The 51,697-nt window shown below is 50.2% G+C and overlaps 1 long non-coding RNA gene across 1 annotated transcript; it reads left to right on the top strand.

Moving 5' to 3' along the window:
* The first annotated feature begins 6,824 nt into the window (after window positions 1-6,824).
* LOC132339827 (uncharacterized) lies at window positions 6,825-35,712 on the top strand. The gene is made up of 3 exons (XR_009489726.1): window positions 6,825-6,959; window positions 34,918-35,118; window positions 35,519-35,712. It is a non-coding gene; the product is annotated as an uncharacterized LOC132339827 (long non-coding RNA).
* The last annotated feature ends 15,985 nt before the right edge of the window (window positions 35,713-51,697 follow it).

Raw genomic sequence — 51,697 nt, 5'->3', positions numbered from 1 at the left:
TGGCTTTTGTTAAAAGCCGTTTTAAAATTGTTGAAAGTTTTCTTAAAAGAGTAGTGGTTTAAAGGTGGTTTTTAGTAATTGATTGTATTGTTTTATGCTGTTTGTAGCTGGTGTACCAGAAGGGATATGGTGTACTTCTTGAGTGTTACGGTTTTAGCGTTCCCAAGTTCCGATTTATTTCTGGTGTGATGGGTTTTGTTTAGTTTTATCTTTGGGGACAGGGGCATTTTTATGGTGGGTTTTTATAGGCAACATTTTTTAAAATTTGGGTAGTGGTATTTTTAGTATTTTAATAGTTTAGATTTTTTATTTGTATGCTTTTAATTAGTTTTTTTTTAATTTTTAAGATAATTTTAATAGATTATTTGTTCTTATTTGTGAGTTAGCATAAAGGTGGAGCTTTGGGGGGTTTTGGAGTAATGTTTAGGGTCAGTTGCACAGTTTTGAGTTCAGTGAGTCGGTTTGGTTTATTTTTTCATGGGTTTTTGTTTTTATTAGCAGTTATTTCATTTTCAATGTGTGTTTGAGTTTTTTGGGTTTCTGAGCTACTGGTTTGGGAGGAAGTTTAGGATTGGAATGGATGGGGGGGTTTGGGCTAGTTATAGAGGGGTTTTAAAATTTATTTCCAGTTGGGTTTCTGTGAGTTTTTAATGGGGTGAAGTGTAGTGGGGCCTTTGTTCTTTGTTAGTAGCAGAAATAGGTTTTGTTTGGATGTGCTGCGATGGGACGAGCGTGCCCTGCGCGCCGGCGCTGACCGAGGCGCGTCGGGATTTCTGTGGTTCTGACGGGTCAGGTGAGTGAGTTGATATGGTTTACTAGACAGGTCAAAAGAGAAATAAAAATAAATTTGAAAGGAAATCTAAAACTATAACTGTAAACATAAACATGGAAAACAGATAAATATATAAAACTATCATATAATGTATGTTATTGTGACATACTATAATATATGGAAAATAGAGTCTAATATATATACACAAATATATATAAGTAGAGATTGTAAATATAAAAATATTCACTATAGTTTAAAAGAAATTGGGGATTTTTTTTTGTTTTTATTAGGTTATAGGCTGGGTTCTTTTATAAATAGTAGAAATATAAATAATATAAAACTATAAATCCAACTATACAAATCTATAATATATCTACTGATACCTATAAATATTTAATACAAAATAAATATAAGTAGCATAAATATATAGTATAAAGACAGATCTGTTCTTCAAGGCATTCTCTATACTAGATAATCTATAAATATAGTAAAAAATAGAAATGGACATGTGAATATAATGATGAAAAATAAAATTATTTTTAAACTTTTAAATACGGTTTAACTGAAGGGGAGTCTTTGGTTTTTATTTGGTTAGAGACAGGGGCTTTATTTTAAACAAGGCAAGTATTATAGAAATGTAAATCGAAATATAGAAATATAAATATATAAAGTTATGTAACTATAATTAAACTCTAAATGTAAACCTAAATATAAATATGTGTAAGTAATGTGAAGAGATGTAATCTAGAATGTCAATAACATTATAGGGCAATTGAAATTATAAATATAAATGGGAAAATAAATACGAAAAATATTACTATAAAATATGTTAATATAATTTAAAAGAAAGGTCGTTTTTTCTTTTTATTTGGTGTGAGGCAGGGTTTTTATTTTAAATAATATGAATATAGATATTATTGTTTGATATTTCTAAATATAGAAATATAGAAAGAAGATATGAAAATACAGATATAGAAATATAAGCTAGAAATATATATAGATAATAGGAAGAGGTGTAATATAGAACACAAATGACACCATACATTAAGATATATACGAGTATAAATATGAAAAATAAAATAAAAACTAATGAAATACATTTTAAAGGAAAGGGGTTCTTTTTGGCTTTTGTTTGGGTAAAGGCAGGGGTTTAATTAGAAATAATGTAAGTGTTACAGAAGTAAAAATCTTAACCCGAAATATCTAATCAGTATATAAAAACATGTATAAAACCATAGAAATAAACCTAAGTAATGGGAACAGATGAAATCTAGAAATTCAATTTCTATCTAAATAGAAATTTGTAAGTATAAATTGTTAAATTACATGATACACCAATATATACATGATAGATATAAATGTGAATATAAATATGAAAAAATATAAAAAGTAAAATAGATACTGTTTTAAAGGAATGTTCGGGTTTGGGCTGGTTTTTGGGGTTTTTTTTTGTTTGGTGTTTTTCTTTTTGTTTCTTATTGGGTGAGAGGCAGGGTTTAATTTCTTCCGGCTTATTTTTTGGCATTTCTTTCAGAGGAGTTTTCGGCGGGGGCCGCCCCTGTTCTCTCTCGCCGCCTTCCCTGGCCGCAGCCCCAAGGCGCGCGGCTGCCCCCGGCTGGGGCGCGCGGCGGTGCTGCCGCCTTGTGGGCAGAGCGCGGTACTGCAGCCCGGCACGGGCGGGCATCACCGCTGCCGCCATGTTGGGAGTGGCGTGTTGCGAATGTCGCGGACTTTCTCTGACCTTCTCAAGATGGCGGTGCAAAAGGGCGGGAAAAAGAAGGCCCCGCGGTCCGTCTAACCGGACTGCCTGCACAGCACCCTGACGCCTGCGCGGCCACGGCGGGATTTTTTGTGGCGTATCAAGTGCCTCGGACGCGGGCTGTGAGCTCAGGTGAGTCGCGGACGGTTGTAATTTGGCGTGTTTCTGACAGGCATCTGCGTAAACGCCTCACGGTGGTGGGGGGGGGGGGGGTCCTCGTTTGGCCGCCATGTTGGGAGTGGAGTGTCGCGGATGTCGCGGACTCGCTTGACCTTCTCAAGGTGGCGGCATAAAGGGCGGGAAAATCGAAGAGCGCCCCTCCCGGTAAGTCTGCCGCCTTGTGGACAGAGAGCGGTACTGCAGCCCCCCCGAGCCAGCGCCCTGCCCATCCCCAGGCGTTGGAAGCGACCCCAAAAAGGGCGCTAGAGGGATAGAGATCTGTACAAAGAGATAGAAATAGGGATCGTAAACAGAAAAATATTTAAATGTCGTTGAAAATAAATTGGGGCTTTTTTGGTTTTTATTAGGTTATAGGCTGGAGTTTTTGAAAAATAATATAAATATAAATAATATAAAAATATAAATCCGACTATACAAATATATACTATATATACCGATACCTGTAAATATCTAATATAAATAAATTAAACTTATAGAAATACCTATTATAAAAATAATATATCTGATAGATCAAAAGGTTTTCTCTAGACTATATATCACATCTATGAATATAACGAATAAAAATTATAAATGGACATGTAAATATAATTATGCATAACAAAATTATTTTTAAATCTTTAAATAGGTTGTAAATAAAGGGGTGTTTCTGGTTTTCATTTGGTTAGAGGCAAGGGTTTTATTTTAAATAATGTAAATATTTTAGAAATATTTTCTATATCTAAATAGAGAAAGATAAAATAAATGTATCAAGATATACACCTGTTGCTTAACTATAAATTTAAATTTAAATATGAATATATGTAAGTAATATGAAGAGGTGTCATTTAGAATATAAATAATATTAGGCTGAAAAATAATTCATTCGTATGAATGTGTATATAAATATGAAAATTGTAAATATAAAGATATGTAAATATAGGTTAAAAGAAAGGGTTCTTTTCGTTTTTATTTGGTGAGAGGCAGGGCTTTTATTTTAAATAATATGAATATAGATATTATTGTTTTATATTTCTAAATCTAGAACTATATAATCAGGATATAAATGTAGATATAAAGTATAAATCAATAGAAATAATAGGAAGAGATGTAATAGAGAGCACAAATAATTAATATATACATTAATATACATTTGAAATGTAAGTGTGAGTCTAAATATAAAAACCATAAGTAAAAAAAAATTAAATACAGTTAAAAAAAAGTGGTTCTTCTCGGCTTTTATTTGGTTCGAGGCAGGTTTATTTTTTTAAATAATAGAAGTGTTACAGAAGTAAAAAACTTAACCAGACATATATAATCAATATAAAAACATATGTATAAAAATATATAAATAAATATAAATAATAGGAATGTATGTAATATAGAATATAAATTTATATACCGATAGAAAACGATAAACATAAATGTACAAATAAACGTTGTACATCAATATACATTTTAAATAGAAAGGAATATAAATCTAAAAAAAAAAATTCAAATATTTTTTACAACAAAGGGTTGGTGGTTTGTTTTTTTTTTTTTTCGTTTTTATTGGGTTAGAGGCAGGGGTTTTGTTTTAAATAATATGAATATAGATATTATTTTTGTCTATTTCTAAATATAGAAATATATAATCAGGATATAAATATATAGATAGAGAAATATAAAATAGAAATAAATATAATAGGAAGAGATGTAATATAGAACACAAATGACACTATACATGAATACACATTTAAACTGTAAATGGGAGTATAAATATGAAAAATGTAATTTTAAAAAAATTAAATAAAGTTTAAAAGAAAGGGGTTTTTTTGGCTTTTACTTGGGTAGAGGCAGGGGTTTTATTTGAAATCATATGATTGTTACAGAATTATAAAATCTTAACCAGAAATATATAATCAATATGTAAAATATATTAATAAATCTAAGTAATAGGAATCGATTAAATATAGAATATAAATGTATATATCAATAGAAAATTATAAATATAGAAATCAACATTATGCATCAATATACATTCTAAATCGAAATTTGGGTATAAACATGAAAAATTTGAAAATAAAATATATTTAAATATTGTTTAAAAGAAAGGCTTGGGTTGTTCTTTGTTGACTTTTTTTTGCTTTTTAGCCGCCTGGTGGGCAGAGCGCGGTACTGCAGCCCCCCGAGGTTAGCCGACAATAGCCGAGTGGAGCCGAAGAACCGAAAATAGCTGAGTGTGGACGAAAATAGCCGAGTGGAGCCGAAGAACCGAAAATAGCCGAGGGTGGACGGAAATAGCCGAGTGGAGCCGAAGAACCGAAAATAGCCGAGGGTGGACGGAAATAGCCGAGTGGAGCCGAAGAACCGAAAATAGCCGAGTGTGGACGGAAATAGCCGAGTGGAGCCGAAGAACCGAAAATAGCCGAGGGTGGACGAAAATTGCCGAGTGCAGCCGAAGAACCGAATAGGACCGAGTTTAGACGGACCGTGCCGAGTTCAGCACAAGAACTTCTCCCCTCCTTTTTCGAGGTGCATTGGGTGTCCCAAGGAGGGCTGGGTTCCTCAGCAGGGGTCTTAGGAGTTGGCGCTGATTCTGCTTTTTCTGAAGGTGTATCAAAGTGTGCTACCTGAATGACAGTTCTCTCCCCTGGAAAGCTTTCTCTCAATGCCATCAGCGCACGAACGCGTTTTAGTTGTGGAACCAGACGGAATGAGAAAAGCCAACACCCGTAGCAGATTTCTGTTTGCTCTGGGTCTGTGAGAAGCGGGCTCTGCGCTGGTCACCGAGAGGCGCTGTTGGAGAGTGGCACCAGCGCCAGGTGTGAGTGTGACGATGATGAGGGCTCGGAGCAGCCCCAGGTGTGAGTGTGACGATGAGGAGGGGCCGGCTCCTGCCGGGGTCTGTTTTAGGGGGAGGGTTTGCCTCAGCTCCCTTTTGCATGGTGCTGCTGCTGAGTAGCGGGGTTCCCGGGGCTGTCTCGTGGAAGGACGGTGAGAGCTTCTCACGGGCTCTGGGGGAACACCAGGATGCGCGCTTGGATACGCGGAGCGTTGCTTAAAGGAGGTGCCGAGAGACAGAGCTTTGTGCCGGGAAGCGGCAGCCGAACAGGTGAGCCCGTGTGGACTCGGAGCGGGGACTTTTGTCCTTTCCCTTCTCAATTTCATCTTGCCAGTCCCTCCCCGGTTCCCCAGGAACAAAAATGGAGCTTATGAGGACAAAAGAAATTAAGGAGAGGGAAGCAGCTACTCTTCTGTTATTGTCTGTGTTTGAACCGGGGGGGGATCCCCCTTCACTTGCGGTTTTAAGGGTGTTGATTGAAGGAAAACCTGCCTTTTCCAGGCTGTTAGGGGTATCACAGGGGCGACAGGGAATCCCTGCGTTCTGTTTTAAGGGGAATCGGAAAAATATCGTGGTCGTATTGTGAGTTTGATTTGAAGGCAGCCACCCCATTTTCATCATCCTAAGGTTTAAATTGAGGGGGCAGCCCTGTTGTCCCTCCTTCTCGAGGGTTCGAATTGGGGTCCAAATCCCTCTTTGCCATCAGTTGAAGGCTTTCATTTGAGGAGAACCCCTTATTTTCTGTTATGACAGGGGATGAAACTGAAGGGGAGAACACACATTTATTCGCCCTTGTTGAAGCGAGGTGAGCCCCGCCCGCGGCGTCAGTTTCGGGGTACAATTGCGGGCACCTCCAGCTCTCGCAGCGTTCGCAGGCTTGCGATCGGGCCGCGCCGCAGCGTTCGAGGGCGCTTCTTCTGCCCGTGGCCCGGCCCCGAACGTTCCCGCTCGGGAGCCCTCCCGGCACCGCCCGGGCGCTCGCTGAGGCGGACGGGGAATTTGGCGCGGCGGGGCTGCCGCGGCAGCGCCGCTGCAAGCCGTGCCGGAGCCGAGCGGGGCTGTGCCGGGCGGGCGGGCGGGAGAGGCGGCCCGGGCCCTGCGCTGGCCCGGCCGGTGCCGGCCGCTCTGCCCGCTCCGGGCGCGGGGCTCGGGCGCCGCCGGGGCCCCCTGGGCCCGGTGCCGGCCCCGCCGGGCCGGGGGAGCGGGCGGGGGGCTCCGGGGCGGCGCCGCCCCTGCGCGCCGGAGGAGCCGCTGTCCTGCCGGCAGCCGCGCTCCGTCCGTGCCGGCAGCGCGGGCTTCGATTGCTGAAAGTTCTTGGACGTCGTGGTTTCGAGGCGGGTTTTGGGAATCGATTGCATCGGTTCGTTCTGTTTGCAGTTGCTGGATGCTAAGGGATAGGGTGTTTTTCCTGAATGCTGTGGATCTCGGTTCAGGTGGTGACGATAAAGGTTTGTTTTGAATGGAGTTTTGTTGTCGGATATATTTTTTTGCCGGGGTGTGCGATGGTTTTTAAAGGTGTGCGATGGTTTTTATGGGTCGTAGCGTGAAGTAGCGCTTCGGGTTTTAAGTCTCTTGCGGTGGCTTTTATTAGCGTGAGTGTGCAGCGTTTGTTCTGGTGGGTTTCAGGTGGCGTCAGGTAGTTAATAGGTGAGGGTGTTTTAATACTTATAATTGCAGTTTTGTTTATTATCTTACGGGGCTTTTACTTGTTTGGTCTGTTTGATTGGAGTGTATGGTTTATGGCTTTTATCCGTTAGGAATAATTTATTTGTTGTCAATTGAAGTTGTTTTGGTTTTTTTTTTTTTCCTTGTTGTTTATTACTTTGGTTTTTATGGTGGGTCTCCTTAGGTCGTTTTTTTATTTGGGTAGTTATTTTCTTATTCTTTATTGGTTGAGGGTTTTTTTTTTTATATCGTTAATTACTTCTGGTTTTTTAGTTATTTTTATAGAGTACTGGTTATTCTTTGAGTTACTGTAGAGGTAGTGTTGTGGTTTTTGTTTGTGTTTTTTGTTTGCTTGTTTGTTTGTTTGTTTTAGTAATAGCGGTACGGTTTATAGTTTAGTAAGTTGGTATGATTTTTTTTTTTAGTAGTTTTTGTGATTTCCTGTGTTTTTCCATAGGGTTTTTTTTTTATTTTCGTTCTATTTTTCTGGTGTAATAAGAATTGTTAGTGAAAAGAGCCTAGTGTGGGGGTTTTTTGCTGGCAGTTGGTTGGCTGGTGGGGGTATTTTGATGTTTTTCGACGATATTTGTGGATATTTGATGCTGTTTGTTTTGTAATTTTTTAGGAATTAGATTTTTAATGTAAAATTAAAACTATATTTAAACAAAACAAATATATGTATAGAAATGAGAATAAAAACTTGAATTTTGAATGTAGAAAGAATATATAAAAATAAAACATGTAACATAAGTCCTTATATATTACAATAGTATATTGTTTCTTATAGAGTATTTTATATGTTTATAGAAATATATAAATATAGATTGTAAATATAAACAAACACATACAAAATATAGATATAGAAATGTATTACAAATAAATGTAGACAAATATAAAAATATAAAATATTCATAAACATAAAATTATAGAAATCGATACAATGCATAATAGAAGTAATACTGTGAATATCTTAATATAATTTATTATAGGAAACATATATAAATATAGTTCATCAATATGATATCATATATTATATATCAAGTTATAAATATAAATATGAAAAATATAAATATAAACATTTTAAAGTAGTTTAAATAAAGGGGGGGTCTTGGTTTTTTTAGGCAATAGGCAGGGTTTTGATTATAAAAATTATAAATACAGATAGTATAAAGGTAGAAATCTAAGTATAGAAATATATCATAAATACATAAGATTTATATTAAAATAAAAATATAAGAGAAAAGGTTGTAGCAGTAGGTAAGATACATATGCAAATGTTCGTTTAAATATCTTTTTAGAGTTTTATACGTATTATATATGATTATAAGTATAATAAATCAAAAGAAACTATAAATATAAATGTGAATATAAGTATAGAAAGTGTAAATAAAAAAATATTTCAATATAGTTTAAAAGAAGGGTTTTTTGGTATTTATTTGGTTAGAGATGGGCTTTTGTTTATAATAATAGAAGTATTATAGAAATATAAATCTAAATATAGAAATGTACAATCAATATATAAAGATATGTAATAAAAATAAATATAAATAATAGGAATAGACATCATATATAAATTACATAACACATCAATGTCTATAATACGCATGCATGTGATCATAAATATGAAGAATATAATCTAAAATATAGTTTAATATGTTTTTAAAGAAAGCGGGCTTCCTTGGTTCTCGTTGGGTTAGAGGCAGGTTTTTGGCCTTTATTTCAGAGGAGTTTTCGGCGGGGGCCGCCCCTGTTCTCTCTCGCCGCCTTCCCTGCCCGCCGCCCCGGCTGGGGTGCTCGGCGGTGCTGCCGCCTTGTGGCCAGAGCGCGGTACTGCAGCCCTGCGCCGGCAGGCAGCCCCGCGGCCGCCATGTTGGGAGTGGCGTGTCGCGGATCTCGCGAACTCTCGCGTGACCTTCTCAAGGGGGCGGCAAAAAGGGCGGGAAAATTGAAGACCCGCCGGTCGGTCTAAGCGGGCTGCCTGCGCGGCACCCCGACAGCGGCGCGGCTCCGACGGGATTTTCTGTGGCGTTTAAAGTGCCCCGGACACTGGCTGTGGGCTCAGCGGCGCAGCGAGCGGTTCTATTTCGGCGGGTTTCTGAAAGGTATCTGCGTAAACGCCTCTCTGCCGGCGTCGTCACTTGGCCGCCGCCATCTTGGGAGTGGCGTGTGGCGGGTGTCGCGGATTCGCTTTTACCTTTTCTAGATGGCGAGGAAAAGGGCGGGAAAATCGAGGACCGCGGTCCGTCTGCTGCCTTGTGGACAGGCAGCGGTACTGCAGCACCCCCCGAGCCAGCGCCCTGCCCCGCGCCGCTGGGTGTCGGGGGGGCGGGGGAAGGACCGCTGCCCGTCGAGGGAAGGCGAGGGGCGGGAGCGAGCGGCGAGCGTGGCGGTGTCTGTAAATAGAGGGTAGGAGGGAAGGAGATTCAGGAGTGCAACGGGACACGATGACTGGGGTGAGTGGCAGCGGTGAGGGAGGCCCGGCGGGGCCAGTTTCGGCGGTCGGCAGGGGCGCGATCGCAGCGCTCCACGGGCCGGGGGCAGCCGGCGGGGGCGGGCGAGCGGCGTCGGAACAGGGCTGCAACCCCCGACCCCCGTCGGAACAGGGCTGCGCGCCCCTCTCCAGGCCCTGGAAGTGACCGCGTGCCGGAAAATCCCGGCGGGGCGGCGCCGGGGTGGCGTGGAGGTGGGACGCGCCGGTGCGAGCCGTGCCGGAGCCGAGCGGGGCTGTGCCGGGCCGGCGGGCGGGAGAGGCGGCATGGGCCCTGCGCTGGCCCGGCCGGTGCCGGCCGCTCTGCCCGCTCCGGGCGCGGGGCTCGGGCGCTGCCGGGGCCCCTGGGCCAGGTGCCGGTCCGGCCGGGCCGGGGGGAGCGGGCGGAAGTCTCCCGGCGCGGCGCTGCCCCTGCGCGCCGGAGGAGCCGCTGTCCTGCCGGCAGCCGCGCTCGTTCCGGTGCCGGGATCCCCGGGCCGCCCTGGGGCACCGGGTGCCGCCGTTCCCGTGGCTCGAGTGGCCTTCCCGGTGCCGCCCGCCCCGCGGAGCGGCGCCAGCCGGGAGCGAGTCCCGGCAAGGGGCGCTCGGGGACGCTTGTGGCTTGTCAGCTTCGGAGCATGCTTGCCAAAGTCACTGAAAGGAAGAAGGGGGAAAAAAACCCAGCGCCGACCACGAGGGCTTTTTGTTTGTGAGCTTTGTTGGTGTTGCTCTGCAAGCGAGCCACAGCTTTAAATAATACCGTGGGCGTCTTATGGAAACAGTGTTCCACGCGTTTCGCACTGTGTCGTGAGACCTCCGGGTGTCCGTTTTTACATTGCTGCGTCCGTGCAGCGGCAGGGGCGGACGGAATTGTGCATGGGGTGTGACCAGCATCTTTTCGTCATCAGGTTTTTGGTGGTGGTTTGGTTTTTTGTATCGCAGTGAGGTTGAATAGTTTTAGAAGAAGAAATTACAGTTTTGGCCAAATTTTTCGTTTTGGCTAATACATGAGACATAAGGTAGAATAAGTAAAAAATTGATTTTTTTTTCTATTGTTTGTGGTCGGCAATATAGTTCAGAGAGAAATAGGGTGAGGATGATAGAGGATATCCTATTATATTATCACTTTAGGACGTTTTATTTTCTTATATCGTTGGTTTAATGCTCAAATTAATATATTTTCATTGTATGTATACATTTATATATACAGGTAAATATATCTAATGGCAGTGCTGTTTAATAAATAGTGGCATTTATATGTGGCTTTTATTCATTTTTTGGTGGTATATAGCGTGTTGGTTTAGTTGTTGGTGTTATTTACCACTTGTAACTTGGTTTTTGTGATTTTTTTAAATTAAGTTTGGTACAGCAGTGTTTAATGGTGGAGTTAATTAAGGTATGATACTTTATAGTTAATTTTTATTTGTTTTGGCTATGTGTGGAGGCTAAATGGGTTTGTTGAAGGGTGAGTGGGTTTTGCTGATTGATTTTTTTTTTTTTTGGTGTTTTAGTTTATGGTGTATCTTTTGGATGGGGATGACAGCATGTTGAGTTGTTGGGTGTTGCTGGTGGTGTATTGTTGAGGTGGTAATTGGTATTTGTGGGGCTGTTTTTTAAGAAGAGATATTATAGACAGTTTTAGATAGTTGAGGTTGGGTTTTTAATTGTTTTATGGCTTTTGGCTCTTTAGTAGTTATTTTAAATCTTTATTTGCGATGTTTGGGTATTAGGAATATTTGTTTTGGAGGAAGTCCATGTTTAGTATGTATAACTAATGTATGAGTTTTCAGGTTAAAATGGAATTTTGAAATTTTATTTTTAGTGAGGTTTTCAAGGTTTTATTGCAGTAAAATTTGGTGATGTTTTTGTTAGGTTAAAAATAGGTGGATTTTTATATGTTGTGATGAAATTAGCGTGTAATGCTGTTCAGTAAGGTTTTATCTTTTTGTGTTTTTTTTGTGTTAGGTTAATGATTTTTTATAGATCAAAAGACATGTTTCTTTGGCTTTTATTTGGTAAGAGGCAAGGTTTTTTCAGTTTTAGTGATTTTTTTGGCACAGATTTTACAGGTTTTACTAAGGGGATTGGACGTGGGGTCTTTGTTATTATATCAGGTAGTGTGGTTATGAGTAATTGGAGGCAGGTTTTTTGGTGGGTGTTTTTTGAGTTTTGTTGTTTAAAATTTATATATTTGTCTACCTAGGGTAGTGGTGTTTCTGATGCATCTCTAAGCATCCATTATTGTTTGCATGTTTTAGATGGTCCATGCATGTTATGCCGAGAATAAAAAAGCGGCCAAGAGACCCACTTTGTCAGTCTCGTGGGAACTAGGGAGGTTATATAGGCCTTATTGATGAAGCCTTGACCTTTTCCATTTGAAGGTGACGCCTGGAGAGCCTTCAGGAAGGGCCGAGGAGTTGCTGTAAGTTGGGGAAGTAAGGAGGAGGAGCCTGACTGCCCTGAAGATTCAGCAATGCCAAATCACCTTGTCTCCTCTTGAGCCAGGCAGAGCCCGCGATGACGGCGGCGGCCTCCGAGCGTGGCCGTAGCGTGCGGCCCGAGGAGCCGGGCGTTCTTAGCAGAAGGGTGAGTAGCAGGCTTGGTGGGCTTTGGCCGCTGTGCAGCTAAGAGGGTGCAGTGATATTTGGTGTTGCTGATTGTAGCTGACCAAGAGACCAGAGCCCGGTGACTGCGGAAAATTCCCAGCGGGTGAGGCGGCCTTCCTTGGCAGCGGAGGCGGATTGTCATCCCCGGACGTCCAAGAGATAAGTGGAGGGTTACGAGCCCCCTGAGAGGGGGACGAAAGCAAGGTGCTGGGAGGGCCTTTGGAGTGGCAGCTTTGGAGGCGGGATTGTGCAGGAGGTGGCCCCTTAGGCCACGTAAAGGAAGAGTTACCCGGTGCTGCGGTGCTCAGGGCAGAGCAGTCCCGGTGCGTGTCACTTGTGTCACTTGTCTATGGTGCCTTCTGTGTGTATCGTGCCTTCTGTGTCTTTTGCCTCGTGCCCCACAAAGGATTATCCGAAGCCCAGGTGTCCATCTTTGCCACTGAGATCTCTGTGTTCCTCGGCCCAGTGCGTGTTCCTTCAAAGCCTTGACTCAGGAGGCTGGACAGGCAACGGCGTAGCATCTCTCTTAAGACATCTGACCGGATGGTTCTCTTCAGGTCTTGTTCTGAGCTGTTCTCGACAGCTGTGCATGGCAACGATCCCTTCTAGCTGGTTAGGACTTGTACAAATTCCAGGACAGGGGGAGATTCTGACCGTAGGATTCTGGGGCACCCATCTTTGCCCCGCTTGCGATAAGTCCTTCTGTTAGCGTCTTTGTTCCTCCAGGATTCTCTGAGCCTGACGGGCTCACCGTCGCTCTCACCCAGGGCATCTGGTCCCGCCTTCTCTGGGCCCTGGCTGGCATTCTTCTCGCCGAGAGCTTTCTCTCCCTGTTGTGTCCCCTCGTTTGTCTTGTTCTGTGTCACGGGTGTCTGGGTATTGGGCCCGAAGCTGCTCTGCCCTGCTGCACAGCCTGGTGTAGGTATCATAGGACAAGTCCTGGGGCCTGGGGAGTTGTAATGCAGGGTGTAGCTGGACTCTAGATGGCATTTGTCGATTGACACAAGATGTCTGGAAGGCCTAAGTTATCCTGCAGCCCTCTGACCCCTGTCCTCCCATTCTTTCAGGTGCTGGCAGATGAAATCCGTGGCGGAGCGCCCCGTGGCGGGTGAGTGGTTCCCCTGAGCAGGTGAGGCACCGTTTCCCTTCGCAGGGGCGGCGTTAATGGTGACTGTGTGTTTACAGCGTTGTCCTTTGCCTTTATTTTTAGGACATAAAGCCGAACCTGAGGAGTCAAGGTAAGCGGACAAGGTGAGCAGCGGGCCCTGGATGGAAGCAGTGGTTATTGCACAGGTCTCAATTTCTGCTGCATCTCTCAGCCTCCATTCTCCTTTGTGTGCTTCAGGCGGTCCACGGGTATCACGCCGAGACCCCATCAGCGAGTGGCCGACAGACCCGGTTCGTCGCTCTCGTGGGAACTCGCTAAGCGGTACAGGGCTCTGTGATGGTGCCGTGACCTTTGCCATTTGAAGGTGAGGCCTGGAGAGCCTTCAGGAAGGGCCGAGGAGTTGCTGTAAGTTGGGGAAGTGAGGAGGAGGAGCCTGACTGCCCTGAAGATTCAGCAATGCCAAATCACCTTGTCTCCTCTTGAGCCAGGCAGAGCCCGCGATGACGGCGGCGGCCTCCGAGCGTGGCCGTAGCGTGCGGCCCGAGGAGCCGGGCGTTCTTAGCAGAAGGGTGAGTAGCAGGCTTGGTGGGCTTTGGCCGCTGTGCAGCTAAGAGGGTGCAGTGATATTTGGTGTTGCTGATTGTAGCTGACCAAGAGACCAGAGCCCGGTGACTGCGGAAAATTCCCGGCGGGTGAGGCGGCCTTCCTTGGCAGCGGAGGCGGATTGTCATCCCCGGACGTCCAAGAGATAAGTGGAGGGTTACGAGCCCCCTGAGAGGGGGACGAAAGCGAGGTGCTGGGAGGGCCTTTGGAGTGGCAGCTTTGGAGGCGGGGTTGTGCAGGAGGTGGCCCCTTAGGCCACGTAAAGGAAGAGTTACCCGGTGCTGAGGTGCTCAGGGCAGAGCAGTCCCGGTGCGTGTCACTTGTGTCACTTGTCTATGGTGCCTTCTGTGTGTATCGTGCCTTCTGTGTCTTTTGCCTCGTGCCCCACAAAGGATTATCCGAAGCCCAGGTGTCCATCTTTGCCACTGAGATCTCTGTGTTCCTCGGCCCAGTGCGTGTTCCTTCAAAGCCTTGGATCGGGAGGCTGGACAGGCAACAGCGTAGCATCTCTCTTAAGACATCTGACCGGATGGTTCTATTCAGGTCTTGTTCTGAGCTGTTCTCGACAGCTGTGCATGGCAACGATCCCTTCTAGCTGGTTAGGACTTGTACAAATTCCAGGATAGGGGGAGATTCTGACCGTAGGATTCTCAGGCGCCCTTCTTTGCCCCGCTTGCGAGAAGTCCTTCTGTTAGCGTCTTTGTTCCTCCAGGATTCTCTGAGCCTGACGGGCTCACCGTCGCTCTCACCCAGGTCATCTGGTCCCGCCTTCTCTGGGCCCTGGCTGGCATTCTTCTCGCCGAGAGCTTTCTCTCCCTGTTGTGTCCCCTCGTTTGTCTTGTTCTGTGTCACGGGTGTCTGGGTATTGGGCCCGAAGCTGCTCTGCCCTGCTGCACAGCCTGGTGTAGGTATAATAGGACGAGTCCTGGGGCCTGGGGAGTTGTAATGCAGGGTGTAGCTGGACTCTAGATGGCATTTGTCGATTGACACAAGATGTCTGGAAGGCCTAAGTTATCCTGCAGCCCTCTGACCCCTGTCCTCCCATTCTTTCAGGTGCTGGCAGATGAAATCCGTGGCGGAGCGCCCCGTGGCGGGTGAGTGGTTCCCCTGAGCAGGTGAGGCACCGTTTGCCTTTGCAGGGGCGGCGTTAATGGTGACTGTGTGTTTACAGCGTTGTTCTTTGCCTTTATTTTTAGGACATAAAGCCGAACCTGAGGAGTCAAGGTAAGCAGGCAAGGTGAGCAGCGGGCCCTGGATGGAAGCAGTGGTTATTGCACAGGTCTCAATTTCTGCTGCATCTCTCAGCCTCCATTCTCCTTTGTGTGCTTCAGGCGGTCCATGGGTATCACGCCGAGACCCCATCAGCGAGTGGCCGACAGACCCGGTTCGTCGCTCTGGTGGGAACTCGCTAAGCGGTACGGGGCTCTGTGATGGTGCCGTGACCTTTGCCATTTGAAGGTGACGCCTGGAGAGCCTTCAGGAAGGGCCGAGGAGTTGCTGTAAGTTGGGGAAGTGAGGAGGAGGAGCCTGACTCCCCTGAAGATTCAGCAAGCCAAATCACCTTGTCTCCTCTTGAGCCAGGCAGAGCCCGCGATGACGGCGGCGGCCTCCGAGCGTGGCCGTAGCGTGCGGCCCGAGGAGCCGGGCGTTCTTAGCAGAAGGGTGAGTAGCAGGCGTGGTGGGCTTTGGCCGCTGTGCAGCTAAGAGGGTGCAGTGATATTTGGTGTTGCTGATTGCAGCTGACCAAGAGACCAGAGCCCGGTGACTGCGGAAAATTCCCAGCGGGTGAGGCGGCCTTCCTTGGCAGCGGAGGCGGATTGTCATCCCCGGACGTCCAAGAGATAAGTGGAGGGTTACGAGCCCCCTGAGAGGGGGACGAAAGCGAGGTGCTGGGAGGGCCTTTGGAGTGGCAGCTTTGGAGGCGGGGTTGTGCAGGAGGTGGCCCCTTAGGCCACGTAAAGGAAGAGTTACCCGGTGCTGAGGTGCTCAGGGCAGAGCAGTCCCGGTGCGTGTCACTTGTGTCACTTGTCTATGGTGCCTTCTGTGTGTATCGTGCCTTCTGTGTCTTTTGCCTCGTGCCCCACAAAGGATTATCCGAAGCCCAGGTGTCCATCTTTGCCACTGAGATCTCTGTGTTCCTCGGCCCAGTGCGTGTTCCTTCAAAGCCTTGGATCGGGAGGCTGGACAGGCAACAGCGTAGCATCTCTCTTAAGACATCTGACCGGATGGTTCTATTCAGGTCTTGTTCTGAGCTGTTCTCGACAGCTGTGCATGGCAACGATCCCTTCTAGCTGGTTAGGACTTGTACAAATTCCAGGATAGGGGGAGATTCTGACCGTAGGATTCTGGGGCACCCTTCTTTGCCCCGCTTGCGAGAAGTCCTTCTGTTAGCGTCTTTGTTCCTCCAGGATTCTCTGAGCCCGACGGGCTCACCGTCGCTTTCACCCAGGGCATCTGGTCCCGCCTTCTCTGGGCCCTGGCTGGCATTCTTCTCGCCGAGAGCTTTCTCTCCCCGTTGTGTCCCCTCGTTTGTCTTGTTCTGTGTCACGGGTGTCTGGGTATTGGGCCCGAAGCTGCTCTGCCCTGCTGCACAGCCTGGTGTAGGTATAATAGGACGAGTCCTGGGGCCTGGGGAGTTGTAATGCAGGGTGTAGCTGGACTCTAGATGGCATTTGTCGATTGACACAAGATGTCTGGAAGGCCTAAGTTATCCTGCAGCCCTCTGACCCCTGTCCTCCCGTTCTTTCAGGTGCTGGCAGATGAAATCCGTGGCGGAGCGCCCCGTGGCGGGTGAGTGGTTCCCCTGAGCAGGTGAGGCACCGTTTCCCTTCGCAGGGGCGGCGTTAATGGTGACTGTGTGTTTACAGCGTTGTCCTTTGCCTTTATTTTTAGGACATAAAGCCGAACCTGAGGAGTCAAGGTAAGCGGGCAAGGTGAGCAGCGGGCCCTGGATGGAAGCAGTGGTTATTGCACAGGTCTCAATTTCTGCTGCATCTCTCAGCCTCCATTCTCCTTTGTGTGCTTCAGGCGGTCCATGGGTATCACGCCGAGACCCCATCAGCGAGTGGCCGACAGACCCGGTTCGTCGCTCTGGTGGGAACTCGCTAAGCGGTACGGGGCTCTGTGATGGTGCCGTGACCTTTGCCATTTGAAGGTGACGCCTGGAGAGCCTTCAGGAAGGGCCGAGGAGTTGCTGTAAGTTGGGGAAGTAAGGAGGAGGAGCCTGACTGCCCTGAAGATTCAGCAATGCCAAATCACCTTGTCTCCTCTTGAGCCAGGCAGAGCCCGCGATGACGGCGGCGGCCTCCGAGCGTGGCCGTAGCGTGCGGCCCGAGGAGCCGGGCGTTCTTAGCAGAAGGGTGAGTAGCAGGCTTGGTGGGCTTTGGCCGCTGTGCAGCTAAGAGGGTGCAGTGATATTTGGTGTTGCTGATTGTAGCTGACCAAGAGACCAGAGCCCGGTGACTGCGGAAAATTCCCAGCGGGTGAGGCGGCCTTCCTTGGCAGCGGAGGCGGATTGTCATCCCCGGACGTCCAAGAGATAAGTGGAGGGTTACGAGCCCCCTGAGAGGGGGACGAAAGCGAGGTGCTGGGAGGGCCTTTGGAGTGGCAGCTTTGGAGGCGGGGTTGTGCAGGAGGTGGCCCCTTAGGCCACGTAAAGGAAGAGTTACCCGGTGCTGAGGTGCTCAGGGCAGAGCAGTCCCGGTGCGTGTCACTTGTGTCACTTGTCTATGGTGCCTTCTGTGTGTATCGTGCCTTCTGTGTCTTTTGCCTCGTGCCCCACAAAGGATTATCCGAAGCCCAGGTGTCCATCTTTGCCACTGAGATCTCTGTGTTCCTCGGCCCAGTGCGTGTTCCTTCAAAGCCTTGGATCGGGAGGCTGGACAGGCAACAGCGTAGCATCTCTCTTAAGACATCTGACCGGATGGTTCTATTCAGGTCTTGTTCTGAGCTGTTCTCGACAGCTGTGCATGGCAACGATCCCTTCTAGCTGGTTAGGACTTGTACAAATTCCAGGATAGGGGGAGATTCTGACCGTAGGATTCTCAGGCGCCCTTCTTTGCCCCGCTTGCGAGAAGTCCTTCTGTTAGCGTCTTTGTTCCTCCAGGATTCTCTGAGCCTGACGGGCTCACCGTCGCTCTCACCCAGGTCATCTGGTCCCGCCTTCTCTGGGCCCTGGCTGGCATTCTTCTCGCCGAGAGCTTTCTCTCCCTGTTGTGTCCCCTCGTTTGTCTTGTTCTGTGTCACGGGTGTCTGGGTATTGGGCCCGAAGCTGCTCTGCCCTGCTGCACAGCCTGGTGTAGGTATAATAGGACGAGTCCTGGGGCCTGGGGAGTTGTAATGCAGGGTGTAGCTGGACTCTAGATGGCATTTGTCGATTGACACAAGATGTCTGGAAGGCCTAAGTTATCCTGCAGCCCTCTGACCCCTGTCCTCCCGTTCTTTCAGGTGCTGGCAGATGAAATCCGTGGCGGAGCGCCCCGTGGCGGGTGAGTGGTTCCCCTGAGCAGGTGAGGCACCGTTTCCCTTCGCAGGGGCGGCGTTAATGGTGACTGTGTGTTTACAGCGTTGTTCTTTGCCTTTATTTTTAGGACATAAAGCCGAACCTGAGGAGTCAAGGTAAGCGGGCAAGGTGAGCAGCGGGCCCTGGATGGAAGCAGTGGTTATTGCACAGGTCTCAATTTCTGCTGCATCTCTCAGCCTCCATTCTCCTTTGTGTGCTTCAGGCGGTCCATGGGTATCACGCCGAGACCCCATCAGCGAGTGGCCGACAGACCCGGTTCGTCGCTCTGGTGGGAACTCGCTAAGCGGTACGGGGCTCTGTGATGGTGCCGTGACCTTTGCCATTTGAAGGTGACGCCTGGAGAGCCTTCAGGAAGGGCCGAGGAGTTGCTGTAAGTTGGGGAAGTGAGGAGGAGGAGCCTGACTCCCCTGAAGATTCAGCAAGCCAAATCACCTTGTCTCCTCTTGAGCCAGGCAGAGCCCGCGATGACGGCGGCGGCCTCCGAGCGTGGCCGTAGCGTGCGGCCCGAGGAGCCGGGCGTTCTTAGCAGAAGGGTGGGTAGCAGGCTTGGTGGGCTTTGGCCGCTGTGCAGCTAAGAGGGTGCAGTGATATTTGGTGTTGCTGATTGTAGCTGACCAAGAGACCAGAGCCCGGTGACTGCGGAAAATTCCCAGCGGGTGAGGCGGCCTTCCTTGGCAGCGGAGGCGGATTGTCATCCCCGGACGTCCAAGAGATAAGTGGAGGGTTACGAGCCCCCTGAGAGGGGGACGAAAGCGAGGTGCTGGGAGGGCCTTTGGAGTGGCAGCTTTGGAGGCGGGGTTGTGCAGGAGGTGGCCCCTTAGGCCACGTAAAGGAAGAGTTACCCGGTGCTGAGGTGCTCAGGGCAGAGCAGTCCCGGTGCGTGTCACTTGTGTCACTTGTCTATGGTGCCTTCTGTGTGTATCGTGCCTTCTGTGTCTTTTGCCTCGTGCCCCACAAAGGATTATCCGAAGCCCAGGTGTCCATCTTTGCCACTGAGATCTCTGTGTTCCTCGGCCCAGTGCGTGTTCCTTCAAAGCCTTGGATCGGGAGGCTGGACAGGCAACAGCGTAGCATCTCTCTTAAGACATCTGACCGGATGGTTCTATTCAGGTCTTGTTCTGAGCTGTTCTCGACAGCTGTGCATGGCAACGATCCCTTCTAGCTGGTTAGGACTTGTACAAATTCCAGGATAGGGGGAGATTCTGACCGTAGGATTCTGGGGCACCCTTCTTTGCCCCGCTTGCGAGAAGTCCTTCTGTTAGCGTCTTTGTTCCTCCAGGATTCTCTGAGCCCGACGGGCTCACCGTCGCTTTCACCCAGGGCATCTGGTCCCGCCTTCTCTGGGCCCTGGCTGGCATTCTTCTCGCCGAGAGCTTTCTCTCCCCGTTGTGTCCCCTCGTTTGTCTTGTTCTGTGTCACGGGTGTCTGGGTATTGGGCCCGAAGCTGCTCTGCCCTGCTGCACAGCCTGGTGTAGGTATAATAGGACAAGTCCTGGGGCCTGGGGAGTTGTAATGCAGGGTGTAGCTGGACTCTAGATGGCATTTGTCGATTGACACAAGATGTCTGGAAGGCCTAAGTTATCCTGCAGCCCTCTGACCCCTGTCCTCCCATTCTTTCAGGTGCTGGCAGATGAAATCCGTGGCGGAGCGCCCCGTGGCGGGTGAGTGGTTCCCCTGAGCAGGTGAGGCACCGTTTCCCTTCGCAGGGGCGGCGTTAATGGTGACTGTGTGTTTACAGCGTTGTCCTTTGCCTTTATTTTTAGGACATAAAGCCGAACCTGAGGAGTCAAGGTAAGCGGGCAAGGTGAGCAGCGGGCCCTGGATGGAAGCAGTGGTTATTGCACAGGTCTCAATTTCTGCTGCATCTCTCAGCCTCCATTCTCCTTTGTGTGCTTCAGGCGGTCCATGGGTATCACGCCGAGACCCCATCAGCGAGTGGCCGACAGACCCGGTTCGTCGCTCTGGTGGGAACTCGCTAAGCGGTACGGGGCTCTGTGATGGTGCCGTGACCTTTGCCATTTGAAGGTGACGCCTGGAGAGCCTTCAGGAAGGGCCGAGGAGTTGCTGTAAGTTGGGGAAGTAAGGAGGAGGAGCCTGACTGCCCTGAAGATTCAGCAATGCCAAATCACCTTGTCTCCTCTTGAGCCAGGCAGAGCCCGCGATGACGGCGGCGGCCTCCGAGCATGGCCGTAGCGTGCGGCCCGAGGAGCCGGGCGTTCTTAGCAGAAGGGTGAGTAGCAGGCTTGGTGGGCTTTGGCCGCTGTGCAGCTAAGAGGGTGCAGTGATATTTGGTGTTGCTGATTGTAGCTGACCAAGAGACCAGAGCCCGGTGACTGCGGAAAATTCCCAGCGGGTGAGGCGGCCTTCCTTGGCAGCGGAGGCGGATTGTCATCCCCGGACGTCCAAGAGATAAGTGGAGGGTTACGAGCCCCCTGAGAGGGGGACGAAAGCGAGGTGCTGGGAGGGCCTTTGGAGTGGCAGCTTTGGAGGCGGGGTTGTGCAGGAGGTGGCCCCTTAGGCCACGTAAAGGAAGAGTTACCCGGTGCTGAGGTGCTCAGGGCAGAGCAGTCCCGGTGCGTGTCACTTGTGTCACTTGTCTATGGTGCCTTCTGTGTGTATCGTGCCTTCTGTGTCTTTTGCCTCGTGCCCCACAAAGGATTATCCGAAGCCCAGGTGTCCATCTTTGCCACTGAGATCTCTGTGTTCCTCGGCCCAGTGCGTGTTCCTTCAAAGCCTTGGATCGGGAGGCTGGACAGGCAACAGCGTAGCATCTCTCTTAAGACATCTGACCGGATGGTTCTATTCAGGTCTTGTTCTGAGCTGTTCTCGACAGCTGTGCATGGCAACGATCCCTTCTAGCTGGTTAGGACTTGTACAAATTCCAGGATAGGGGGAGATTCTGACCGTAGGATTCTCAGGCGCCCTTCTTTGCCCCGCTTGCGAGAAGTCCTTCTGTTAGCGTCTTTGTTCCTCCAGGATTCTCTGAGCCTGACGGGCTCACCGTCGCTCTCACCCAGGTCATCTGGTCCCGCCTTCTCTGGGCCCTGGCTGGCATTCTTCTCGCCGAGAGCTTTCTCTCCCTGTTGTGTCCCCTCGTTTGTCTTGTTCTGTGTCACGGGTGTCTGGGTATTGGGCCCGAAGCTGCTCTGCCCTGCTGCACAGCCTGGTGTAGGTATAATAGGACGAGTCCTGGGGCCTGGGGAGTTGTAATGCAGGGTGTAGCTGGACTCTAGATGGCATTTGTCGATTGACACAAGATGTCTGGAAGGCCTAAGTTATCCTGCAGCCCTCTGACCCCTGTCCTCCCGTTCTTTCAGGTGCTGGCAGATGAAATCCGTGGCGGAGCGCCCCGTGGCGGGTGAGTGGTTCCCCTGAGCAGGTGAGGCACCGTTTCCCTTCGCAGGGGCGGCGTTAATGGTGACTGTGTGTTTACAGCGTTGTTCTTTGCCTTTATTTTTAGGACATAAAGCCGAACCTGAGGAGTCAAGGTAAGCGGGCAAGGTGAGCAGCGGGCCCTGGATGGAAGCAGTGGTTATTGCACAGGTCTCAATTTCTGCTGCATCTCTCAGCCTCCATTCTCCTTTGTGTGCTTCAGGCGGTCCATGGGTATCACGCCGAGACCCCGTCAGCGAGTGGCCGACAGACCCGGTTCGTCGCTCTGGTGGGAACTCGCTAAGCGGTACGGGGCTCTGTGATGGTGCCGTGACCTTTGCCATTTGAAGGTGACGCCTGGAGAGCCTTCAGGAAGGGCCGAGGAGTTGCTGTAAGTTGGGGAAGTGAGGAGGAGGAGCCTGACTCCCCTGAAGATTCAGCAAGCCAAATCACCTTGTCTCCTCTTGAGCCAGGCAGAGCCCGCGATGACGGCGGCGGCCTCCGAGCGTGGCCGTAGCGTGCGGCCCGAGGAGCCGGGCGTTCTTAGCAGAAGGGTGAGTAGCAGGCTTGGTGGGCTTTGGCCGCTGTGCAGCTAAGAGGGTGCAGTGATATTTGGTGTTGCTGATTGTAGCTGACCAAGAGACCAGAGCCCGGTGACTGCGGAAAATTCCCAGCGGGTGAGGCGGCCTTCCTTGGCAGCGGAGGCGGATTGTCATCCCCGGACGTCCAAGAGATAAGTGGAGGGTTACGAGCCCCCTGAGAGGGGGACGAAAGCGAGGTGCTGGGAGGGCCTTTGGAGTGGCAGCTTTGGAGGCGGGGTTGTGCAGGAGGTGGCCCCTTAGGCCACGTAAAGGAAGAGTTACCCGGTGCTGAGGTGCTCAGGGCAGAGCAGTCCCGGTGCGTGTCACTTGTGTCACTTGTCTATGGTGCCTTCTGTGTGTATCGTGCCTTCTGTGTCTTTTGCCTCGTGCCCCACAAAGGATTATCCGAAGCCCAGGTGTCCATCTTTGCCACTGAGATCTCTGTGTTCCTCGGCCCAGTGCGTATTCCTTCAAAGCCTTGACTCAGGAGGCTGGACAGGCAACGGCGTAGCATCTCTCTTAAGACATCTGACCGGATGGTTCTATTCAGGTCTTGTTCTGAGCTGTTCTCGACAGCTGTGCATGGCAACGATCCCTTCTAGCTGGTTAGGACTTGTACAAATTCCAGGATAGGGGGAGATTCTGACCGTAGGATTCTCAGGCGCCCTTCTTTGCCCCGCTTGCGAGAAGTCCTTCTGTTAGCGTCTTTGTTCCTCCAGGATTCTCTGAGCCTGACGGGCTCACCGTCGCTCTCACCCAGGTCATCTGGTCCCGCCTTCTCTGGGCCCTGGCTGGCATTCTTCTCGCCGAGAGCTTTCTCTCCCTGTTGTGTCCCCTCGTTTGTCTTGTTTTGTGTCACGGGTGTCTGGGTATTGGGCCCGAAGCTGCTCTGCCCTGCTGCACAGCCTGGTGTAGGTATAATAGGACGAGTCCTGGGGCCTGGGGAGTTGTAATGCAGGGTGTAGCTGGACTCTAGATGGCATTTGTCGATTGACACAAGATGTCTGGAAGGCCTAAGTTATCCTGCAGCCCTCTGACCCCTGTCCTCCCATTCTTTCAGGTGCTGGCAGATGAAATCCGTGGCGGAGCGCCCCGTGGAGGGTGAGTGATTCCCCTGAGCAGGTGAGGCACCGTTTGCCTTTGCAGGGGCGGCGTTAATGGTGACTGTGTGTTTACAGCGTTGTCCTTTGCCTTTATTTTTAGGACATAAAGCCGAACCTGAGGAGTCAAGGTAAGCGGGCAAGGTGAGCAGCGGGCCCTGGATGGAAGCAGTGGTTATTGCGCAGGTCTCAATTTCTGCTGCATCTCTCAGCCTCCATTCTCCTTTGTGTGCTTCAGGCGGTCCATGGGTATCACGCCGAGACCCCATCAGCGAGTGGCCGACAGACCCGGTTCGTCGCTCTCGTGGGAACTCGCTAAGCGGTACGGGGCTCTGTGATGGTGCCGTGACCTTTGCCATTTGAAGGTGACGCCTGGAGAGCCTTCAGGAAGGGCCGAGGAGTTGCTGTAAGTTGGGGAAGTGAGGAGGAGGAGCCTGACTGCCCTGAAGATTCAGCAAGCCAAATCACCTTGTCTCCTCTTGAGCCAGGCAGAGCCCGCGATGACGGCGGCGGCCTCCGAGCGTGGCCGTAGCGTGCGGCCCGAGGAGCCGGGCGTTCTTAGCAGAAGGGTGAGTAGCAGGCTTGGTGGGCTTTGGCCGCTGTGCAGCTAAGAGGGTGCAGTGATATTTGGTGTTGCTGATTGTAGCTGACCAAGAGACCAGAGCCCGGTGACTGCGGAAAATTCCCAGCGGGTGAGGCGGCCTTCCTTGGCAGCGGAGGCGGATTGTCATCCCCGGACGTCCAAGAGATAAGTGGAGGGTTACGAGCCCCCTGAGAGGGGGACGAAAGCGAGGTGCTGGGAGGGCCTTTGGAGTGGCAGCTTTGGAGGCGGGGTTGTGCAGGAGGTGGCCCCTTAGGCCACGTAAAGGAAGAGTTACCCGGTGCTGAGGTGCTCAGGGCAGAGCAGTCCCGGTGCGTGTCACTTGTGTCACTTGTCTATGGTGCCTTCTGTGTGTATCGTGCCTTCTGTGTCTTTTGCCTCGTGCCCCACAAAGGATTATCCGAAGCCCAGGTGTCCATCTTTGCCACTGAGATCTCTGTGTTCCTCGGCCCAGTGCGTATTCCTTCAAAGCCTTGACTCAGGAGGCTGGACAGGCAACGGCGTAGCATCTCTCTTAAGACATCTGACCGGATGGTTCTATTCAGGTCTTGTTCTGAGCTGTTCTCGACAGCTGTGCATGGCAACGATCCCTTCTAGCTGGTTAGGACTTGTACAAATTCCAGGATAGGGGGAGATTCTGACCGTAGGATTCTCAGGCGCCCTTCTTTGCCCCGCTTGCGAGAAGTCCTTCTGTTAGCGTCTTTGTTCCTCCAGGATTCTCTGAGCCTGACGGGCTCACCGTCGCTCTCACCCAGGTCATCTGGTCCCGCCTTCTCTGGGCCCTGGCTGGCATTCTTCTCGCCGAGAGCTTTCTCTCCCTGTTGTGTCCCCTCGTTTGTCTTGTTTTGTGTCACGGGTGTCTGGGTATTGGGCCCGAAGCTGCTCTGCCCTGCTGCACAGCCTGGTGTAGGTATAATAGGACGAGTCCTGGGGCCTGGGGAGTTGTAATGCAGGGTGTAGCTGGACTCTAGATGGCATTTGTCGATTGACACAAGATGTCTGGAAGGCCTAAGTTATCCTGCAGCCCTCTGACCCCTGTCCTCCCATTCTTTCAGGTGCTGGCAGATGAAATCCGTGGCGGAGCGCCCCGTGGAGGGTGAGTGATTCCCCTGAGCAGGTGAGGCACCGTTTGCCTTTGCAGGGGCGGCGTTAATGGTGACTGTGTGTTTACAGCGTTGTCCTTTGCCTTTATTTTTAGGACATAAAGCCGAACCTGAGGAGTCAAGGTAAGCGGGCAAGGTGAGCAGCGGGCCCTGGATGGAAGCAGTGGTTATTGCGCAGGTCTCAATTTCTGCTGCATCTCTCAGCCTCCATTCTCCTTTGTGTGCTTCAGGCGGTCCATGGGTATCACGCCGAGACCCCATCAGCGAGTGGCCGACAGACCCGGTTCGTCGCTCTCGTGGGAACTCGCTAAGCGGTACGGGGCTCTGTGATGGTGCCGTGACCTTTGCCATTTGAAGGTGACGCCTGGAGAGCCTTCAGGAAGGGCCGAGGAGTTGCTGTAAGTTGGGGAAGTGAGGAGGAGGAGCCTGACTGCCCTGAAGATTCAGCAATGCCAAATCACCTTGTCTCCTCTTGAGCCAGGCAGAGCCCGCGATGACGGCGGCGGCCTCCGAGCGTGGCCGTAGCGTGCGGCCCGAGGAGCCGGGCGTTCTTAGCAGAAGGGTGAGTAGCAGGCTTGGTGGGCTTTGGCCGCTGTGCAGCTAAGAGGGTGCAGTGATATTTGGTGTTGCTGATTGTAGCTGACCAAGAGACCAGAGCCCGGTGACTGCGGAAAATTCCCAGCGGGTGAGGCGGCCTTCCTTGGCAGCGGAGGCGGATTGTCATCCCCGGACGTCCAAGAGATAAGTGGAGGGTTACGAGCCCCCTGAGAGGGGGACGAAAGCGAGGTGCTGGGAGGGCCTTTGGAGTGGCAGCTTTGGAGGCGGGGTTGTGCAGGAGGTGGCCCCTTAGGCCACGTAAAGGAAGAGTTACCCGGTGCTGAGGTGCTCAGGGCAGAGCAGTCCCGGTGCGTGTCACTTGTGTCACTTGTCTATGGTGCCTTCTGTGTGTATCGTGCCTTCTGTGTCTTTTGCCTCGTGCCCCACAAAGGATTATCCGAAGCCCAGGTGTCCATCTTTGCCACTGAGATCTCTGTGTTCCTCGGCCCAGTGCGTGTTCCTTCAAAGCCTTGGATCGGGAGGCTGGACAGGCAACGGCGTAGCATCTCTCTTAAGACATCTGACCGGATGGTTCTATTCAGGTCTTGTTCTGAGCTGTTCTCGACAGCTGTGCATGGCAACGATCCCTTCTAGCTGGTTAGGACTTGTACAAATTCCAGGATAGGGGGAGATTCTGACCGTAGGATTCTCAGGCGCCCTTCTTTGCCCCGCTTGCGAGAAGTCCTTCTGTTAGCGTCTTTGTTCCTCCAGGATTCTCTGAGCCTGACGGGCTCACCGTCGCTCTCACCCAGGTCATCTGGTCCCGCCTTCTCTGGGCCCTGGCTGGCATTCTTCTCGCCGAGAGCTTTCTCTCCCTGTTGTGTCCCCTCGTTTGTCTTGTTTTGTGTCACGGGTGTCTGGGTATTGGGCCCGAAGCTGCTCTGCCCTGCTGCACAGCCTGGTGTAGGTATAATAGGACAAGTCCTGGGGCCTGGGGAGTTGTAATGCAGGGTGTAGCTGGACTCTAGATGGCATTTGTCGATTGACACAAGATGTCTGGAAGGCCTAAGTTATCCTGCAGCCCTCTGACCCCTGTCCTCCCATTCTTTCAGGTGCTGGCAGATGAAATCCGTGGCGGAGCGCCCCGTGGAGGGTGAGTGATTCCCCTGAGCAGGTGAGGCACCGTTTGCCTTTGCAGGGGCGGCGTTAATGGTGACTGTGTGTTTACAGCGTTGTCCTTTGCCTTTATTTTTAGGACATAAAGCCGAACCTGAGGAGTCAAGGTAAGCGGGCAAGGTGAGCAGCGGGCCCTGGATGGAAGCAGTGGTTATTGCGCAGGTCTCAATTTCTGCTGCATCTCTCAGCCTCCATTCTCCTTTGTGTGCTTCAGGCGGTCCATGGGTATCACGCCGAGACCCCATCAGCGAGTGGCCGACAGACCCGGTTCGTCGCTCTCGTGGGAACTCGCTAAGCGGTACGGGGCTCTGTGATGGTGCCGTGACCTTTGCCATTTGAAGGTGACGCCTGGAGAGCCTTCAGGAAGGGCCGAGGAGTTGCTGTAAGTTGGGGAAGTGAGGAGAAGGAGCCTGACTCCCCTGAAGATTCAGCAATGCCAAATCACCTTGTCTCCTCTTGAGCCAGGCAGAGCCCGCGATGACGGCGGCGGCCTCCGAGCGTGGCCGTAGCGTGCGGCCCGAGGAGCCGGGCGTTCTTAGCAGAAGGGTGAGTAGCAGGCTTGGTGGGCTTTGGCCGCTGTGCAGCTAAGAGGGTGCAGTGATATTTGGTGTTGCTGATTGTAGCTGACCAAGAGACCAGAGCCCGGTGACTGCGGAAAATTCCCAGCGGGTGAGGCGGCCTTCCTTGGCAGCGGAGGCGGATTGTCATCCCCGGACGTCCAAGAGATAAGTGGAGGGTTACGAGCCCCCTGAGAGGGGGACGAAAGCGAGGTGCTGGGAGGGCCTTTGGAGTGGCAGCTTTGGAGGCGGGGTTGTGCAGGAGGTGGCCCCTTAGGCCACGTAAAGGAAGAGTTACCCGGTGCTGAGGTGCTCAGGGCAGAGCAGTCCCGGTGCGTGTCACTTGTGTCACTTGTCTATGGTGCCTTCTGTGTGTATCGTGCCTTCTGTGTCTTTTGCCTCGTGCCCCACAAAGGATTATCCGAAGCCCAGGTGTCCATCTTTGCCACTGAGATCTCTGTGTTCCTCGGCCCAGTGCGTATTCCTTCAAAGCCTTGACTCAGGAGGCTGGACAGGCAACGGCGTAGCATCTCTCTTAAGACATCTGACCGGATGGTTCTATTCAGGTCTTGTTCTGAGCTGTTCTCGACAGCTGTGCATGGCAACGATCCCTTCTAGCTGGTTAGGACTTGTACAAATTCCAGGATAGGGGGAGATTCTGACCGTAGGATTCTCAGGCGCCCTTCTTTGCCCCGCTTGCGAGAAGTCCTTCTGTTAGCGTCTTTGTTCCTCCAGGATTCTCTGAGCCTGACGGGCTCACCGTCGCTCTCACCCAGGTCATCTGGTCCCGCCTTCTCTGGGCCCTGGCTGGCATTCTTCTCGCCGAGAGCTTTCTCTCCCTGTTGTGTCCCCTCGTTTGTCTTGTTTTGTGTCACGGGTGTCTGGGTATTGGGCCCGAAGCTGCTCTGCCCTGCTGCACAGCCTGGTGTAGGTATAATAGGACAAGTCCTGGGGCCTGGGGAGTTGTAATGCAGGGTGTAGCTGGACTCTAGATGGCATTTGTCGATTGACACAAGATGTCTGGAAGGCCTAAGTTATCCTGCAGCCCTCTGACCCCTGTCCTCCCATTCTTTCAGGTGCTGGCAGATGAAATCCGTGGCGGAGCGCCCCGTGGAGGGTGAGTGATTCCCCTGAGCAGGTGAGGCACCGTTTGCCTTTGCAGGGGCGGCGTTAATGGTGACTGTGTGTTTACAGCGTTGTCCTTTGCCTTTATTTTTAGGACATAAAGCCGAACCTGAGGAGTCAAGGTAAGCGGGCAAGGTGAGCAGCGGGCCCTGGATGGAAGCAGTGGTTATTGCGCAGGTCTCAATTTCTGCTGCATCTCTCAGCCTCCATTCTCCTTTGTGTGCTTCAGGCGGTCCATGGGTATCACGCCGAGACCCCATCAGCGAGTGGCCGACAGACCCGGTTCGTCGCTCTCGTGGGAACTCGCTAAGCGGTACGGGGCTCTGTGATGGTGCCGTGACCTTTGCCATTTGAAGGTGACGCCTGGAGAGCCTTCAGGAAGGGCCGAGGAGTTGCTGTAAGTTGGGGAAGTGAGGAGGAGGAGCCTGACTCCCCTGAAGATTCAGCAATGCCAAATCACCTTGTCTCCTCTTGAGCCAGGCAGAGCCCGCGATGACGGCGGCGGCCTCCGAGCGTGGCCGTAGCGTGCGGCCCGAGGAGCCGGGCGTTCTTAGCAGAAGGGTGAGTAGCAGGCTTGGTGGGCTTTGGCCGCTGTGCAGCTAAGAGGGTGCAGTGATATTTGGTGTTGCTGATTGTAGCTGACCAAGAGACCAGAGCCCGGTGACTGCGGAAAATTCCCAGCGGGTGAGGCGGCCTTCCTTGGCAGCGGAGGCGGATTGTCATCCCCGGACGTCCAAGAGATAAGTGGAGGGTTACGAGCCCCCTGAGAGGGGGACGAAAGCGAGGTGCTGGGAGGGCCTTTGGAGTGGCAGCTTTGGAGGCGGGGTTGTGCAGGAGGTGGCCCCTTAGGCCACGTAAAGGAAGAGTTACCCGGTGCTGAGGTGCTCAGGGCAGAGCAGTCCTGGTGCGTGTCACTTGTGTCACTTGTCTATGGTGCCTTCTGTGTGTATCGTGCCTTCTGTGTCTTTTGCCTCGTGCCCCACAAAGGATTATCCGAAGCCCAGGTGTCCATCTTTGCCACTGAGATCTCTGTGTTCCTCGGCCCAGTGCGTATTCCTTCAAAGCCTTGACTCAGGAGGCTGGACAGGCAACGGCGTAGCATCTCTCTTAAGACATCTGACCGGATGGTTCTATTCAGGTCTTGTTCTGAGCTGTTCTCGACAGCTGTGCATGGCAACGATCCCTTCTAGCTGGTTAGGACTTGTACAAATTCCAGGATAGGGGGAGATTCTGACCGTAGGATTCTCAGGCGCCCTTCTTTGCCCCGCTTGCGAGAAGTCCTTCTGTTAGCGTCTTTGTTCCTCCAGGATTCTCTGAGCCTGACGGGCTCACCGTCGCTCTCACCCAGGTCATCTGGTCCCGCCTTCTCTGGGCCCTGGCTGGCATTCTTCTCGCCGAGAGCTTTCTCTCCCTGTTGTGTCCCCTCGTTTGTCTTGTTTTGTGTCACGGGTGTCTGGGTATTGGGCCCGAAGCTGCTCTGCCCTGCTGCACAGCCTGGTGTAGGTATAATAGGACAAGTCCTGGGGCCTGGGGAGTTGTAATGCAGGGTGTAGCTGGACTCTAGATGGCATTTGTCGATTGACACAAGATGTCTGGAAGGCCTAAGTTATCCTGCAGCCCTCTGACCCCTGTCCTCCCATTCTTTCAGGTGCTGGCAGATGAAATCCGTGGCGGAGCGCCCCGTGGAGGGTGAGTGATTCCCCTGAGCAGGTGAGGCACCGTTTGCCTTTGCAGGGGCGGCGTTAATGGTGACTGTGTGTTTACAGCGTTGTCCTTTGCCTTTATTTTTAGGACATAAAGCCGAACCTGAGGAGTCAAGGTAAGCGGGCAAGGTGAGCAGCGGGCCCTGGATGGAAGCAGTGGTTATTGCGCAGGTCTCAATTTCTGCTGCATCTCTCAGCCTCCATTCTCCTTTGTGTGCTTCAGGCGGTCCATGGGTATCACGCCGAGACCCCATCAGCGAGTGGCCGACAGACCTGATTCGTCGCTCTCGTGGGAACTCGCTAAGCGGTACGGGGCTCTGTGATGGTGCCGTGACCTTTGCCATTTGAAGGTGACGCCTGGAGAGCCTTCAGGAAGGGCCGAGGAGTTGCTGTAAGTTGGGGAAGTGAGGAGGAGGAGCCTGACTCCCCTGAAGATTCAGCAATGCCAAATCACCTTGTCTCCTCTTGAGCCAGGCAGAGCCCGCGATGACGGCGGCGGCCTCCGAGCGTGGCCGTAGCGTGCGGCCCGAGGAGCCGGGCGTTCTTAGCAGAAGGGTGAGTAGCAGGCTTGGTGGGCTTTGGCCGCTGTGCAGCTAAGAGGGTGCAGTGATATTTGGTGTTGCTGATTGTAGCTGACCAAGAGACCAGAGCCCGGTGACTGCGGAAAATTCCCAGCGGGTGAGGCGGCCTTCCTTGGCAGCGGAGGCGGATTGTCATCCCCGGACGTCCAAGAGATAAGTGGAGGGTTACGAGCCCCCTGAGAGGGGGACGAAAGCGAGGTGCTGGGAGGGCCTTTGGAGTGGCAGCTTTGGAGGCGGGGTTGTGCAGGAGGTGGCCCCTTAGGCCACGTAAAGGAAGAGTTACCCGGTGCTGAGGTGCTCAGGGCAGAGCAGTCCCGGTGCGTGTCACTTGTGTCACTTGTCTATGGTGCCTTCTGTGTGTATCGTGCCTTCTGTGTCTTTTGCCTCGTGCCCCACAAAGGATTATCCGAAGCCCAGGTGTCCATCTTTGCCACTGAGATCTCTGTGTTCCTCGGCCCAGTGCGTATTCCTTCAAAGCCTTGACTCAGGAGGCTGGACAGGCAACGGCGTAGCATCTCTCTTAAGACATCTGACCGGATGGTTCTATTCAGGTCTTGTTCTGAGCTGTTCTCGACAGCTGTGCATGGCAACGATCCCTTCTAGCTGGTTAGGACTTGTACAAATTCCAGGATAGGGGGAGATTCTGACCATAGGATTCTCAGGCGCCCTTCTTTGCCCCGCTTGCGAGAAGTCCTTCTGTTAGCGTCTTTGTTCCTCCAGGATTCTCTGAGCCTGACGGGCTCACCGTCGCTCTCACCCAGGTCATCTGGTCCCGCCTTCTCTGGGCCCTGGCTGGCATTCTTCTCGCCGAGAGCTTTCTCTCCCCGTTGTGTCCTCTCGTTTGTCTTGTTCTGTGTCACGGGTGTCTGGGTATTGGGCCCGAAGCTGCTCTGCCCTGCTGCACAGCCTGGTGTAGGTATAATAGGACGAGTCCTGGGGCCTGGGGAGTTGTAATGCAGGGTGTAGCTGGACTCTAGATGGCATTTGTCGATTGACACAAGATGTCTGGAAGGCCTAAGTTATCCTGCAGCCCTCTGACCCCTGTCCTCCCATTCTTTCAGGTGCTGGCAGATGAAATCCGTGGCGGAGCGCCCCGTGGCGGGTGAGTGGTTCCCCTGAGCAGGTGAGGCACCGTTTGCCTTTGCAGGGGCGGCGTTAATGGTGACTGTGTGTTTACAGCGTTGTCCTTTGCCTTTATTTTTAGGACATAAAGCCGAACCTGAGGAGTCAAGGTAAGCGGGCAAGGTGAGCAGCGGGCCCTGGATGGAAGCAGTGGTTATTGCGCAGGTCTCAATTTCTGCTGCATCTCTCAGCCTCCATTCTCCTTTGTGTGCTTCAGGCGGTCCATGGGTATCACGCCGAGACCCCATCAGCGAGTGGCCGACAGACCCGGTTCGTCGCTCTCGTGGGAACTCGCTAAGCGGTACGGGGCTCTGTGATGGTGCCGTGACCTTTGCCATTTGAAGGTGACGCCTGGAGAGCCTTCAGGAAGGGCCGAGGAGTTGCTGTAAGTTGGGGAAGTGAGGAGGAGGAGCCTGACTCCCCTGAAGATTCAGCAATGCCAAATCACCTTGTCTCCTCTTGAGCCAGGCAGAGCCCGCGATGACGGCGGCCGCCTCCGAGCGTGGCCGTAGCGTGCGGCCCGAGGAGCCGGGCGTTCTTAGCAGAAGGGTGAGTAGCAGGCTTGGTGGGCTTTGGCCGCTGTGCAGCTAAGAGGGTGCAGTGATATTTGGTGTTGCTGATTGTAGCTGACCAAGAGACCAGAGCCCGGTGACTGCGGAAAATTCCCAGCGGGTGAGGCGGCCTTCCTTGGCAGCGGAGGCGGATTGTCATCCCCGGACGTCCAAGAGATAAGTGGAGGGTTACGAGCCCCCTGAGAGGGGGACGAAAGCGAGGTGCTGGGAGGGCCTTTGGAGTGGCAGCTTTGGAGGTGGGGTTGTGCAGGAGATGGCCCCTTAGGCCACGTAAAGGAAGAGTTACCCGGTGCTGAGGTGCTCAGGGCAGAGCAGTCCCGGTGCGTGTCACTTGTGTCACTTGTCTATGGTGCCTTCTGTGTGTATCGTGCCTTCTGTGTCTTTTGCCTCGTGCCCCACAAAGGATTATCCGAAGCCCAGGTGTCCATCTTTGCCACTGAGATCTCTGTGTTCCTCGGCCCAGTGCGTATTCCTTCAAAGCCTTGACTCAGGAGGCTGGACAGGCAACGGCGTAGCATCTCTCTTAAGACATCTGACCGGATGGTTCTATTCAGGTCTTGTTCTGAGCTGTTCTCGACAGCTGTGCATGGCAACGATCCCTTCTAGCTGGTTAGGACTTGTACAAATTCCAGGATAGGGGGAGATTCTGACCGTAGGATTCTGGGGCACCCATCTTTGCCCCGCTTGCGATAAGTCCTTCTGTTAGCGTCTTTGTTCCTCCAGGATTCTCTGAGCCTGACGGGCTCACCGTCGCTCTCACCCAGGTCATCTGGTCCCGCCTTCTCTGGGCCCTGGCTGGCATTCTTCTCGCCGAGAGCTTTCTCTCCCCGTTGTGTCCTCTCGTTTGTCTTGTTCTGTGTCACGGGTGTCTGGGTATTGGGCCCGAAGCTGCTCTGCCCTGCTGCACAGCCTGGTGTAGGTATAATAGGACGAGTCCTGGGGCCTGGGGAGTTGTAATGCAGGGTGTAGCTGGACTCTAGATGGCATTTGTCGATTGACACAAGATGTCTGGAAGGCCTAAGTTATCCTGCAGCCCTCTGACCCCTGTCCTCCCATTCTTTCAGGTGCTGGCAGATGAAATCCGTGGCGGAGCGCCCCGTGGCGGGTGAGTGGTTCCCCTGAGCAGGTGAGGCACCGTTTGCCTTCGCAGGGGCGGCGTTAATGGTGACTGTGTGTTTACAGCGTTGTCCTTTGCCTTTATTTTTAGGACATAAAGCCGAACCTGAGGAGTCAAGGTAAGCGGGCAAGGTGAGCAGCGGGCCCTGGATGGAAGCAGTGGTTATTGCGCAGGTCTCAATTTCTGCTGCATCTCTCAGCCTCCATTCTCCTTTGTGTGCTTCAGGCGGTCCATGGGTATCACGCCGAGACCCCATCAGCGAGTGGCCGACAGACCTGATTCGTCGCTCTCGTGGGAACTCGCTAAGCGGTACGGGGCTCTGTGATGGTGCCGTGACCTTTGCCATTTGAAGGTGACGCCTGGAGAGCCTTCAGGAAGGGCCGAGGAGTTGCTGTAAGTTGGGGAAGTAAGGAGGAGGAGCCTGACTGCCCTGAAGATTCAGCAATGCCAAATCACCTTGTCTCCTCTTGAGCCAGGCAGAGCCCGCGATGACGGCGGCGGCCTCCGAGCGTGGCCGTAGCGTGCGGCCCGAGGAGCCGGGCGTTCTTAGCAGAAGGGTGAGTAGCAGGCTTGGTGGGCTTTGGCCGCTGTGCAGCTAAGAGGGTGCAGTGATATTTGGTGTTGCTGATTGTAGCCTCATCCCAGAGCACCAATGGGCCTTGAGCACTTCCAGGCGTGGGGCAGTCGCAGCATCTCTGAGCAACCTCTGCCAGCCAAGTGCCAGAGGAGGCAGAAAGCCCTTCCCACCCGGAGCAGAGGCCGCTGCAGCTTCGTGCAGCCTCGTGTCACCGAGCGTGCGAGACAGAAGGGCCCTTCCCGTGGAGGGATAGCAGCACCCAAAGATCTTTTTCGGGAAAAGCAGAGCGATGGAACACCAAAGTAGCCCTCAGTTCTTCAGCAGGTTTGGGAACAACTTGAAGGAGGAGCAGAGCTGGCCTGGTGCCTGCCAGCTCTGCAGGCAGTGGGGATGGAGAAGCTGCAGTTGTCTGTCTTCTCGGCCGAGTCTTTAAAAATGAGGCGCTTTTCTGTAGCTCCTTTTCAAGCATTACATGAAAGTTCCCCCTAGAAGTCCAAAGGCAGCTGTTTTCTTAGCAGAAGGAAGTCTGGAAGAGGCAAAGCAGGCAAAGACATCAGAGGAGTCTGGATAAAAACCTTGGCTAACCTCTTTTTCCTCCCTCTTCCAAACAGCCAATTTTGAAGCGCTCACCAGAGATCTGCCAGAGATCTGGGAGGAAAAGCAGAGCCAAGCACTGAGAACTGACGTGTGAGCCCTGGTGAGGACTGCCGCTCCCTCTGCCTTGGTGTGGGACCTCCTGAGCTCCCATTCCTGTGCTGGGAGTGTTTCTCCTCTCATCCAGCCAAGCCAGAGACCTCCTAGGGAACAAGCAGGTAAGGTTTAAGTACCGACATCTCCCAAGTAAGAGGCGACATGACAAAAGGAAATGGCCTCAAGTTGCAGCAGGGAAGGCTTAGGTTGGATTTGAGGAAAAATTTCTTCACTGAAGGTGTGGTCAGGCCTAGGAGCAGGCTGCCCAGGGAAGCCCCCATCCCTGGAGACATTTAAAGGGTGTTTAGGGACCTGATTTGGGAGGGGCTTGGCAGTGCCGGGGCAACAGCTGGGCTCGGTGACCTTAGAAGGCTTTTCCAGCCTAAAGGATCCTATGGTTCTGAACAGCCTTGACCCCCCTGGCTCTTACACAGCACCTGGATAGGGAGGGAGGGAGGGAAGGAGGGAGGGAGTGAAATCCTCTCTTCACATGTGCCAATTAATCTGCGAAACTCATCCCAGCAGGTCAGCATGAAGACTGAACGTGTAAGAAGACGTGGGGTGAAATGGAGAATCTGGCAGGAGCATCCGACGCACACGTGCACAAGTTTTGCTTTTTGCTTGGATTTCAACTCAGAAGTTGTAAGGAATTTGGGAATGAGATGGGACGTTTCAGAAGAAGAGGAATGAGGAGAAGAGGAAGTTGTTGTTACAGTCCTGGCAAAATTTTTTGTTCTAGCTAATAAAAGAAGTTAAAAAAAAAAAAAAAAGGCAAAAAAAGTGGTTTCTTTCATTCAATATTGTATTCGTTGGTGGTATATGGTGTGTTGTTTTATTTCTTGGTATTATGAAATCTGCGTAATTTGTTTTTTGAGTGAAGCTAACTTTATGGATGGGTTGGTTTTTATTTGAGGTAGGATTATATTCAATAGGTTCCTTTAATAGACTTCTGATAGGTATTGTTGGGATTTTGGTTTTGTTTATTGGATGTATAAACATAGAGATTTGGTAGGGGTAGCTCGGCTGCTGGAGTGTTGGGTGTTAATTTATTAGATGGCTTTTGTTAAATGCAGTTTTTAATTTTTGAATTGTTTTTTTGAATGTAGTGGCTTTAAGGTGGTTTTTAAGAATTGATTGTATTGTTTTATGCTGTTTGTAGTTGGTGTATGATAAGGGATATGGTGTACGTCTTGAAGTGTTACGGTTTTAGCGTTCCCAAGTTCCGATTTATTTCTGGTGTGATGGGGTTTTTTTGGTTTTATCTTTGGGGACAGGGGCATTTTTATGGTGGGTTTTTATAGGCAACTTTTTTTTTTTTACTTTGGGTAGTGGTATTTTTTATTATTTTAATAGTTTACATTTTTTATTTTTATGCTTTTAATGAGTTTTTTTAAATTTCTAAGATAACTTTGTAGATTATTGGTTCTTATTTGTGAGTTAGCATAAAGGTGGAGCTTTGGGGGCTTTTTGTAGTAATGTTTAGGGTCAGTTGCACAGTTTTGAGTTCAGTGAGTCGGCTTGATTTTACGGGTTTTTGTTTTTATTAGCAGTTATTTCAGTTTCAATGTGATTTTGAGTTTTTTGGGTTTCTGAGATGCTGGTTTGGGAGGAAGTTTAGGATTGGAATGGATGGGGGTTTTGGGCCAGTTATAGTGGGATTTCTAAATTTATTTACAGTTAGGTTTGAGATTTTATTAGGGTGAAATGTAGTGGGACCTTTGTTCTTTGTTAGTAGTAGAAATAGGTTTTGTTTTGATGTGCTGCAATGGGACGAGCGTGCCCTTTGTGCCGGTGCTGACCAAGGCACAGGACTTATGTGGTTCTGATGTATCAGGTGCATTTATATGGTTTAATATACAGATAAAAATAGAATTAAATATAAATTTAAAAAGAAATATAAAATTAAAGCCGTAAACATAAGATCAGTGAACAAATAAATAAATATATAAAACTATAATATGTACAGTATATTGTTTAACATATAATATATAAAAATTATAGTCTATTATATAAATACAAAGATATGTAAATATAGATTGTAAATACAAAAATATTTAAACATAGTCAAAATACATTGGGTATTTTTTTGATTTTTATTAGGTTATAGGCTAGGGTTTTTATATATAATATAAATATAAATAATATAAACATAGAAATGAAAATATACAAATATGTAATATATGTAGTGATACCTATAAATATTTAATATAAATGAAGTGCTAGAAATATCTAATATAAAAATAATATATCTATTATTATATTAAAAGGTATTCTCTCTAATATCTATAATATCAATAAATATAATAAATAAAATTATAAATGTAAATGTGAATAGAATTTTGAAAAGTAAAATTATTTTTTAAATTTTAAATATGGTTTAAATAAAGGGGTGTCTTTGGTCTTTATTTGATTAGAGGCATGGCTTTTATTTTAAATAATATATGTATTATAGAAATGTAAATCTAAATATAGAAGTGTATAATAAATATATAAAGATATATTACTAAGCTCTAAATATGAATTTAAATATAAATATATGTAAGTAAAATGAAGATATGTAATATAGAATATAAATAACATTATAGGGCCAGATAAATTATAAATATAAATGTGAATATAAATGTGAAAAATAGAATTTAAAAAAAAAATTGAATACAGTTGAAATTAATGTGGGTTTTTTTGGCTTTTATTTCGGTAGAAGCAGGAGATTTATTTTAAATACTATAAGTGTTACAGAAGTAAAAATCCTAACACAGAAATATATAATCAATATGTAAAAATGTGTATAAAAATACATAAATAAATCTAAGAAATAGGAAAATATGTAATATAGAATATACATTTATTTATAAATAAAAATGTATAGCTAAACATTATCCATTAATATACATTATAAATAGATATGTGAATATAAATATAAAAAATATTTTCAAAATATTTAAATATTTTAAAAAATAAATTGTTGGGTGGGGGGGGGGGGGGGGGTGCGTTTGATCCTGTTGGGTTTTTTTTTCTTCTTCCGGCTTGTTTTTTGGCATTTATTTCAGAGGAGTTTTTGGCGGGGGCCGTCCCTGTTCTCTTTCGCCGCCTTCCTTGCCCGCAGCCCCAAGGCGCGCGGCTGCCCCCGGCTGGGGTGGGCGGCGGTGCTGCCGCCTCGTGGGCAGAGCGCGGTACTGCAGCCCCGCACCAACAGGCAGCCCCACGGCCGCCACGTTGGGAGTAGCACGCCGCGGATGTCGCGGAGTCGCTTGACTTTCCCAAGGTGGTGGCAAAAAGGGCGGGAAAGTTGAAGAGACGCCCTCGCCTCCCCCCCCACCCCGGTCCGTCTAACCGGATTGCCTGCACGGCACCCCGACGCCGGCGCGGCCCCGGCGAGGTTTTCTGTGGCATTTCGAGTGCCGCGGACACGGTCTGTGGGCTCATCGGCGCCGCGGCCGGGCGTATTTCGGCGGGTTTCTAACGGGCATCTGTGTAAACGCCTCTCCCAGCCGGTGTCCTCTCGCTCGCTTTCCCGCCCTCGGGGAGCCGAGCCGCAGCGAATTCTTCCGAAGTGCCGAATCTAGACGACTGTAGCCGAAAAGAGCCGGGTTTAGCCGATGAGCCGAAAATAGCCGAGGTTAGCCGGAAATTGCCGAGTTTAGGCAAAAAGCCGATGATTGCCGGGAATAGCCGAAAATAGCCGAGTTTAGGAGAAAAGCCGATGATAGCCGAGTGTAGCCGAAAGTAGCCGAGTTTAGCCGAGTAGCCGAAATTAGCCGAGTGTGTACGAAAGTAGCCGAGTTTAGCCGAGGAGCCGAAACAAGGCGAAAATAGCCGAGCTTAGCCGAAGAGCCGATGGTAGCCGAGTGTAGCCGATGAGAGCCGAGTGTATCCGACACTAGCCGCGTTTAGACGAAGAGTCGAATATGACCGAGTTTAGCCGAAGCGTGCCGAGTTTAGATGAAGAGCCGAACCAAGCCGAATTTAGCTGAGTTTAATTGAACAGAACCGAACGACGCCCCCTTCGGTCGAATCGAACGAGCTCAGCCGAACATTACGACCGTACAAGATGGCGGCGCCCTAGCCGTCACCTGGCGCCGTACATGACAGCGGCGCCCTGGACGTCACGTGGTTTCACGCAAGTCGGCGGCGCTTTGGCCGCCACGGCGTGCCGTACAAGATGGCGGCCGCCGCCCACGTTCCGTGGTTCCGTACAAGATGGCGGCGCTATATTCACGGCGTCCGTACAACATGGCGGCGCCTTGCCCGTTAAGGGGTGCCGTACAAGATGGCGACGGCTGCCCGCGTCACGTGATGCCGGACGAAGATGGCGGCTTTCGGCGCCGGGGTTTTTTTCGGTTTGTGGCGCTTTTTCCGTGCCTTCCGCGGGTCCCCGGTGGCGGTGGTGGCATTCCGGTTCGTCTGCAGAGGGCAGCGTGGCGGGAAATTGTTTCTAGGCTGCGGTGTCGGTGCGGGCATTTTGATCAGGCAGCTGGGAGTTCGGCTACGCTTCGGTGTCCTTCCTAAGGCGCTGGGGGCGCGGCCGGGGCGGTGCGCCGTGTCGACGCGGTGACGTCATTGGGCGGTGCTTTTCCAGCAGCGTGCCGGGGCAGACGGCAGGCAGCGCTGTGCTGGCTCGCCGGAGATGGGTCCGGGGCGGGACGCAGTTGCGGCGGCGAGGTTTTTGTGAGGGGTGGGCTTGATGGTGACTGATAGCTGTGATGATGGATTGCCGGTTTATGCAATTACATAATCATGACGCAGTTACCTCTTAGTTGTGTCATTATTTGACTGGTAATGTAGATGGGAGTACTGGTGCTGTGGTTAATGGATATTGCTATTCGTTACTGACAGCTGGAGCAGTAATTGGGGCCTTATAAAGTATATATTAAAAGGAATAAATGTTACATGTCTGGTGCAGCAGTAGAAAATTTCAGGCTCCCAGGCAGTAAATTGTATTCTTTAAATCATTATAGTTTGGGGTTTTTTTTTACTTCCAGGTATCCTGAAAGTTTCTACTGCTGCTTTTTTTATTCTAAAGCTAAAAAGAAAAATAAAGTTAGAACTACAGGGAAAGAAAGAAAGGAAGAAAGAAAAGAAGGAAAGAAAGAAAGGAAGGAAAGAAAGAAAGGAAGAAAGAAAGGAAGGAGGAAAGGAAAGAAGGAAAGGAAGAATTGAAGAAAGAAAGGAGGGAAGGAGGAAGGGAGGAGGAAAGAAAGAAAGAAAGAGAAAGAAAGAAAGAAAGTTAGTGGGTAGTATATTTACTATGTATTTCCTCAGAGCAAAGGCCTTCTACAGTTGCTGGGCCGTTCTCCCAGCTTGGAACACCGAACACTCGCTACAACTTCCACGGATTGTCAACGTAACCAGGGCGGGCATCACGGAGGGAGCGTGGTCACACTGGGAGGTTTTATGACACTACAACACTCCCTCTAAGTTATTTTAAATATTAATTTAAGATTTCTGGGTTTTAGAAATATTTCTTTTGGAGGAAGTTCATGTTTAGAATGTATGAGTTTTCAGGTTGTAATGGAATTTTTAAATTTTATTTTTAGTGAGGTTTTAAGATACCACTGCAGTAAAATTTTGTGATGTTTTATGTTAGAAATAGGTGGATTTTCATATGTTGTGATGACATTAGCATGTAACGATGTTCAGAAAGGTTTTATAATTTTGTGGGGTTTATGTGTTAGGTTAATGGTATTGTATAGTTAAGAAGACATGGTTTTTTGCCTCTTATTTGGTCAGAGGCAAGGTTTTTTAGTTTTAGGGTTTTTTTGGCATAGATTTTACAGGTTTTATTAAGGTGATTAGATATGGGGTCTTTGTTATTACATTAGGTAGTGGGGAAGTCGGTAAGGGAGGTGGGTTTTTTTGGTGTTTTTTTTAGTTTTGTTTTTGAAAAATGTATGTATTTATCTGCTTGGGGTAGTGGTGTTTCTGTTGCAACTCTAAGTACCCATTTTTGTTTGTGTGTTTTAGATGGTCCATGCATGTTATGCTGAAACTAAAAAACAGGCCAACAGACCCGGTTCGTCACTCTGGTGGGAACTCTGGAAGTAGCACAGGGCTCTGTGACGGAGCCTTGACCTTTTCCATTTCAGGGTGTAGCCTGGAGAGCCTTCAGGAACGGCTGAGGAGTTGCTCTAAGTTGGGCAAGTAATGAGGGGGAGCCAGGGTCCCCTCAAGTGTCAGCAATGCCGAATCACCTCGTCTCCTCTCGAGCCAGGCAGAGCCCGCGATGACGGAGGCAGCCTCCGAGCGTGGCCGTAGCGTGCGGCCCGAGGAGCCGGGCGTTCTTGGCAGAAGGGTGAGTAGCAGGCTCGGTGGGCTTTGGCCGCTGTGCAGCTAAGAGGGTGCAGTGATATTTGGTGTTGCCGATTGTAGCTGACCAAGAGACCAGAGCCCGGTGACTGCGGCAAATTCCCAGCGGGTGAGGCGGCCTTCCTTGGCAGCGGAGGCGGATTGTCATCCCCGGACGTCCAAGAGATAAGTGGAGGGTTACGAGCCCCCTGAGAGGGGGACGAAAGCGAGGTGCTGGGAGGGCCTTTTGAGTGGCAGCTTTGGAGGCGGGGTTGTGCAGGAGGCGGCCCCTTAGGCCACGTAAAGGAAGAGTCACCCGGTGCTGAGGTGCTCAGGGCAGAGCAGTCCCGGTGCGTGTCCCTTGTGTCACTTGTCTATCGTGCCTTGCGTGTCTTTTGTGTGTCTCACGTCCTTTGCCTTAGTCCTTTGAGGGGCTTATCTGAAATGCAGGTGTCCATTTTTGTAACTCAGATCTGTGTTCCTTGGCCCAGTGCCAATTCCTTCAAAGCCTTGACTCAGGAGGCTGGCCAGGCATGGGCATAGCATCTCTCTTTAGAATCATCCAGTCAGATTACTTGTACGGTCTTGTTCTGAGCCATTCTCGACAGCTGCGCATGGCAACCATCCATTCTAGCTGATTAGGACTTGTAAAAATGGCAAGATAGGTAGAGGATTGTGACGGTAGGATTCTCGGGCGCCCATCTTTGCACCGCTTGCGATAAGTTCTTTGGTCAGCATCTTCTTCCTCCAGGGTTCTCTGAGCCTCACGGGCTCGCCATCACTCTCACCCAGGTCATCTCGTCCCACCTTCTCCCGGTCATTGCTGGCATTCTTCTCGCCGAGAGCTTTCTCTCCCCGTTGTGTCCTCTCGTTTGTCTTGTTCTCTGTCACGGGTGTCTGGGTATTTGGCCTGAAGCTGCTCTGCCCTGCTGCACAGCCTGGTGTAGGTGTAATAGGACAAGTCCGGGGCCATGGGGATTGTTAATGCAGGGTGTAGCTGGACTCTAGATGGGATCTGTAGCTTGACACAAGGTGTCTGGAACTCTTAAGTTATTCTGCAGCGCTCTGACTTTTGTCCTCCCATTCTTTCAGGTGCCGCCAGACAAAATGCACGGCAGAGAGCAGCGTGCCGGGTGAGCGGATCCCCGGGCAGGTGAGGCAGCATTCGTCTTGAGTCTGCAGCCACCTCCTGTAATTTCATGTGGTGTATGATGCCTCCTAGATAAAATCTGCCTCCAGTACTAGCTCGGGCTGCTTTGACAGTGCCAAGTGCTTCCTGCAAACTGCCATCAGGAACCCGGGTTAGTGAGTTTTGTTTACCAGGGTAATGGACCCGCCTTGGTGTTCAGGGGCCTGTGGCCCTGAGTGGGCGGCCACCTCCAGAAAGTCTGCATGGCACAGGATGCCTCCCAGACCCAACCCCCCTCCACCTAGAACTTACAGTGCTTTGACAGTCCCAATTGCCTCCTGCAAAATGACATCAGGAGCCTGGGATGGTGAGTTTGGTTTCCCAGGGAAAAGGGCCCACCTTTCAGTTCAGGGGCCCGTGGCCCTGAGCGGGCACCCACCTCCTGAAATTCCACACTGCTCAGAATTCCTCCTAGACCGAGCCTGCCACCACTGGGAATTTCTGCTGCTGTGACAGTCCCAAGCACCTTCTGCAAACTGACGTCAAGGAACCTGGGCTGCTGAGTTTCTTCTTCCCTGAGAAAAGGTCCTGCCTTGGTGTTCAGGGGCCTGTGAGCCTGAGTGGGCGGCCACCTCTTGAAATTTCACATGCCACAGGATGCCTCCCAGATCCAACTTGTCACCACCGGGAACTTGGGCTGCTTTGACAGTCCTAAGCACTTCCTGCAAACTGAGTTCAGGTACCTAGGTTCGTGAGTTTCATTTCCCAGGGAAAAGGACCCACCTTTCAGTTCAGGGGCCTGTGGTCCCGAGCGGGTGGCCCCATACCGAAATTCCACACGGTGTGGGATGCCTCCGAGACCCAACCTGCCAGCTCCAGGAACTCACGCTGTTTTGACAGTCCCTAGTGCCTCGCCTCCCGCAAACTGCCAGCAGGAGCCTGGGCCGGTGAGTTTCGTTTCCCAGGAAAAATGACCAGAGTTGGTGTTCAGGGGTCCGTGCCTCAGAGCGGGTGGCCGCCTCCAGAAATTCCACACGGCTCAGAATTCCTCTCAGACCCAAGCTGCCACTATCACCGGCTGGGAGCTATGTACAAATCAAAAACAGGATGAGACTGCTAGGAATGTGCCTTGAGCTGTTTTATTTTTCAGCATCAGTCTCATTACATGGTTATGACAATGGGAAGATGCCAGCAGCTCACATCCCAGGCAGTAGACCAAGAACTTATTGTTACAACTTACTTTAACAGTTTTTTGACCAGACACACAAAGCAAAAGCATATTGACAGTAGTTCTAGTGAGCCACTATAAGCGCAGGTACCTTTGGTTAAAACATTGCTTGCTTATTTTAAATACAATACCTGCTTGTAAGCCTTAAAACACAATGCACAGAGCTCCATTATTAAGCTTAGAACTTCCTAATATCTTCCTAGAAATGCTTCTCTGCAGCTTAGGGAGTTATGCTAGACAAGCATTAATACACAGACCATTGTTCTATTTGTCCATACTTTTCTATTTTTAAATAATTTCTCTGCTGACCTACCTCAAGGGTACCGCTTATTTTTAATCACAGTTCCGCTGTCTCCGAGAACTGCCTTTTGCAGCTTTCCCAAAACCTTTTGGTATAATGCATTCACACAGTAATCACTGGGAACTCGTGCTGCTTCGACAGCCTCAAGCACCTCCTGCAATCTGCCATCAGGAACCTGGGCTAGTGAGTTTTGATTTCGAGGGAAAAGGGCCAGCACGGACGGTCAGGGGCCCGCGGCCCAGAGTAGCCGGCCGTCTGCTGAAATTCCCCATCGCACAGGATGCCTCCCAGACCCAAACCGGCACCTGCGCCATCTTGGGCTGCACTGACAGTGTCAAGTGCCTCCTGCAAACTGACATCAGGAACCTCAGCCGGTGAGTTTTGTTTGCCAGGGATAAGGGCTGACGTTGGTGTTCGGGGGCCTGTAGCCCAGAGTGGCCGGCTCCCTGCTGAAATTCCACATTGTGAAATATGTCTCCCAGACCCAAGCCAGCACCAGTGCCAACTCAAGGTGCTTTGATAATGCCAAGCGCCTCCTGCAAACTGCCATCGGGAACCCGGAACGGTCAGTTTCGCTTACTCGGAAAAAGGGCCGGCACCGTCGTTCAGGGGCCCGGTGCCCAGAGAGGCCGGCCGCACGCTGAAAATTCCGCGTCGCACGGGACGCCTCCCAGACCCCAGCGGCCACCACCACAAAGTTGGGCTGCTTTGTGGGTCCCAAGTGCCTCCTGCAAGTCTTCTCCAGCTGTCCCTCCTTGTTTAGGGTTTTGATTGAGGGAAAAATTTCTCTTTTTTCATTGCTGGAGAGATTTAAGTTGAGGAGAACCCTTCTTTTCACAATATTTTTGGAGAATAAATTAAAGGGCAGAAGCAGTTTTTTGGCCCATTTTATCAGTTTCAGTGGAGATAACTGCCCTGTTTTTTTCATTTTTAGGGGTTCACTTGAAGGAAGCTCTGTCTTTTTCAGCATTTTAAGGATTTATATATTCATTTCTGGGCACTTCTTTCTGTGCCTTTGGACTAGATATCTCAGAGAAGGGTCAGCCTGGTACGTACTTAATCCTTACGCTGCCCAGGAGAGTTTTTCTCTTATTTTTGTTTACAATGTAGATAGCTCTAATTAGAGGTCCCAAGGAGACTTTGACTATTCCTGTCATTAGTCATTTTCTCCACTCGGCTTAGTCACACGTGAGGTACTACTTAGTAATCACCAAGGACTAATTATGTAAGTTAACAGCAAATTACCCAATTTATCTAGCTATACTACCTAAACACAAAGTTTTACTTCTTACCAGTTTTCTGTTCTTCTGCTCCAAGTAGTCGTAGCAAAAAAGAAAGCGCTGTTAATTTCTCTGAAGAGTTTTCTTCTATAACAAGCCTTTTACTCCCCTCAAATTCAAGTCAGAGGAGCCAAACAGCTGCAGCAGCTCTGAGGGCTTTTATACCCGGTGGGATTTGCCCCCTCCCTTTTCCCGGGCATCATGGGAAAGAGAGGCGGGCACAATCAGGGGTATATTAACCCCAGCCTTTGCTAAGGGGCTTCATTCCCTCTCTGGGGTGTGCTAGGGTAAGAGGTCTCCTCTCACTGCAGGGAAGAGACTCTGTCAGCCTATCTCAGCTTGTTTTCAGCAGGTGCTTCTGGGTATCTAAAGCAGCAGCAGCAGCAGCTTTGAAGATACTGTGAAGAAAACAGCATTGATTACAGGGAGTATTTAAGTTTACATTTTTGGGTTTTGTGTTTAGGGGCAGTAAAGCGTATTTTTAATTATGGTTTTGTTCTTGTTTGGTTTTTTTTTTTTTTCTAGGAAGAGTGCAGCTTGCAGAAATTCCAGGTTGTTTTAAATACAACATTTCTTTCGGCAGATCCATCCTATCACAAGAGGGATCTGCCCAGTGTACAAGATGATGTTTGAAGATGAGGCTTCAGATGAGTTGAGGATTGTGCCTAGGAGCGGGAGGGTGAGCAGGTATCAGGTTAGGGGTTATTGGGGTTGAGGGTTAAGGCAGCAGCGGGAGAAACGGTGTCTATTTCAGGGTCACCCCTAACCTCCCCCCCAAGGCTTTTCAGAAGCATAGCAGAGGCATTCACATGCCTTACAGCCCACAAGGTCACTCATTGCAATCTTAGGAATGCCATTTAACCTTGCTTTTCTCTAACGCAGGCGCTACTCATAATAACGGCTGCAGCCTTGGAATCGGGATGAACCTGGAGAATCAAAGACCCAGGCACACTCAGGAGAGGGCAGGTAGCTGACTTGCTGGGATGCGGCCCACATAACACCGAACTCATACATCGGTTTTGGTTTTCTTTATTGTAGCTGACCGAGAGGCTAAGAGGCGATCACGGGGCCCTCAGAGGCAGACTCGTTTCAGGTCCAATGTGGATTCACATCACCGATCATCCAAAAGATAAGTCAGGAGCCACAGCCGGTAGATGGGAGGATAGGCGAGTACGGGGTTGGAAATTCCTGGAACGGATGTAAAAATTAGTAGAGGGTAAAAGGATGCCCTCTAAGAGGCCTCTTAGAACAGCTAAAGAGAGAGGCTCTACTTTTGATAGCAGCTGTCGGGTGCGCAGCGCAGAACAGTTCCGGTCTGTGTCGTGTTGTCTGGTGTACCATGTTACCTAGCGTGTCTTTGGGGTCCTTTGATCAGATAGCTCTGCTTTTCCTCTCGAGGCTCTTACTACAAGCATCAGCCATCATCTCTAGGTTTTCAAACGCTCATACTTCTCGGCACAATGCCGATATCATTTGTTTCTTCACCGGCAGGCTCGGCCCTGTCCTAGTCACATCTCAGATGCATCGAGTCAGATGTTTTTTGAGGCTTTGTTTTGCGGCGTATCACCATCCATCCTTTCCAGCCCGAGTCATAACACTCGGGGCCTTATAACATTGTATGCTACGGAGAGCATTCCAAACGTAGCATCGTCTCAGAGCCACCTCGATCATCGTGCCCGACAGTTCTTCTAACAGGCCACTCTGTTCCAGTCTTTTCTTCTGCTCCTTAGACGAGCCTCCTCCATCTACCATCACCTTAGCATCAGTCATCTCTTTTGGCATCCTCTCGGTCCTTGCCATTATTAATCTTGCCAGGAACTCTTCTCTCATCCTTGCGTCACACCGTTTCTAGCATAGCGTGTCGTGTTTAACGTCCTCTTGTTCGTCACGTTCCGCGTCACGGGTGTCCGCACGTATTTGTGCCGGAGCCGCTCTGCCCTGCCGCATAGCCCGGTGCAATAGGACGAGTCCCGGGGACTTGCAGTTTGTGAGGTATTGCTGGAGTCTAGATGATATTCCTAGATTGACACAAGATGTTTGGAGCTGTGAAGTTGGCCTGCAGCCCTTTGACTTTAGTCCTCACTTTCTTTCAGATGCAGAAGGATGAAATCCAGGAAAAAATCCATCCACCCATCCTGGGTGAGGAGGTTCTGCCGAGCAGGTCAGTCAGTCACCGTTTGTCTCTGCCGGGGGAGTGTGAAGCGTGAGTCTGTTACAGCACCGTTCTTTTTATTTTTAGGAAGTAAAGCCGGATATCAGCAGTCAAGGTGAGGCGGGCAAGGTGAGCATTGAGCGGTGTACAGGAGCAGTTGTTATTGCTCAAGTCTCACTTTCTGGTGCAACTCTAAGCATCCGTTCTCGTTCGCGCGCTTTAGGCGATCCGCTCGGAGTACGTCCGGGCCCCGTCACCGACCGGCCGACGCGCTGGGTTCGCTGCACCCGTGAGCCCTCTGGAAGTATTACGGGACTCGGGGACGAAGCCTCTGCCTTTTCTATTTAAAGGTGTCACCCGGGTAGTCTTTGGCAATGGCCGAGGAATAGCGGTGAGTCGGGGAAGTAGGGAGGAGGAGCGAGGCTCCACTCAGGTTTCAGCAACGCCACATCACCTCGTCTCCTCTTAATCCAGGCGTACCCCGCGAGGACGGCGTAAGCCTCCGAGCGCGGCCGAAGCGTGCGGCCCGAGGAGCCGGGCATTCTTAGGAGAACGGTGAGTAGAAGAATTATTGGATTTTGGCCGCTGTGCTGCCGAGATCACGCATTGATGTTTGGTTTCCTTTAATGCAGCCGACTAAGTAACAACAGGAAGTTGTTGAACAACAGTGCCAGCGGAACTTCCCAGATGTCGAGGCCGCCTTCTTGTGCACCTGACACGGACCGGAATCCCCAGATGTCTGAGAGATAAGTCGAGAGCTATGACCCACAGAGGGGACCAAAGTGGGGTGCTGGGCAGGGACCCACCAGGAGGAGTTTTTGAGTCCGCTTTGGAGACGGAGGTGTACGTGAAGTGTCCTCTTAGGTTACATAAAAGCAAAGTGTCATTTTTGATCAGAGTGCCGAGGTGCACAGGGCAGAGCAGTCCCGGTGTGTATTGTGCCACTTGTCTATCGTGTCTTATGCGTCGTTTGGGTATCCTCTGTCACATGTCTTTCACCTTAGGCCTTTGAGGGACCTACCAGAAACCATTCTTGGCATCTGTGATCTGCGTTCTTTATTCTGGCACCAATGCCATAGAACTTTTGGCTTAGGAGCTCAGACTCGCATCTCTACTTTAGAAGCATCCAGTCAGATGTCTTTTCAGGTCTTGTCCCGAGCTGTACGGGAAGCCGCTCCCTGCAAGGGATCCATTACGGCAGGTTAGGACTTGTCAGAATGAGAGCTTAGGTATGGGATTCTGACCGTAGGATTCCCAGGCATCCATCTTGGCAGTTCTTGAGATAAATCATTCAGTTAGCATCTTCTTCCTCCAGGGTTCTCTGAGCCTCATCAGCTCTCCATCAGTCTCACCTCGGTCATCTCAATCTGCATTCTCTCCGTCCTTGCAGTCATTCCTCTTGCCGAGAGATTTCTGCCTGTGTGTTGTGTCCCCCTTGTTTGTCACGTCCCGTCCTGTGTCACGGGTGCCTGCACGCATTTGTGCCGGAGCCGCTCTGCCCTGCCGCATAGCCTGGTGCAATAGGAGAAGTTCCGGGTCCTTGTAGTTGGTAATGTGGGGTGTGGTTGGACTCTAGATGGCATTTGTAGATGGACACAAGATGTCTGGAGCTCTGCAAGTTAAGTGATCCTGCAACACTGACTATTGTCCTACCTTTTGTTTCAGCTTCAGATGGATTAAATCTGTGCCAGACGGCCCCATCCCAGGTGAGGGAGTTCCCCTGAGCAGGTCAGTTACTCTTTGTGTCTGCAGCAGAAGTTTAAATGGTGACTCTGTTACAGCACTGTGTGGTTTTTGTGGTTTTTGTGGTTTTTGTGGTTTTTGTGGTTTTTGTGGTTTTTGTGGTTTTTGTGGTTTTTGTGGTTTTTGTGGTTTTTGTGGTTTTTGTGGTTTTTGTGGTTTTTGTGGTTTTTGTGGTTTTTGTGGTTTTTGTGGTTTTTGTGGTTTTTGTGGTTTTTGTGGTTTTTGTGGTTTTTGTGGTTTTTGTGGTTTTTGTGGTTTTTGTGGTTTTTGTGGTTTTTGTGGTTTTTGTGGTTTTTGTGGTTTTTGTGGTTTTTGTGGTTTTTGTGGTTTTTGTGGTTTTTGTGGTTTTTGTGGTTTTTGTGGTTTTTGTGGTTTTTGTGGTTTTTGTGGTTTTTGTGGTTTTTGTGGTTTTTGTGGTTTTTGTGGTTTTTGTGGTTTTTGTGGTTTTTGTGGTTTTTGTGGTTTTTGTGGTTTTTGTGGTTTTTGTGGTTTTTGTGGTTTTTGTGGTTTTTGTGGTTTTTGTGGTTTTTGTGGTTTTTGTGGTTTTTGTGGTTTTTGTGGTTTTTGTGGTTTTTGTGGTTTTTGTGGTTTTTGTGGTTTTTGTGGTTTTTGTGGTTTTTGTGGTTTTTGTGGTTTTTGTGGTTTTTGTGGTTTTTGTGGTTTTTGTGGTTTTTGTGGTTTTTGTGGTTTTTGTGGTTTTTGTGGTTTTTGTGGTTTTTGTGGTTTTTAGCCAGTCAAGGCAGAGAGCCGCAGTCAAGGCCAAGTGGTCAAGGTGAGTATTGATTAGTGTACAGGAGCAGTTATTGCTGCGGTCACAGGTTGTGGTGCATCTCTAAGCATTCATTCTCATTTGTGCACTTTAGGCAATCGACTCGGCGTACATCCAGCCCCCGTCACCAACCGGCCGATGCACCTGGTTTCCGGCAAATGTGAGCCCCGTGGAAGTATTACAGGAGTCTGTGATGATGAAGCCTTCAACTTTGCTATTTCATGGTCCCATCCTGGCAGCCCTCAGGAACGGCGGAGGAGTTGCGGTGAGTGGAGGAGGCGGGGAGGAGGAGGGAGGCTCCACTCAGGTCCCGGCAATGATAAATCACCTTGTCTCCACTTTAACCCAGCTGCACCCTGCAACAATGGCGATGGCCTCCAAGCAAGCCTGAAGCGTGTGGCCCTAGGACCTGGGCGTTCTTAGGAGAGGGGTGAGTAGCAATGCTGTCATATTTTGGCCGCCGTGCTGCTGAGATTATGCACTGACCTTTGGTTTCCTTTCTCCTGGCAGACTAAGAGACAACAGCCCGGTGTCAGCAGGGACTTCCCAGACGGCGCGTCCGCTTTCCTTCGCACGGATCGGCACGCCCACCTGTCCGAGAGATAAGTAGAGGGCTATGACGGGGGTCTGGGTCACAATTCACTTTGATGGGATTTTAATTCAGCTTTGGTGATGGGGATTTCCAAGCAGTGGCCCCTTAGGCCCTGTAAAGGGAAAATGTCACTTTTGATCAGAGTGCCAAGGTGCACAGGGCAGAGCAGGTCCGGTGTGTATCGTGTCACTTGTCTATTGTGCATTCTCTGTGTTTGGATATGTCATGTCTATTACCTCAGGCCTTTGAGGGGCCTATCAGAAACCATTCTTGGCATCTGTGATCCGCGTTCTTTATTCTGGCACCAATGCCATAGAACTTTTGACTTAGGAGCTCAGACTGCCATCAGACTCGCATCTCTTCTTTAGAAGCATCCAGTCAGATGTCTTCTCAGGTCTTGTCCCGAGCTGTACGGGAAGCCGCTCCCTGCAAGGGATCCATTACGGCAGGTTAGGACTTGTCAGAATGCGAGCTCTAGGCAGAGGATTCTGACCGTAGGATTCCCAGGCATCCATCTTGGCAGTTCTTGAGATAAATCATTCAGTTAGCATCTTCTTCCTCCAGGCTTCTCTGAGCCTCATCAGCTCTCCATCGGTCTCACCTCGATCATCTCATTCTTCATTCTCTCAGTCCTTGCAGTCATTTTCCTTGCCAAGAGATTTCTGTCCGTGTTGTGTCCCCCTTGTTTGTCACGTCCCGTCCTGTGTCACGGGTGTCTGCACACATTTGTGTCGGAGCCGCTCTGCCCTGCCGCATAGCCTGGTGCAATAGGAGAAGTTCCGGGTCCTTGTAGTTTGTAATGTGGGGTGTGGTTGGACTCTAGATGGCATTTGTAGATGGACACAAGATGTCTGGAGCTCTGCAAGTTAAGTGATCCTGCAACACTGACTATTGTCCTACCTTTTGTTTCAGCTTCAGATGGATTAAATCTGTGCCAGACGGCCCCATCCCAAGTGAGGGAGTTCCCCTGAGCAGGTCAGTTACTCTTTGTGTCTGCAGCAGAAGTTTAAATGGTGACTCTGTTACAGCACTGTTTTTTGTTTTGTTTTTTGTTTTTTGTTTTTTTTTTTTTGTTTTTGTTTTTTTTGTTTGTGGTTTTTGTGGTTTTTGTGGTTTTTGTGGTTTTTGTGGTTTTTGTGGTTTTTGTGGTTTTTGTGGTTTTTGTGGTTTTTGTGGTTTTTGTGGTTTTTGTGGTTTTTGTGGTTTTTGTGGTTTTTGTGGTTTT

This window comes from Haemorhous mexicanus, chromosome 2 (assembly GCF_027477595.1).
Source record: "Haemorhous mexicanus isolate bHaeMex1 chromosome 2, bHaeMex1.pri, whole genome shotgun sequence".
Lineage (NCBI taxonomy): Eukaryota > Metazoa > Chordata > Aves > Passeriformes > Fringillidae > Haemorhous > Haemorhous mexicanus.
The sequence above is the reverse complement of the archived record's forward strand: the minus strand, read 5'-3'. Positions and strand labels throughout refer to the sequence as shown.